This window comes from Teleopsis dalmanni, chromosome 1 (genome assembly GCF_002237135.1).
Source record: "Teleopsis dalmanni isolate 2A chromosome 1, ASM223713v2, whole genome shotgun sequence".
NCBI lineage: Eukaryota > Metazoa > Arthropoda > Insecta > Diptera > Diopsidae > Teleopsis > Teleopsis dalmanni.
Genome location: NC_051846.1, coordinates 89,499,692 through 89,571,780, shown reverse-complemented (window position 1 = coordinate 89,571,780; position 72,089 = coordinate 89,499,692). Strand labels below are relative to the sequence as shown.

At 32.2% G+C, this 72,089-nt stretch overlaps 4 protein-coding genes across 4 annotated transcripts; 1 reads left to right on the top strand and 3 right to left on the bottom strand.

The window, feature by feature from the left end:
• Nucleotides 1–33,857: 33,857 nt before the first annotated feature.
• On the bottom strand, nucleotides 33,858–34,496 carry LOC119687048 (collagen alpha-1(I) chain-like). Its single transcript, XM_038101205.1, has 2 exons — nucleotides 34,469–34,496; nucleotides 33,858–34,411 (listed from the first exon to the last, which is right to left on the bottom strand). Exons 1-2 carry the CDS (start codon nucleotides 34,494–34,496, stop codon nucleotides 33,858–33,860), a joined length of 582 nt encoding a protein of 193 aa, XP_037957133.1.
• Nucleotides 34,497–38,966: 4,470 nt separating this feature from the next.
• Nucleotides 38,967–39,379, bottom strand: LOC119687044 (macrophage receptor MARCO-like). The gene is made up of 2 exons (XM_038101195.1): nucleotides 39,352–39,379; nucleotides 38,967–39,295 (listed from the first exon to the last, which is right to left on the bottom strand). Exons 1-2 carry the CDS (start codon nucleotides 39,377–39,379, stop codon nucleotides 38,967–38,969), a joined length of 357 nt encoding a protein of 118 aa, XP_037957123.1.
• Nucleotides 39,380–39,700: 321 nt separating this feature from the next.
• LOC119687037 (cuticle collagen 6-like) lies at nucleotides 39,701–40,194 on the top strand. The gene is made up of 2 exons (XM_038101183.1): nucleotides 39,701–39,728; nucleotides 39,779–40,194. Exons 1-2 carry the CDS (start codon nucleotides 39,701–39,703, stop codon nucleotides 40,192–40,194), a joined length of 444 nt encoding a protein of 147 aa, XP_037957111.1.
• A 25,202-nt stretch (nucleotides 40,195–65,396) lies between these two features.
• Nucleotides 65,397–66,842, bottom strand: LOC119687030 (uncharacterized protein K02A2.6-like). The gene is made up of 2 exons (XM_038101172.1): nucleotides 66,686–66,842; nucleotides 65,397–66,481 (listed from the first exon to the last, which is right to left on the bottom strand). The coding sequence occupies exons 1-2, from the start codon at nucleotides 66,840–66,842 to the stop codon at nucleotides 65,397–65,399; spliced, it is 1,242 nt and encodes a 413-aa protein (XP_037957100.1).
• Between the last annotated feature and the right edge of the window lie 5,247 nt (nucleotides 66,843–72,089).

Sequence of the window (72,089 nt, the reverse complement as noted above, 5' to 3'; positions counted from 1 at the left end):
TGCGCTTCAGAAAGTACGTTTGAAGTTTGTTTATTTAATAATTGTCTCAGATCTTAATTGTTATTGCAAGTAATATCCGTTTTTAAGACAGAATATTTTGAAACGAATTTCTAAGTCTGCACTTCGATTCATTTTTCTTTCCTTTGTTGGAATTAATTTTATTGTTCAATGGTTCTAAGGTTATCTATGAACACATGTACATTTCAGAAAAAAGACTAAGGAACTCACCTTATCTCAAACATGCCAAAGATTCATTCTCTTCCTCATAGCTGTAGCAGTAGATGAAAGAGTCTATAAGCGGTCGTTACACTTACCTTTCAGTTAGTTTATTGTATTAGATATACCCCTGGTAGCAAAATCACACTGAGCAGTTGCTTGATATTTTTTTTACTGTATGTGCGATCTTCAGTCTGATATTTTGTACGTATAGCCAATGTGACTGTAACTAAATGATTGCTCATATTTATTTCAGTTGATGCTAAGGGAATTGGCTATTTTTGTACAGTTCGTCGACTTCACAGTTTCTAAAAATTTCTTTATGATTCGGTATCTGTCCCAGGTTAATCCATAATTTTTTTAATATTTATCTGAAAGATCTAGAACATGCGAAATAAGCTTAGATGTGATGAAATCGTTAACTAGACACATTATGGCCGCTTAACCATCACTACAAAGTTAAATATTTCTAATAAATATCATTACCCAAAAATCATTACATTCCATCCGATTGTCGGAAGAATGGTTCAAGAATATGTGATTTGATGAATACAGAGATGTGCTGCATGTCTCATCGCACTACTGCTATGCATATTTTCGCTCTTAAGATGTTGGCAGAGAAATTTTGTTCGAGTGTAGGAGTTATAACACCTTAATCATTAAAATGATGATGAATGACTTGATCAAAGTTTGATATAGATAAATGAGCAAAATGTAATAACTAATACAAGTGACTTAAATTTATTACTACTAATTATAAAATATTTTATACTCATATACAGACTATGTTTGCTATATACATCATTGCGTTTATTTACGTTTGTGTATTGAAGGTAATTATTTTTTTAGTTTATTGTAAACAACATTAAATTTTAATAAACAACTTCTTTTTGTTAAGTAAAATTTTAAAAATTTTAAAAATTTTTTATTAATTTGACGACCATATTTATTTAAACATGTTATGCAAATTGACTTAACTGAAATATTTTTTGCAGCTGCTTTGGCCTCATTTGATCCGAAATATCAGCCTCGCCTGCAGTGCAAATATTAGTTCGTCCAGTGGAATATTTCGCTTTGTGCTTTCATAGGATATATCAAATACATTTTTCTGCCATATAACAAACAGAATTTTAAGCATTGAATGAATAAAAAATAATTCAAAAATTATTTTTAATAAAATGATTTTTAGTAAATGCATCACAATTAAATGTGTCACTGTCACAGAGACGAAATTAAAAATATTTTTTGATTTGTGGAACACTGGCAGGACAGAGCAAAAATAAAAATTATTTACACACTAAAGTTTCTGTATGAGTTCTTCGAAAAATAAAACACACAAAGTGGAAAAATTTATTAAATTGCATTTGTGTTGGAACTCAAGAAGGGTTTCTTCCCCCTTATTTGCTAACTTTTCTGCAGTATTCCTTCACAACTTTTATTCCTCGGCACAATCCTGGCGAACAATTAAAATTGTCTAAGGGAATTTCCTTCTGTTTTCATTCAACAACATTATTTGGTGCAATATTTTCCTTTGTCCGAGTCCTTTAGCATTATATTTACTTTTATTTTTGTTTTCATTTCTATTTTTATTTTTACTTTTATTTTTGTTATATTTTTAATTTTCTTTTATTGTTGTAATTGTTATATGTGATATTGTGCGAGTATTTCGCTTCTTGTTACAACTGATATTGTTATTTGCTTTGTTGTTGGCCATTTTGTTAACACAAATTCCGCCATGTTGGACTTCTAAATTGTTTATTGCATTTTTTATGATTCGCCATTATTACACATTCTTGCCTGCTTGTTACTTTGTCAGTGTGTCAGGCTGTCCACTTATTTTTTGGTCTATTGTGTTGCGGGCACGGTTGTCGGGAGTCAGGACAGAAAGTGTTCGCTTCGCACGATTGGCGTCTGCAAATAACCTATTTTACTGTTCCCTTTCCCTCCCTTCCTTCTCGCCCCTTCGCTGATGTTTTATTTTGTTTATTTGCTGTGTGAAATGGTGTTACGAATAGTTGACCGAAGTTTCCTATTTGCAGCAGGAAGTAGTGTTTTGACATTGCAATTCAATTTTTGTTCACATTTGTTTAAACTTTTAATTCTGTTACGATTTTTACTCTCCCATATCAAACACTGAACACTTGAGATATTATCGTTTGTTTTGACTTATTTCATAAAATATTAAAAAATTTTATAATATCTTTATTCCTCTAATCGAATTTCCAATCGAATCTCAATGAGAAACTAGATTAAAATATTTCTTTTATTGCTACTACTGAAAGAAATCATAAAAATATATGATTGGATGATGACTGAAAGTGATCATGTATATAATTTCACATAAAAGCATATTAACCAGTCTTCAGTATCTGTTATTGCAAATAGTTAAATATTAAAATATGAAGTACTTTACAGTCACTTCCGTAGTCGTTAAATGTTCTAAAGATGAATTAAGAATAATAAATACACATGCAGGTTTGATTGTCAATATCACAGCAGTTAAACAAATGATAATTACCGCAAGTCATACTATCTTTTCATGTTATGATATATAGATACTCCCTTCCTGTTGATTGTACAACTTTTTTAAATACGATCAAAAAAAAGGGTTCAATGAGGAGGATATGTTAAAATATTCAGAGATTTCTATATCAGACTAAATCAAATTTTGTGGTATAATAAAGTTTGGTTATTTAATGTCAGGAATTTTTAACAATTTATTTTATAATTCAATATATTTAATTAATATTTAACTGAAATTCGTATGGTACGAATGCATAAATCCGATTGACTTCTCACAATATATATTTCTTCTCCTGTTTTTGTCAAGTTGCTCGTCTGTCATCATCGACTGTTAAACAGCAACGACAGGGTTGCCAGTTTGTTTCAAATAAATATTCAAATAATATAGTTAGAACAATTTTTTGACGCCTCTATTATAAAATAACTGGTATTTTGGATCGTATCAACTGCTGATGGAATTAATATATGTTTTGTATAGGTGCTTATTTACAAATTTTTCAAAAAATCAGTTTATAGGTGCTTATTTTATCATTCAATTGTTACAAGTTTACCGATAGTTCGAATTGGCTAACCTCTTTACCATTAAAGGCAATGCCTTTAATAATAGTAGGTACCATTTTCAATATAATAATCAAATAGCTGATAATATATGTACCAACTAGTACAATATTTTCTCTAAGTTGTGATGACTTTAAGTCCTGCATTATATCTGGATACTGTTCGTAAATAAGGCCTGTTCTACGACTTACTCAACTGTTCAGGAGTAAGTACGAGTTTACGCAAGTACGTTAAACCAAATAGTTTTCGGGTCAATTAGATTGCTTGAGAGAGCATAATATCCATATCAAAATGTTTAAACGATACATAGATTATACTGTAACATTTTCTTTCTAGTGAAATTGAAGATTATGTATAAATCACCTGGTTTGTTTTTAATTCGCTTTCAATGAGGAGTCAGTTGCCAAAATAAATTTTATATAGTAATAAAAAAATATTAAACACTTGTGTTTTATTAAATATAATTAAAAAAAATATAGTTTTATAGTTTTTTTCTTGCTTTATTTTTCTAAAAATAGTTGTTAATACGAGACTTTAAAGAAAGCTCAATAAAATATTTTGAAAAGAGCGTAAAATGACATTGTATTTGGCCTCCGCTTTCAGTTTTACTTCTGCTTTACGTGAATTTTGCTCTAGAACTCAAGCTCGTAGAATGGACCTATTTTTTATTTTCAAAAAGGGTTGGGAGCTAGTCAACGCGTCGCTGCATCCTCGAGGACTATTGTGACATCAGAATGAACCTATTATTTATGAATGTATTAAAATAAGTGTTCAAGAAGAAAATTTTTTTAAAGAGCTACACCATGAGACTAAAGGGGTGGCTTTTATTTCATTAGCTTTGTTACTAAAAATCATTGTGACGCTTGGATTAAAAGGTATTCATTAGCTATCAATGACCCCTAAAAATGGATTATTTGATGTTGTTTAGCGTATGGACTCATGTGACAATACTTTTTCAAAAATAAAGAAAAACTGAGTAACACCATAAATGGAGTTTAGAATAAAGATATTATGTATTTTACTGAAAACATGTGAAAATGCTCTGAATAAAATTCGCTTTAAACCAAACGGTGTAATGTTGTGATCAAAACCATATGTTATTAAAACGTGTGTTACGTTATTTTTAGAAATGACCAGTCATGAGATTTTTCGCTAGTAAAGTAATTTCTGTAGAAATATTTGAACTCAGTGAACCAGTCAACAATGAATTTTTGGTCTTGGTAACAAATAATAAGTGCTCCAATTTTGAGATACAGCCCTCAATACTTGAAATAGACTTGGATAATTTGTTGCATAAGAAAATTTTGAAATACTTTTGAATTTCTTTAGGTAAAAAACAACAAAATAACTATAAGATGGAAGTGATTTTCTAACGCTTTGCATTCTAGGTAGTCGCTTCTCAAGGTGGTGCTATTATTAGTCAATGATATACATAAATTTTAACAAAAATATTTATTTATGACCTTTCTGAGTGTAGTTATGCAATACAAGTACTGATAATCCAAATAGTCAACAGGCATAGGAGTAAACCAAGAAACAAATCAGTGATGTTTATGATTTTTTTCAATATTATTCCAATATTATAGTTGAGCTACTTCAAGTATATCTCATAGTATATATTATAAAAACTAACAAAAAATAATAATAATAAAAAACTTTAAAAGTAATGCAAAATAATGTCCCCAAAAGGTTCTAACGTCAATGATACCTCCCATTTTGCCTAGGGCCACAGGTAGCTTTATGTTTAAGATTTAAAAAAAACATGAATACCATCTAACAACCTCTGTATTAACATAACTTACCCTCATATAAAATGTAACTTATTATGGGGTCTTTTCTAGTATTTAAAAGATTGTTAAAAATAGTGGAATTCAAACATAAAATAAGTCAATAAGTGAAAATAATTGAATAAATCAAAATGTCTCTTGAACATCATATCATTAGTTTTAAATTATTAATTATTGTGCATATCGTCAAAATTTAGTTGAAATTTGTTTCAAAAATAATTAGAAAATATTATAAATAAAATAAAAAAAAAATAAAGAATCTGTTCAATTTCTAAGAATAAAAAGTCAGCATATTTAAAACCTTCAATTCAGGGTGGGTGTGTGGGTTCTCATACCGAGTCCCTTCAAAAAATCTATTAATACTCTCCATAAGATAAAATTGTCGATTTTTCTATTATTTGTTTCTAAAACACTTTTTAGTACATTATTAGGAAAGGCGACACATTTGAGCGAATAAAATAATAAGAAACAGCCATCGTCGACTTAACAGTAAAAAGGTGGGATATCAGTTGATAATGCTCTTTGAAGCACTCGATCAAGTTTTCTTCAATAGAGACAAGACAAATAAAATGAACTCTTTTAAAAACTAACTTTTATTAAACTTTGTTAAAAATGCGAGGTCTTTTGGGACCCTTTAATTTCGAAAATGCATTCAGAGTAAATTAAATTTTAATTGAATTATTGATAATTGTACAAAATTTGTATAGCAGGTGGTGTTTAGTTTTCTAGTATGGTATCCTGCATAGAGAAGTCCTGCAAATATATTACCGAAATATTCCTAAAATATGGCATATAAATTTTAATAATCGCTTGTAAAATAAGAATTAACCCAAAGGCGAGACGGTCGCTTCCGCATTTAAGTCACGAGTGCAGTACTCAGCATTTTGTATCAGAGAATAACATCAACATTTTAGGGCGCAACTTCATTATAACAAACTTTCAAATTATGCACCCATAATCGAAATATTTGCCACTTACACCGGATATTATACATGTGCCTCATAGACCGCCCATGTTTCCAATTTATTGCGTGTTACTGCAGATTGGCAAAATAAAGTGTATGGCACTGTTTTTATCCTTCATACTAGTCCACATTCAAAATATTATTACATGTACATGAATATTTGAAATTCAAATCACTTTCGTATTCAAATATCAATAACGCCCTTGTACTCTTGTTAAAGGATATTTGATTTTTCGGTATGTAAGCACATAGAAATATCCGCACATAATCACTGCGCCACTAATACCACCAAGCACTCTCCGGAACACACCGACACATTTGGATTACATGCACACGGAAATCTCCCGCAGCTTCAAGTGTGAACATTTAATCCTTTTTGAATACTTAATTGCATAACTTTAAAGGGTTGCCATAAAATCCAATGTGCAAACAGACCATAAATACCAATAACGTATAAATATCTTATTAGAAATTAATACAAAGCCTGCCGCGGCCTACATGTGGGCAGAGAGCTTAAGTGCAATGTAAACTTCTTTTAAACTATAAACCGAAGATGTTTAATTAATGATTTTTGCTTGATGCAAATGGCAACCACAAGTCATCGTTAATAGCAAAAATGCCAAAATGCTTTATTGGCCCTCTTGTTGATTTTGTCTGAAAATGAGAAGTGCCGCCTTTCCACTGCCGCAATCTATGCCTTTACAAGGGCAGCTATTTGCGATTTGCTTGTTTACTAGGATACCCTAGTAGGGGGAAAAAACCCCATTCGGTATGAATTGATCGCCATTTATTTACGCAAAAGATTCAGTCATAAATTGTTGTGTTTTCCTGTTTTAACGTATGCAAATGAATGCGGCCTATAATGAGAGCAATTCTGGTCAAAGGGGGACTTCACAAAAGCGCTGAATTGTTCAGTTTTCTTTCTTTGCTTTCCATGCGATTTTAATGCCCATAAATCTTCCGTAAGATCCACTTGAGTTGAGCTGTGTACATGCTTATTTGGTGGGTTTGTGCTTGCCTGGATGTCAAAAATTGAAAAGAAAATGTGTTTGCTCAGGATTTGCGTGTCATTAATTCCTTTCAAGTACATATTTTCAAGTGTGCAAAATTTGAAGTGTATTCATATATCTAAAAGCATTTGCAGCTGGTGTTGTTTTCTGCTAAGTTCAGCATCGGAAGCAGTGTGGCCCCCTTTTTCCACTACCCGCCTTTCGAACAATGTCATGATATGGCAGAAATTCTTACCAACAACTTAAGCACAAAATGAGAATATAACCTAACAAAGTAAATAATGTTTTCATTTGTAAGCTAAAACATATATACTTCTGAGTGTTCAGTATATAACAGCAAATATCATGTAATAGAAACATATAAATTATATTTATTAAGTACATTATAAAAAGAAAATCCATTGAAAATGGCAAATACTAGAATTCACAATAAGAGAACCTATTTATTATAAACTAATAATTTTCCATTCATTTATATTATTTTTCTAAGAGATTATTCAGTTTTTATTCAATATATGATTTTAAAAAGATTTTTAATCAGCGCAGCTTAAACTAACAAAGAACTTTTGACGGTAAGCTTGGGGTATGCAAAGAAAACAGCTTATGTGGACTTATCTGGAGTTCATTGATATAATAATTTGATTTATTTATGTAAGAAACTTCATGACTTGTGGATATGAAAGATATATAAAACAAATATCGAAAGACTTTATTATTTGAAATTCAATAGTTTTTCCCAAAATAAACGTATAAGTAAAGCCGTTGTCGTATTGCTACAGAATTTTGACTTCAAAATTATTATATAGAACGTAAGAATTATATAAGCTGCGATATTTACCTATAAATTACTGACATTGCTGATGAACTAAGAACTTATATATTAACATTTGTTCATAAAAAATGAAATAAGGTGATCTAATTCAAAAAGGCGCTAGTGTACCACTGGCTAGAATAGTATAGATCTTTGTGTCGATTAAAGAATAGAAATTGCGCTAAATATTGAGATAATCTTACATACGACTGGTTCTTCTTCAATAAAACTCTGTATAGCAGGTTCAATACTACTATTTATTGACGCAACAGGGCTTAGATGCTTACTCCAAACCCAGAAGGAGGAACAATAGGCCCGACTATCGCAGTGCCGCATCCCTTAACAATAATAATACATACGACTGAAGGCTTCATTCTGATATATAGTAATATAGTAATACTATATACAAAGTCTAAGCGCTATTTGAAAAGGCTATTGTGGCTATGGTTGTAATAAAATTAATCCTTATAATATTGTATTAATTATCGATAAAAAAAAAGAATAGGTAGAAATCAATTGTTTGGGGAACAGTTAAATATATCAGGTCTGAAAAGAGAAAATCTAATCGACCAAGAAAGATGCTTCTCCTTAGTGTGGAATCATTTCTTAATGTTAATTGTTCATTATACAACTATAAGATAATGGCAACAAACTTTCACGAATATCCATACAATTAAATAATTTATGTCAGAGCCCTTTTTTATGCAGATTCAAAAAACTTAGCTGTTGAGTAATAAAGATTTTTGAATTTGTACAACTAAAAATTATTGATCCTACAACCATGAAATATATTTATTATTTAATTAATAATATTTTCAATATAAGAAACATAGTATGTGGTTAATTAAATATATCTAAAATAGGAAATTTTTTCATTGTGTGTATACGGGGTTAGGCGCTTGAAATGTTACCAACTACACATATGTATATCTGTCAAACTGATATTGCCAACTACGTGAAATTCATATGAATGACAGCTGTTTATATTGTTTACTAACTATCTAGTAGTTTTATAGAACAAATGTTATTTGAAATGAAATTCAAACATAATAGTATGATTGCGTTATATGACAGGATTATGAAAACCAGCTATTGTTCGTGAGTTCAACCACCTCAACACGAATAAAATGTTTGTATATCGTACCATAAATCGTTTAATAGCAGAGTCGCAAACGCTATGGTGTTGGATGAAAAATTAACATCACCCGAAATGGAGAACGCTCGACTTGCACGGCGTAGTGGTAATCAAGAACTAAGAATTGTTAAAAAATCATGTACCACACTTAATTTCGTCCATACAATGTTTTTCGAATTCGCTAAATGCAAATACTATTCCATCTGGGCCATTTTGGTGCGATAGAGAGCAAGGTGAGGACTAAAAAATATGCCAGTATGGATGCGCTTAAGAAAGCCATTATTCAGAAATGCGCCAAAATACCAGAAGATCACATTTGTGAAACATGCAACTCATTTTTTAATTGTTTGAATGCATTTGCAGAGTCAATGCAAAAGGTGGCCACATCGAGCTAGAGTGAATGGATTCTGAAATTTTGATTATTTTCATAAATTTTTGTAATTTTAATCAATTAAAAATAATTTCGCACAAAAAAGGATCATATCATTTTTGAATAGGTAACACTCGATAGGTAACGCTTCAATAACCTAACCCTTTTTTATCTTATAAACAACAGTTTCCTAGTTTTATAAATTGCAGACATATACTACTCAAATATACCCAAACTGAATATAAGTAATAAAAAGAAATTGTAAACAAAAAGCAAATACAAGCCCCACTTTCAGTATATAGTTTGAACGCATCTAATCAAAGACATCTAGACATCCAGTCAAGACACCTGTTCAAGATATCCAATTAAGATATCTAGTCAGTACTTCTAGTAAAGATATCAGGTGCAGATACCTAATTAAGACAATTAGTCAAGATATCTTCTTAAGATATCTTATCAAGTCATCTCGTCTATACATCTAGTTTACGCATCTAGTCAAGATATTTATGACGTTTTCAATTGGTGAATCTAGATTCAATCTGGCCATATTTATTTAAGATTATTTTAACATTTTTGTAGAAGTGTTAATAAACATTTATATGTTTCATAAATACAAATACTGAATCAAATCAAATTTATCTGTCAAATAGTATAAAACATTTGTTAATTTCACTCTTGCTACTCTGGAAAATATCTAGAGTCTTATAAATTAAGCTCAAGCGTTATACATTTTGCTCCAGATATACCAATCGACAATAAAATTGCACTAAAAGGCCATCTCTATTAAAAACATTACAACAGATTTACCAATCGAAAACGCCATTTTTTCAGTCATGTTATCAAAATATCTCTGATAGCATTTTAATCATACGTTCGAAAGTGCCTACAAAGGCCTTTAGATATTTAGATCGATTGGTCTTCAAGTATACTTCTAAGATTTATATATATTTTTCATTACAGTTCGATACGTTGTCAAGTATCTATAAATGATATATTATTCGTTAAAGTGTATACAAATCGGTAGTATTGCCTTTTTTCTCATTTTTGTTAGTTTCTTAAAATAGGGTTCCGTGAGGCACGACAGTAAAAAGTAGTAGGTACTTTGCTTTAAAGGACGATTGCTAGAAAACAATATGGAGTAAAAGAAAAATAACTTATCATGAAAACAGGAGGTTTATGTATAAAAATGATAAAATAAAAATATTACTAAAATTAGATAGGGTTTTTTTTTTAAAATGATAGAAAAGTTTTTCACTTTGGTTCATTATAGTATTTGAAATCATTTAAGCGTAAAGACATATTGGGTGTCAAATTAAAGAATACTCAACGGACTACAATGTTTTGTATGAAAATAAATATTTAAGTTAATATAATTAATTAGAATGATTAATTTTTGTAGTATTGAGTCTATTTTGGGGGAAGGTTTCTTGGGTGGACTTTACTATTCTTTTGTATAAATATATAATGTCTGCGGTAAAGAAATCTTAGCACGGATTTGTTTAATTTATATTGCACCACAAATATACTGACCGCACGGGGCGGTACGCAGATCTAAGATCAATCATTGAATAATCACGAAGATTATGAGAAATATGTTACTCAAATTAGTCAGTGAGATGGGTGGGACTCGCCAGCTATCATAAAGTAAAAGTACCGAAATGCACTGACTCGGAAAAGGCTCAACATAAATAAACAAATATTATAAATTTTTTTAATAACTGTCATAAGTTTTGAAACTACGATCAATGTTGAATGGTCTTAAAAATTTACAATACAGAAGCTAGAGAAATTATTTATTTTGTTTTAAGATTATTTCTCGCAGTGTACTTTTACATCACTTATATGTAATCGATGTTTATATTGTTGCATTTATATATTGACCAATGCGTATAATAATCCTCCAAGTTATATTATTAGAAATATTCAATGAAAATAAATTATTGATAATACCACCGGAAGTGGGTAAAAAAACATGAAGTATTTTTTGGACTTAGGTTTCACATCTCAATAATCGATTTTAATTGAAATTAATTGAATCATACACTCTTATGAAAGCAGTAAGTGTTTTTATTTAAAAGTGATAAGAAAATTGAATAGATGTGGTGCAGTGTGGCCCGTCGGACTCCTGGAGTCAATTGTTTGCACAAGAAATTGAGGAATTTATTTTGTGGAAAATACACAAAATTTAATGCAATATTTTCCTTTAAATGTGCGCAAATAAAACAAAAGTAAATTTAAAATATTTTTGATGTACAAAATAAACTGAAATCTGAGTTGGCATAGAAGTATTAAAGACTAAGTGTGTCCTAAGGCAAATCCTGCATGTACACGTCCAACTAGACATCCGTTTTGATTTCCTCGTCTATATGCAAAGTAAAGCTCACATTTACGTTTGGGTTCGAATGTGTTGTTGTGTTCGTGTCCGTGTGTTCGTATGTGTGTGTGTGTGTGTGTGTACTTGTGTTTTTGGTTTTGTGAGTTATTATTTACGTACATATCATCTTTTCGAGAAATTAAGCAATTTTGCTTGTTTTGGCTTTAAATACAAAATCCACAAAATAATAAGTAAGGTCCTGGCTACTGGCGTATGTGTGTTGGCAACGCTATCAAATAAACAAGGGCACTGCAGGGAGGAGCTCCGCCTGCATGTCCTTGTATCGCACTTGGGTATTCGTCAGTAATAACAATCTTGTCATAAGTCCAAATAAAATAACACTTTTTTGAAAGGAAGCAGCAACGCTGTATTCAAAATTTGTCTGCCTGTTCATATCCCGGAACTTGGGAATGTGCCGCAGCCCTGGCTTTCGGGTGGGCATGTGTGTGCGCTCCGATGTGTTTCCGCAAACACGCCAACACGCATTCAAAATAAAATATTTTATGTTTGTTTTCTCTTTGCGGTTGTCTAAATGTCTGCTTTTTTCGGTCGTCTGTCCGTCAGTTGTTGCGAATATCCTGCATGTGGCGTGCGTAAATGCGTGCGTGTGAGAGTGATTCGCCCATATCTGCCATTGCGTGTATGTGGGGATGCTAAGCATCACTTTGCCTTCATTTTCAGAACTTATCTGTTAAGTTTATCATATTTGTTCCATGCTATTAAAGAGAGCAGACGATTTGTGGTCCTAATGCAGCTTTCGTTTCTGCTTCTGTTTTTAGTGCCTTGCTGATTTTGCTGGAGTCCTGGTAGGAAAGCTGAATAAATTTGCATATGACTTGCTTGCAATAAGTGTTTGTATAAGTTGTGGCTCTGTGGGTGCAATCTTGTAGGACGCAGCTGGGCTATCTGTGAGTAAACGAAAAGCGGAAATAAACTTGGTCGGGGTCAACCCGCTGAGCGTTTGTGTTTACAAGCCAAGGAAGTGTCGTTTATTTTAAGTTTATTTCATTGTTATATGTAATGAAAGGAATAACATTAAGAAACGTCGTTTATACTATGGAACTGAGTTTAACATAAAATTGAACGTAAAATTCTCATTGTAAGAAAATGATGATGAAAACTAATTTATTGAAACCAATTATTTTGATGGTTCACACCAACCTTCATTTCAGTTTGAATCAAAAATATTAAGAATATGTAAACGTATTATATCAATGCAAAAATATAATAATACGAAGTATTGTCAAATCATTAATGAATAGTTATAAAACTAAATCAATAGTTCTCTCAACTTGAAATATTTAATCAACCAAAAGATTAGAATCATTCATCTTATAATTAAAAGAATAAATTCTTAGAGGTAAATTTAAGGTTTTTGACAAAAGGAAGAGTTTGTAAGTTTATTATTCTTGATTAGATTATGTGTAGGTAATTCGGTTTGGATATTTTTATTCAATTTTTTTATGTAAAAATTTGATTTTTACTTTTTTAGAATTAATTAAAATTTCCGGACTTAATGTTGGGAGATTCAAGAAAACTAAATGTTATTTTATTTATTGTAAAAACTTGACAAGAAATATGAAATATTTTAACAATGCAACTATCTAAGAAAATTTAGAAAATTTGTCAGCTTACGGTGCTTATGAAAAAGTAGTGAGATTAAGTTTAAGATTTAAGTTATTCAGATTAAGTTTTTGATGGGCTTCGATTCTACGTTAATTTATCACTTCCCCAGTTTTAATGCATTTCAAAATACGCTATAACTATTCCACTATGAAAGCAAAATCGTATGGTGATTGATATATTGTCTTATTAAGCGTTACGAATAATCATACCTATAAAGAGAATATAAAGACTGAGTACTTTGAGTCTGGAATTTTACTACCAAAATATTGAAAACGAGTTAGAAATAATTTATATTGAAGTATTTCGACTGCAAGCCAAGTTGTGATTAACGATAATCACAAATACTTCCTTTTTGCACTAGCAGTGCAAACTTTTATTTATATTATTAAGTTAAATATTTTTGTACCAGATGCGAAAAGCCTAATCCACAAAAAAAAATACTACAAAAGAATAATTTAATTGAATTTTTTTTCTTGGTCATTCGAAACAATCGTCTTCGTGTTCAATACAACCCTAGGAAGTTTTATTAAATTTTCCAAAACACTTTTTAAAATCATCGGATGTTGATTGGTTTTAGTATGTCTTACGAAATCTTTTGAATGACCAGATTTATATAGAAATAATTGGGAGAAAGTGAGAAGTCGAATAGAGCCAAGTCAGACAAATGTGGTGGAGAATTGATGAGAATGATGTGCTGATAAAAATTGCAATAGGTCGATCAAGAGATGATTAATAAGAATGATGATTTTTCAATCAAGAACATGATGACTTTATGCGATGATACATTGTATATTTTGAACAACAAAAGGCAACTGTATCGCCCTTGATATTTTGGTAGAACTTACCAAATTCTGGACCTTATTCGTTCAAAAACTTCCACATAAAATTCTGTGTTTTCATCAAGTTGCATTGGTTTTTCTTACAGTATCTATTCAAATAAAATCTAGTCTTTCAGATCAGCATAGCATTAGCATTAGTATTGGATATACGTATTCTACTTAAAATATATATGCTATTGGTAACATCATACGAACTGTTACTAAGTTATCTTTGTGCTGGATTTTTTAATAAAAGATGGAATGACTCAATAATGTGCAGTCATATGCATACAATTTTGCGACGTTCCACTAAAAAGAAATCCAATACTCTCGCTTAGATGTACCTTAGAGATTATCAGTCTTGTGGTAAGTTCAGTTACAGGTCATTGTAGATTACATAACCATACTAGAAGATTGAATATCTCCTTCAATTTATACCTGTCGTAGATGTGGGGAAGACGATGCAATTTCCTCTCATGATTTGTCTTTGCCTAGCTAATGCATGGCGGCGACTTAAAATTTAGCGGTTCACTTCTTTGAGGATCTTAATAGCTATAAGACCTCACACTAAACAGCATTTTAAGCTTCACCAAAGGTTCTATGTTGTTTTACGAGTTTTTTCGTTATAAGGTAACACAATCGGCCAATAGGCCTAAGTTGATCCCTTCGGACCGTCGGTATAACCTAACCCAACTTAATCTACACTGTAAAGAGTCAGAAAGAATTCTGCAAACCGTTTCTGCTACTATTTTTTGAATTTTTTTTTTTTATGTTAACTGCATAAAAATTGTTGACTTATGTATGAATTTAATTAAAATACTTTAAAGAGTAATTATTATTTCTATTATAAAGTTGTTTTTTTTAAATTATAAAAATAAAAGTACTTACAAAGTTCAGGAGCAATCATTGTCATCATTTTGCAATCTCAACATCTTGAAATTCTGTGGAATATTTTCATTCGTCGTAATTTTATTAATTTTTTTGGGATTTACTTCCAATTTTCTTCAAATGATATTTCAGGATTTTGAATCCAAGCACAAAATCGCATTCCTAATGGGATACGATTTTTAAGTCTTAACGTGGATGTGCTGCAGGACTCCTGAAAAATAGCAAACTCTGCTCAGTTATGGCATCATTATCGCTGAAGTGCATATGAATTGGTGTATCTTCTTGTATTCCAATCCGAAATTGTTAACTCTTCAGGCGTTTGTAGTTCTGTTTTTGGTAATTTCATTTTATGTCAGCAATATTTTTGAATATTTGCCCTGCGAGGAAGCTCCTGTATGCACACACGTGTACATATGAAATAGGTGGAATATTACAATATTTGAATAAACATTTTGAAATGTACAAAATAAGCACTATTTGCCATATTTTATCTGCGACAACGTTTTGAAAGTGCAACTCCAATCGAAACTACTTCGATCTGAATTGATAAAATGCACGTGCAAACGAATTTCGAAGCTTGTTTGCAGATAACATGTCATTTTGTCAATCGGATTTATTGCATTGATATGCTTGAGAAAATGACAGCATTTTTCACAGATCCTTTAACATTTCTAACAAATATGATGGGATGCTAGGCGCAGGATGCCTGCCCGCCCTGCAGACAGTCGAGCGAATTGGTTATTCCATTAAAATGCTTCTGTTTTCATAAATGAAATATTTTATAAAAAATATTTGCCTTGGAAATGCAAATTCTAAATAAATTCGGAATGTGTTTCGTTTGCTCTGCAGAACAAACGGCATGGAGTTTGTGGGTTTCGTACCCCGAATTGTGTCGGGAATGCGCTCAGTGTTTAAATTTGTCAACATTTGCTCTGCCATCGAACGCAGTTAATTGAATTTGAAATTTATATACAAACATGGCAAACAATAAATATAATTACACAAAACATCATACGCCAACAGATTAATTTTCCAATTTCATTATTTGATCTTTATCGAAATGATTTACGAATTGCTGGCTTAAGCAAACGCAATTTATGGAATAATTGATGGACACTAGTGCAGATAGGAACAATGCGACTCGTTAAGCTTAAATCATTAATAATTGAACGATACGGGAAATTTTAATCGAAATCATTAATTATGTCCACGTCTAATCCAAATGTTTGCTGCCAGTGCCACATTTCGCAGTTCACATGCAAGCCATTGCCATTACTCGGCGATGGGATGCGTCAGGGACGCGCACTGTGTGAATCTTAGCAGAAATATTTTATAGGTTTGTGTCCACAAATGTCCTCATAAAAAATTTACGAATTCCGGTATTTAAGTTGCTTTTTTCTATTGTTTTTGTAATTAAACAGTTCAATTTCACTTAGATATGCACCAATCCCCCTCCTATTATACCTGAAAATGGTAGTATACCAGAAGCGTTACACCTTCAATAGATTGTGGAGCTCATGTCATATTTAGTGTAATTCAACAATTTAAAAACGCTTGTAAACACATCCTTCGTCATGTACAAATGCCATCCATGTATGTCAGGTAGACAAGCACAAATAATTGACATTGTTTTGAAATATACACAGGCGAGTGTTTCCTTCTGGGCTTAATTGAGGGAAATTAATTTACGGGTGCACTTGCACTTTGTAGTGCAGTTGCATTTGGATTTCTTAGTTTAAATAAAATAATTTTTGATGAATCTTTAAGCTTCTAATTTGTGCAGAAATTTGAGATTCATTTCATTGCATGGCATTCTCCGCACTGCACTCAAATGCAATTATATAAATGCAATTTTAATGAGTTCATAACACAATTACAAATGAAAATTAAATATCTTAAGTGAGTTTCTGCAGTTCAAATTAACTTAATTTAATAATATTAAGTAGTTGATTAAATAAAAGCTCAAGCAGATTTGCATGCATTATTCCTTAATTGCAATTATTTGATTTTGTGTACAAAGTCAGGAAGATTTCACATTCCTACTCTGCTATTTCGAGCATTCCAACGAAACACTTAAGCTCAGAATTATGTTCTATTCCGAGTGGAAATTAAAATAAAACTAATTCTTCTTAATAGACATATAGAGTCTCAAATAATGGATGACGTTAGGTAAATCATTTTCTTTCAGTAGATATGCACTCAACTAAGCAATCTAAAGTATTCTATTAATCGCATGCTTAGCATTAATGTTGTTACTTAGATGGAATTGTTAATACAACAAAACTGTAGCAAAATTAAAACACAATTAATTAAGTTATTAATTAAATATTATTTAAGTAGAGATGTCATAAAGTGAGTTTGCTTCATTTAGCCCACTGAATGATAGGACGGTGCTTGTCTGCCTAATAGACAGACAGACAAAAATACAAACATAAGACTTAAGGTCATTTCCATGGAAGATTCAGGATTTTTGCAAGGATATTACTATATTTCAGTTATTCTTAAAAATCTATGTATAAAATGCTTATACTTTCGTGAAGGATATTTCAAATTAACTTAATTTAATAATATTAAGTAGTTGATTAAATAAAAGCTCAAGCAGATTTGCATGCATTATTCCTTAATTGCAATTATTTGATTTTGTGTACAAAGTCAGGAAGATTTCACATTCCTACTCTGCTATTTCGAGCATTCCAACGAAACACTTAAGCTCAGAATTATGTTCTATTCCGAGTGGAAATTAAAATAAAACTAATTCTTCTTAATAGACATATAGAGTCTCAAATAATGGATGACGTTAGGTAAATCATTTTCTTTCAGTAGATATGCACTCAACTAAGCAATCTAAAGTATTCTATTAATCGCATGCTTAGCATTAATGTTGTTACTTAGATGGAATTGTTAATACAACAAAACTGTAGCAAAATTAAAACACAATTAATTAAGTTATTAATTAAATATTATTTAAGTAGAGATGTCATAAAGTGAGTTTGCTTCATTTAGCCCACTGAATGATAGGACGGTGCTTGTCTGCCTAATAGACAGACAGACAAAAATACAAACATAAGACTTAAGGTCATTTCCATGGAAGATTCAGGATTTTTGCAAGGATATTACTATATTTCAGTTATTCTTAAAAATCTATGTATAAAATGCTTATACTTTCGTGAAGGATATTTAAGTGATCCTTTGTGATAAAAAGCATTCTTGGGCAATTGTGCCGAGAAGTGTGCAAAGAAGTTTTATTTCGATTTAATGAAATTTATAGTTTTTAGAAAATATTAATTTACTTAATTTACATAATTTAATTTACTTAATCTTGTTTTACAGCATTTGTTAATTTCGAAACAGTACTCTATTAAAAAGGTTTAGCAATCAATACATACAATGCAATATGACTAATGCAAATATCGCGAACAAGGATTAATCCTTCGGTAACTAAGTCCAAAAGGGACTCAATATAGTTTCACTAAATACTTAACTGCCGACTTTATTAAAATCAAGAGCTACTTAATACCAATATATTTTATATTTATTGAAAGGATCTTGGTATGTCTTCCTTTATATTGCAAAGCTTGTACCCAGTTCTCAGTAGGGCGAGTACTAAGCACATTACAAGATAATACATGATAGAATGGTTGTTAGATAAGCAGATATAGCATTATAGTTAACGCTTTTCTCAGGCATCTTTTCATATATATAACAAAAAAAAAACACTTCATGAAATATATAGCCATTAGCCTGTGTAAATTGTCACACATTCTTCTCATTACACCGCTTGATAGTTATCTAGTACCCGGTAACTATCAAATCACTAGTACAGTGAGTCGTATCCCCTGAACTTTACATTTGGTTTGGGTGCAGAGTACTCCAGTGGGAACGTAAAATCAGCTGCAAATGAAAGACGTAAAGTTCTCTATTCAGTTGGTGGTCTACAATGCGTATTTATATTTACCGTTCTAAGTCTTTACTGAAATGTTTAGACAAATATTGTCAATAAATATACCAAATACAAAGCTCTCTCGACATGTCATTTTTGAAGGTGAAGGTGTTACTGTGAATTAATTTATCTGTCATCAATATACAAGCACATTACCACGTCAGTTGGACTAAGCTACAAATCAATTGGGAACAGTTTTATATCCATAATAAGACTTTTGAGTCAATGGAGCGATGGTTGATTTTAATGTGGGGTTGTAATTAGGGCACATAATATGAGACATGTTTCTTAAATAAAAATTCAATGCATACCTTCACATTGATTAAAGTTAGGTTAGTATAATTCTTTTTGAATTATTGCATTTCTGAGGGAATCAAAAGTGGGCCTCAAGAGATCCGAATTGTCTTATATGTAGGTATCATGATCAAGCAAATACTGCACAAGTGTGCAGTGCTGATAGATTTCGTTCCAGCCGCCTTTATGCATTAGTCATGAAAATTTTCATGAGAATAAAATGTAATTGACAGATAATATTAGAAGGAAGGAGTCTGAGATTGGGAGATTATTTTTTTTTTGCATACAGGGAAAAAATATTGTTTACATTCTTTTCTAAACATGTTGGATTCCACGTTAATGAGGCAAACAAGAAAAATACTGTACCATAAAATGGACAACAATTTCAAATTTGGCATAATCAAAACGCTCTGTGTAATAAGGTCCTAACACTCAGGTAGAGTCATGGGGGGTGCCGTTCGCATTAACAAGAAAAAAGGTGGCTTAAGCTTAAATGGAAATCTGCAATATTTTAAGTTCTTTCTTCCAATCGCTTTCCATAGAACTTAACAATTAACTGTTGCAATCATATAATCGTTCTTCGGTAATGTAAGAGGCCATATGTTAAATCTATATAATAGATGACAATGATTTAAGTTACGAAGTCTATCTACCAAAACTGCGAATATTCACTTCACTATTCAAAAGAATTTCTGGAATAGTTCTCGTAGTATTGTAAACTTTCTCACCATTTAGTGCAGTGCGAATTAAAATTCATTTCAGTTAAGAAGCTCTGATTTTCAGAATTTTCCGAAATTCCGGTACTTTTGCACACATTCCTGCAATGCAGCAGCGAACGTGCGTTTGTGCGGCTCCGGGTGCATCAGTGGGTAAGCCGGAACGAGTGTTTGTGTGCGTGCATGGAACAACATGAAACCGTGTTCCTGTACGCATAATGCACTGCACGATATTTGTTTTGGTTTTTGGAAAAATTTGCATGTTTTCCCCCCTTCGGGCGAAATTCAATTACAGAATTACACGTAATGTCAGTCGTTTTTCCAATTCAAAGTTTTGCAATTTGCATGCATAATTGTTATTGTAGCGCGCTCGGCCGAGCGGTGCGGGATGCGATGAACTGCAAACGCAACCTGCGACTGCTGTTTGACGTTAGTTTTGGTTATTTAGCAGCGCGGGAATTGAATAATTCATGTGTAGTGAAAAGGTTGTTTAAAATAAATTTTAATTCGTTGCAAATTGTTGTTTAACCCAATTTGCTCGAAAACAAGCGAATGTAATTGCAAAAATGAGTTAATATCAAAATAATTGTTTTTAGCAATTCGAATTCGCTTTCAATCGTTTAAACTGGTTGGTCAAAACATCCATACCTTGCGACTACGTGCCCCTCAGTTGCACATTGGATAATGTGTGTTGTGAGTACACATACCCCCTGCTTTCTAATATCCATATATCTTGTGTAACTCTTTTGTGTCTGCCACCATAAATTTACACATTTTGCGTGTGAACGCTCACAAGCACAGAAATTCATGCCTGAACTGCTCCGTGTAGTTCTAGTAAGCTCTGTGTCTTACTTACTTCCATTTGGGGTGGTGGAGCACCCTTGTGCATTTATGCAAATTTTAAATTTGTGCATGAAGTCAAACATTTGAACTGACGTGAGAACAATCCAACAAACCCGTGCGCAAAAACCCTTCCAATCCATGCACATTCTTTGCTGTACTCAGCTTTGTAATTATCCTTGTGCAGGATATGTATGTAATTAGATAGTAGTGTAATTATTTGTAATGGGATTTAGGGCTAATACGAAGGGGTTAAAGTACTTGTTCTTAACAATAATTGACTTTAACATTTTCATTATGCTCTGTTGTTTGGTTAATATTAATATTTCGTACATATTTACTTGACTATTAAATTGTTATTGTGTATGGCAGCGGGACTGCTTCCTTCAGTTCTTAAGTTTCACAACTTCTCTTAAAACCTTTATTGACTTCTAAATGAAAAGGCTTCTCCATTTGAATTTAATACGAGCAGTTCCTTTGTTCGGAATCATAAACTGCACATGACTTTTGAGCTGACTTTTGTTTTCGTATAATTAAAATAAAATTAAAATTAAAGTATTTATATGGTTAAAGCAAATTACTCAAAATTTGTCTATGTAATTGTTTCGTCTATAAATATTTTATATAATACAGTCAGTGAATTACATTGTGATAAATTATGTCATGAGTATAAGTGAGCACTTAGCCCAAGAAGCAAGGAATGATAATGTGAAGGTTCAATTCACATTTATTAATTATGCATAAACTATTTTATTCAGTATACTTTCTATTGGTTCGATGATTTTTAATTCTTTTAATTGTGGTTTATAATTTATAAGGTATATAAAATATATTTATAAGGTACATGCTTATATAAGGTTCGTGGTTGTGCACCTCGTAAATCCAAAAGTAAAAGTAAATAATACTCAAGATGAAGATTTAGCTATAGTATCTGTGTCTTGTCATATGATCTGAAAATGACTTTATTTAAATATCTTCCACGGTTTGACAATATTGAATCTATTTGAAGATATTTCCAATGGTTCGTAAGCATAAATAGCAAATACAATAGTCTACAATTGTAGGCCACCCATAGCTTGATAAGCGCTTGACAGAGACTTCCTTTTCATCGCGTGGAGAGTTTTAGGATTGTCTACGTAAACACGATTCTGTGTGTAACTTCATAAAAAGGATGAACGCATTTATAACAGGGCTTGCTTTGAAATCTCTATGAAGAATCTTAGCATTGTTGAGTATTGGAATCATATCCTTAGTTACAGGACCATTTCATTCTTCACAGTAGCGAATCGTGTTGGGAGCTCGTATTTAGCATTTAACATACTTAATTGGCAATTCGGTATATGCAAAGCCGTGGTTTTTACGTATCTTCAGAATTTTTTTATCTTGATCCACATATTTACTATTTTCAATTGCATTGTATGACTTAATTAAAAAGACTATAAATAAAGTCTTGATCACAATAACATAGTTATAATTCTGAATATCTTGGAAACAAGAGGGAATAATAACAAGCTTTTTGCTCTCAAATAGTCTAGCGTCCAGCCCAGTGCGAAGCCCATAGCGGACTCAGTCTGGCGAACCACCAACTCGATGTGAGGTGTAAAAATGATTGGCTCCCAATCTTACACAGGTTGTCAGGGATAACTAGTATGAAGTAGATATCATTGGGTTGGATAAAATAAATAATTAGAAAAATTATTGTGTTATTTTTAATAAAACAGTTTTCAAAATAAACTTATTAAAATAAAATGAAGCAGAATACAGAATCCAATGCTTATTATTAGAGGTTCCATGTGTTACGAAACGTAATTAAAAAGCAAATAACTATTAAGGCAATATTTTCAGTACCAATAAAAAACACTTTTATTCTAAAATAATTATATGAAGTTTATTTTATGATAATAAACACGTGATAATTTTAAAAAGTTTTACTTTCCGTGTTCATCATTGCACTGAATAATGAGTGAATTAAAACTTTTACCTCCTGCTTTTCATAACCTCCTCGGTTGATCTTTCACCTCGTGCTTATTTTAAAGCTACTAACCTTATTCCATCAAAAGTTATTGATGCGAAAAGCACGGAGAACTGTTGAGTTGTTAATGAATATGCAATAATGGATGCAAAGCTGTGCGATTTGATTAATTATGAAAAATCTATCAAAGCAAATAATGAGGCTAAGTAGATGAACCCCGGGTCATCTGTGTTACGTGCACTAGTTGCTCAACACTACTGCTTTCGCTTTAAGGTGAAACTAATCATTTAATTTTAAAACAAATTTTATAAAAATAATTTAAGATAAGCTCGATTATTTGCTTTTAGATGAATGCATTTGCAAATTTGAGTATTTAACTTTTCCAGTTGTTTTCGGCGCATTAATGCCTTTAGCTTTAACAATGTGCTTCCTTCCTTAAACCTTATAAGATATTGCAAGGAAAACTTGATATGAAATATTCGTGCCGTTACTTTTGAAATTGCTTTATCGTTTGGGAAAAGCGCTTAACAAATGTGTTCGAGTACTTTTCGCAAATGCAAACTAAACTCGACTAAAAACTCAAACACTTTCATTTAGAAAGTTTTTCGTATCTTTCAACACTTGATTTCTACTGCGAGCATCACGAACATAGCGCAGGATATCACTGAGGGGTAGAGCGGTTCAATTTTGTGCAATACTGTCTGGTGTGGCGGCGACGGTACTGTACTGTGAAGGTATTAAATATTCCTGTCAAACGCATTACTTTGCTCTTACAAATAAATTGAGGTATCCTCTTAAAGAGTACAAGGTTTTGTTTGCCTTTACATTAAATAGAAACTTGCCGCAAATATTTGATAAGTTCTCTGCAAAACTGTGGGTTTCATATTTAGAGTAAGAAATTTCGAAATTTATGCTGAAAGTAAAATTAACTGAATTGCTTATTTGCATTTGCAACTGTGTAAGTTCGACTTTCTACATAGAAATGCAAATGCAGTGTGACATCAGTTACCCAACGCGGAAGGACATAAGTAACTTAGTTGAAAATATGGAATACGGCACTGGAGCTATAAGGACTGCTCTCGTTAGCCATGATAGTAGTACTTTTCTATAAACATTTTAAGATTTTTATTTGTGTCTATAAGATTCACTTTATTCAACATTTCACGGATTGCCAATAACATTGATGTTCGGAATTTAGGAATAACCCTATTTTTCGTTACGTAGAGGATCAATAGTTATATTCATAGTTTGATATCATAAAAGATAGATATTCACTTAACTTAGGTAACTCTTTCTGACAAAGCGTAAACGGAATTTATATCAACTGGGAGCGTTTTCCGATCGCATACTTATGTGTTTGATCATACATTGCCAAAACACAACATCTATACATGCCTAAAAGTATGCAAAAATTTATAAGCTTTCCAAATGATTTTCCAATTCATTGCTTGTGTGTAACCGTTTATATTATAAAGAGTAGAACGTCACAAATCTGGATGCATTAAAATTGGTGTTAATCCGGAGATTACTAAACCATTCAGTCTGCAGGAGTCTTATTGAAAATTCAGGATAAGCCTTATATATGTGTGTTTGTTTTATATTAACAGTAAAAACTGAATAAAATAGCAATACTCCACTGCTATTAATGCATTAATTAAATGACACACATTCGTGTGATAAATGATAAGGTATTTAAGCAAAAAAAGTGTGTTGGCGAAAAAGACATACGTGAACGTATATAATCCATTCCAGGAATATATTATTTAATTGCATACACTAATTTAAAATTTTATAATTTAATAACTCAGGAAATAAGCTATATTGACATATAATGACGTGAAAAAAGTAGTTGGTTCTTCTAAGATCCATTGCCAAATGGGAATGACTTTGGTAGATAATGTATAAAAATTTCTTGAAACTACTTTCAATTATTATTATAGTTAATAGTATAGTATAGTTATATTTAAATAAATCTTTAACAATAAATTTAATACGATTCATTTAGGGAAATTTTTTAAAAGACAAAAACAGAACAAGAACTCGAACAATCTAAGGTTGTATGCGATAATTTAAGTACGACTATCAAAGATATTTGACTATTAAACAAAACAAAACGGTTTTTCTGAATATAATTTCAAAAAAATTGCTTAAATATATTTATCTTATTTATTCTTATAATGTGAATTATACGGATATACATATGTTTATCGCCATTAAAAACAAATGAACACCAGAAATAATTATTGATAAAAAAAATAAGTAAATACTTGTATACTTTTAGGCATCAGTACACAAATTTTTGAGAATGTGTTTAATATTGTATGATCAAACTTCGAACAATACCCGTTCGAACATAAGTTACAATCTCATGAGTACTAAACATTACTTCGAACTGGTATCAATTTTGTGTTCTGCTGTTTTATATTATTGTATATATTATTGGTAGAGATATTAGAACCCAAGACCAAGACGCAAGGGATGTATTCTTTTAACGTTAATTGCTCCAAATATCATTATTGAAAATTTGAAAACATGCTGGAGGAAAATTCATTTTAATGCAGACACAGGATTATTCATTTCGTAATTACGATTTGGAAGTGTAGTTTGAGTGATTGGATATACCATATCCTATTGAACTGCCCTCCAACCATTGATGTGTTTAAATTGCGAAAACTTTCTAATGGCATTGTTTCACTTCTGATTTTCTTCAGCGGTGAGGCTCTCTTTTGTTTGACGTATACGTCATCTATCCAAATTGTCATATTTTAGGCAATAACAACTCCTAAGTAAATATCAAAAGACTATTCTATCTATAAAAAGTCGCTGTATGGTGTCGCATTTCGTCGGAAGGTGTGATAGACCCATACTTTTATGAAAACAACAAGCATGTCACACTCGCCGTCAATTCTGATCGTTAGAGCCACATTGTAACGACCCTTTCTTTGAGTCGTTGCTTATTTGCCGAGGTATGCTCAGTCGCTCCAGGATCGTTACAATAAATTTTTAATTGAAACCAAAATATTCAGAGACACGTTTATGTTTTCTGGATTTTATTATTTAGTAGAATAAAATTATTTATTATTAAAGTTATTTAGTTGGATAAATTTTTACAATTAACAAATATTGGTTAAGTTTGGCTTAATTTTATAAGTAACTGCTTAAATCTTCCAAATGACCGGTATTGATTTGAATATAACAGGATGCTCTGTAGTGTTTCCAAGAATTATTCGGATGTGGTAATTCACTTTGATAGTTTGGAGTTTTCTAAGGGAAAAATATGGTTAATATCGATAATTCTTGATATAGAATTATCCCTCATGTATATATTCTGTGAAATTATATTATTTACGCTAGACGTAAATCGACCACTTGAAATAATATAATTCGACTTTGTATAATAATTCTTGATGTAGAATTATTGATATGAATTGCTTTAGCTTTGTATTGATAATTCCTGATGGGGGATTATCCTTTTGTATAAATGTTCTGTAAAATTATATTATCTACGCTAGACATAATTCGACCACTTGAGATAATATAATTCGACTTTGTGCAATAATTCTTGATGTAGAATTATTGATATGAATTGCTTCAGCTTTGTATTGATAATTCCTGATGGGGGATTATCCTTTGTATAAATATTCTGTAAAATTATATTATCTACGATAGACGTAATTCGACCACTTGAGATAATATAATTCGACTTTGTATAATAATTCTTGATGTAGAATTATTCTTTGTTTTGGACTTGAATTTATTTTATTTTTTACTAGGTGTATGTGCCTTAGTGATTATATGCCAAGTCTCTCGTATAAGAAAATTGCGCGTCTTATATACCCATTCGACCGAGCTTTTGTGTAGCGCATCATTTTATTTACAGCTGATCTCACGTAATTCTTGTTTTAATTTTTGCCGTTCTGATTTTCTATTTCATGTTTGTGCGGTACTCAACTTGTGCATTTAACTTCTCTTTAAGCTTCTCTTACGGCGAATATTTTTGGCAGTTCTTGTTTTCTTATGTTAATGCTGCTTTGTTTTGATTCTTACAAAACGTGTTTTAAACTACATTCGGTCGGAGGTGGTTATTAACAATATTATATTATCTTATATATACCTATAGTATTATTTTTCATAAAAGAACTAATAATAATCGAGCACCGCATAGACAAAAACTGTTTCAATAAACTTTTATCCCAAAATCTTCTTGACCATTTATTATATAAGAGGATATATATCTGCACGTATAAACGTACTTCAGTATATAAAGATAAAATTCTAAAATATCTGACAATATGTGTTTGTAGCCACATTAAATCTATTTTTTTGAGTGCATACTTAGTCCACTATACGCACTTGAATACTTTTTGTGTTTTAGTGCCGTTTGCCAGAATACATTTTATCTGAGTTCTTATATTTTATGGTACATTTAAAACACAATAAATTCCATTTTAAAATAAATGCGGACGTTTGCTACGTTTCCAAGTTAACAGAGAAATTATGTTGACAATTCGTGCCAGAGATCTCAGCTTATCTGCTCCATAAACGACTTCCGTTTGGTCACACGTACAGCTGTGAATCAACTCTTTATCTCATCACATTGGAGCTGCCACTTTGCAAGACATAGAACAGCACGAAACACCAAATTACTTCATTTAGAGCTTAACTCTTTGGGTGTCCCTAAATATAAAAACCATCAAATCCTTCAGAGCAACGCTGGTAGCAGTGCGTCTCACAAAGTTGCATATGCGTTATTATCAAATTGCGTTTCTTTCGCACCGACAAAGGACACCATTTAGTGCAGCCCCTCACTCCTCCGTTTCCACTCAGCATGTTTTTATGTTGGAAAAGTTTAAACTTTTTAGCAAGTAGTCGGAATTATTTTATATTTTACTGACCGAGAACTCTTCAACTTTTACTACTGATGTCATGGGTTAGTAAAATTCACAGCATTTTTATTTTCTTATTTTGTCAGCTTATTTAAAACATGTCCACCCATTTGTGGCAAATGTGACGCCTGGTGAAATGTGGCATGGACTTTCATTTGAGCACAGAAAATGGAAACAAAAAATGCGTTAATTTACACAAAATTTGAGTTTTACTTGGACACGTTTGATCCGAATGTGACACCAGTGATGGCACAGCGCTAGCACAACACGTCAACGGTTTTGTCCTGTTCATGGCACGCGCTTCTGGCATTATTTGTTTCATTAACCGAATTACGACTCCAACTTCATAACAGCAATCCAAAATAATTTCTTCTTTTTGTTTGCTTTATAAAAACGGGCACAGGATATGTGGAATGTTCCAATGAAGTACAATATCCACTTTATAGGACATGTGAACGAACATTTATTATAAATTTTTTTAAATATGTTTTTTGGAAAGATATTTGCCATACATTTTATTGTGTATTATATTAAACTTAAAAACTTAACAGAAAAATGAATAAACAAACTGAGAGGTCAGTAATCACATGTTTACAGATGTCCCCGAATTGACCCAGTTATCAAGTAGGAAGCGGTGAGGTAGAAAAGGCTTAAGAAAAAGATATATATATCTTCCTTATAAACATAGATTTGAAAACTCTATCATTGGTACAGCTTTGAAACTACGAATTCATTATAGTAAATGATAACAAAATTGGAACACTTAGACGACGAAAGCTATAAATGGGATGAAAACATTTAAATCAAAATTTCTTGCTTTGAAACAATTCGTCCAAAGGACACAGTCCTTGGACCAGTGGTTAATTTACATGTGTTTAACCTTTAATTATTGTTTTAATGTTAAAGAGCATACTAAGTCATTAGCAAATATATGATGTGGAGGTTCATTTTAACCAAAAGATTTTTTGATGATTTCAAGCCTAGCTGAACGAGTGTGTCAGCCATCTCGCTTCTTTCCACTTTTCAATTTTTAGAAGCTTAGAGCACAACAAGTTTTCTTTGGACTTCCAAAAGGAGATCAGACGTATGACTGGTTCTTTAAGACATCAAAATACACAATACAAATTTTAGTTTTTTAGTTTTAAAAAATTCATTTAGAAAGTTTTTTATTATAAGTAAATTTTATGGCTTAATAAATTCAAGTCTTTGAGCTAATCAAGAATTTTATACTTTATGGGGTTTATGGCTTTCCTTCAATATCAGGGACCGAAAATAACAGTTATTTTAAAATTTTTTATGAAAAAAAGCAGCAACAAAAAGTTGTCTAAACTCTTATTTAAGTAAATAGTTATCATTCTAACAACTTTTATCCTTAATATTATGCATGCTTTTTATATTTGTGCTTTTTAAAATAAAACTCAAAAAATAATAATTATTATATGCCTTTTATTTTTTTCGCGCAGCAATAACTCTTAAAATTTGCTTCTTATTTTAAAACGCACAAATAACTGGTATACTTGCGTTATATAATATAAAAAGCAAGAGTATCGCGCAAATTCTGCGCGATATTTTTAAAATGAAAATATAAAATGCAATTTTCATACAAGGTAGTTGTTTTTGCAATTCCATAGAAAATGTTTGAAAAGGTTGGTGCAGGTAAAGATTTAGTTTAGATTTTTGTTTTTGTATTTTGCATACAAATTTGTTCTCCTATAAAATACAAAGATAAATACAAAATATGAATCCAAAATACAAAAACAAAAAACTGAACTAAATCTTTACCTGCACCAACCTTTTCAAACATTTTCTATGGAATTGCAAAAACAACTACCTTGTATGAAAATTGCATTTTATATTTTCATTTTAAAAATATCGCGCAGAATTTGCGCGATACTCTTGCTTTTTATATTATATAACGCAAGTATACCAGTTATTTGTGCGTTTTAAAATAAGAAGCAAATTTTAAGAGTTATTGCTGCGCGAAAAAAATAAAAGGCATATAATAATTATTATTTTTTGAGTTTTATTTTAAAATGCATATGATAACAGTTATAAGATGATTTTTATTTTTTTTATGATAACTGTTACGGTCCCTGTTCAATATATTACAAAAGTCATGACTAACATAAGATACTCTTTCGGTACTTCTGTGTGTGAATATCAATCGCTTCATTTGAAAGTAAAGCTTAGAAGAGGCTGGAATCCTTACAATAATCAAACGGATGCTAACATTTTCAATAAAAAATCGTTTAACTTAATCGAACGTCCACATATGGACTCAGATCTGCATAAGATTTGACCAACATGTCTAAATAGATTACAAGAAAGACTTTAACAATCTAACATTATCTAACTCAGCACAGCAAAATGCTCTAAGTATATAGAGGAGCAAAGTAAATACGAATTACTTTTTGAAGGATTGAAAAATTTGAGCACTGGATTGAATATATTCAATATTCGAATGGCTTCAAAATATTCTGTTTCATTAGCATGCCAAGAACACAAAAGAAAAATCTATATTCATTTGTATTAATCTTTTTAAAATTTATTAAATTTTAATACATAAATTTAACCAAAAAATCAGAAAATCGTTTTAAGACGCATGTGATCTATAAACAAATGCTAAACACAGGTTCCATTAGCATTTCCAGTTTTCATTCCTTGTGCATATGTTAACGTGCACATAGCACACTCCTATCCACACCTCCTCGCACTTTCTTGATGCGTTCATCCGTGTGTGTGCTGTCTTTTCGGCATTATTTATGCCAGTCCATGTCACATTATGTGCAGGAAAATTGCAACACAGGATTTACTACACAACACAATACAACACAACACTGAAATGCATTAGAAATGCAGGAAAACAAGGAAAAATTGAATAAAACTAAAACATTATTGCGGTATTGTTGCCGGCGCTTTGTGCAGCTCTGAGCGCTTGTTGCACACTCGCAGGCTTATCAAATGCAAATGCGGAAATGAAACATGCAACGCTCACCCATCACCCATCAGCCACACAAAACGCATAAGCGCCTGTCGGTAGCACCAGATACGGTTCTCAAAATGGCTATTCACGCCCACATACTGCCATGGTGCAGACACACAGACCCACTAACGTAACTGAGGCAGACATTATGCATTTACAGTGCAACGACCTGGCAAAATGTAGTTTTATTAGAAATAAAAATAAATCCCCCAGCGCTCCTTTTTCCAAAAACAACTGTAACGCAAGGATGCAAGGATACAATAACAGGACACGAAACAAAAACGTAATTGTCGTAATGGCTTAGACACAATCCCGCAAATATAAATAAAACGCAATTTTTTGCATTTTCTTCAATAAAGTTTTGTGGCCTGACTGAGGAATTGCGGAAATTGTTCGGAAGAATTATTAAACTGTTTGGCTAGTGGACAATCTTTAATCAATGCGAATGGAAGCCACTGGTCTAAAATTCATATAAGAATTTATATACAAGAATAAGTATATACACTTAAATTGGAATATTATGACTCTCAGGGTCAGGGTATTTAACTATCAACTCAATAATCCATTTAGCTATTATAGCACATCTCATGGTTTCTATTCACTGATGATCATCAACTTTCCTTAAATTGCTATTAAATTCCTTATTATTTTTACCACTGACGACAAGCATTTACCAACATCCGAGATAGATTTATGGTAAGCCAAAAACTTCGTAACTCCATTAGGTAAGTGCGTCTAAAGCTCACGGTTTCTACTCACTGATGATCATCAACTTTCTTTAAATCCGTATTCCGTATTCTTTTCACCACTGACGACAAGTATTTACCACCATCCGAGATAGATATATGGTAGCCCAAAAAGGTTGTAACTCCATCACAATAGATAACTGAGTCTAAAGCTTCAAACCCAACATAACCTAACTTACGTAAAGAAAGGTAACCAATGATTAATACAAAATGTGTTCCAATAAAATAATTATCCTAAAAAGAGTTTGTATCGTCTTATTGAATATTATTGAATATATATTCATATAAATTAATATATTCAATGTGAAAGCGGAGTGATGGAGTGGCAGGAACGAATTCATCCTTGGATCGATTTGAAAAGTAAGCATTTTTTATTTTGTCACAAATTCAATCAACGCAATAAAAACTTGACTGTCGCATTTTATTTGGAAATTCTGAAATTTTGAAATAAAAATCGCATTTAAAGATATTTTATCTACGAAAATTATGAATAAGAAATTTTGTGTTTATATTTTGTTTTGCACGTAACATAAAACACTTTTATGGCACTCAAATGGCTTTTGATATTTAAATTAAAATTAGTTTATGAAATCATAACGCCACGCAGTCATTAAACAACAATAAAAATGAAAATATAAATTATTGGCTTTTAGAAAATTATTAAAATTTAATGTGTTTTTTATGATACTAAATTTAATAAATTTCCAAAAAAATTGAAATTCAAATCTAAAAAGGAATTCAGGCTCGATTATTTGCATTTCACTGTGTGGACATAAATACGAAAAATAAATAGAATTTAAATAAATTAGAAAATTATTTATACAAAGCAGTCAAAATATTTTTAAAGGGGAATTCCCTTTCAAATGGCACAATGAAATAATTTAATATCTGCTTCATCTGAGTGGAATTTATTTAAAATACTTAAAAACATAAAAAGTGAAATTAAAACTGATAATGCGAGGCAGGGAAGGGACAAAGGGACAACTTAGATTTGGCCGCACCGACCAGGTTGGGATAGTTAATGAGAAATAGGATAAGAGTAGAAAAAGAACATAAACGAAAGGACAACCTAGACCTGAAGACACCGATAAGTTTGGGATAGTTAATAAGAAATAGGATGAAGGTAGAAAGAAAACATATACCAGATATCCTAAATTCTAAGTATTAAATGGTGATGTCGATAAATAAAACTGATAGACGATACAGATATGCAGAGAGCATATCGCGCTCCTAAATAAGCTACAAAGACTTACATACATATATGGCTATGACGGATATAATACGTACCTGTAAAATACCAGTACTGGAATAGATTGTGGGTTTAAAGGGGTTGCCTTGCAATATGAATATTAGTGGAAGTCTTTACATTCAAATTTCTATATGCATATTAATTACTGCCATAGAGACCTGCGATTAGACAAATTAAATGAGCGTGGTATTTTGTTTAAAATTATAATTTCCCATTTCCGATCCTTCGGAATGGAAATATGGAACTTCTGGTTTAACAAACTGGTGGTTTTCAAAACAAAAAGGTGCTGGTAAAACCGTTTTTAACTGCAAACAGCAAAACTATGTATGTGAACTATTTTTCACTAAACGGAGGTTTAACCATCGAGGTCTGTATTCCAGATAAGTTAACCGAAGAATTGAAAAACACTCATATCTATATTTACACATATAGTCTTTGAGGATTTTGAATGTTATGCTATGTTATGATTCAGTTAGTGGCAGCCAAAAACTTTGCAAAGTGTCAGATCATAAAGAAATCAATGGCAAGGAGTCTGCGATCAAAATCACAAGAACAGGATATAGCCGTTTCAGTGTTAAATTAATATTTAAAAATGAAAGTAAACTTTCGATTAAATATTGGGAACGGTGACGAGGCTTTCTGTATTTCTTCTCGATGTTCAAAACGTTGCTTAGTAATAAATATCAGAATTTGTGCATTTTAGGAACAAATATACTTATTTTATTACGGATATGTTAATATATAGACATGTTATGCTATAAAATTAGAAGACGAAATTGAATAATTTGATTTGACTCTGCACATGTTATGTTATGACCGGAACTATACCTCATGACCATTTTTTATATGAAGAAGGTTTTTAAACTTTTTAATAACCTAAATTTAATATATACTTCCTATATCTGTATAATATAACCATTATTTTTATATATGGAAATTATAAAATATTCCAAAATGTAAACTAATATTTGCTTGCATAATTTTGTGACAACAATGAAATATTATCTGCTTTTTAAACTTTTTAATATCTTAAATTTAATATATATTTTAATTCATTATAAATTAGTTCGTAATTTAGTTAAATGTAAGTATAAATATTGAAAAAAATTTAAATTCTTTATAGCAGCATTGCAAAACAGCACTCATAATTATTATTTTCTTTTACCATAATAGGATTCAATACCGCCGCCAAGAGTATCGAAATTCTCATTGTTTTCTTGAGGTAACTCGACTTCATTGTTACTATCTTCTTTTTCATTGTGCTCACTACGAAAGTTTAAAGAGCGCCTTCTCGCTGCTTCACCTGGTGCGCCCTTCGGACCCGGATCACCTTTCGGACCTGGTGGACCTGGCGGTCCTTGCGGACCAATAGGGCCACGTTCTCCAGCATATCCGCGGCGTCCTCTGCGCCCACTAGGACCAATTGGTCCAGGTGATCCCGTGCGACCAGGTGAACCACGTTGGCCGGCTGAACCAATCAAACCAGTCACTCCTGCTACGCCATTATCGCCTCTATCACCACGTTCTCCATCAAAACCTACAACACCAGGTGGTCCTGGTGGGCCTGGCGGACCTGGTACGCAGTAACATTGCGAGTTTGGTTGTGCATATATAACCGCTGGCTGCGGGCGAAGTAAGGCGCGTTTTTTTGCGTAATGCGCATTATTTTTGACTACCAAAATTGTAAGTACCACAAATGAAATTACTGAAAGGAAATTTTTGCTTAAAATAATATTTTTTGCTGATATTTACTTAGACCTACGGATGTGTTTTGTACTGCTACTCACCATCTTCACATGAGAACTACAGTTAAATGTTTTGTTAGTTGCTTTTATTAAGTCAAAATCGAACTAATTTCGTGAAGCAAATCAAAAGACAAAAAAAAAACTATGTCATCTCACATTAACTTAAATTAGTAGAGCACTCCGATATCAAATGTGTCAAATGTATTTCATCAACTAAAATGCGAGTGAGTTTCAAATTACTTTGAATGAATATTTTATGTTAGCAATTCGGACAGACAGTTTACAACCGCAGATTGGCTAATCTCTGAATTACAATTATATTAACTTCAAAGCCATTCTATTGATTTCTAGTTGTAGATACAGCAGTCTAAATACTTTGATGGCCTCTTATCGGCTACAAAACGGAAATAAAATTAATTTGAATCGACTGAATCTCGCATTTTGGATTTAATTTGTATTTTGTTCTTCTCCGTTAATATTTCAGAATTGATTTCATGAAGCTGCAGAAAAACTGGAATTATTTTGAATAAAATGTTGAAATTCGAAAGGATCCATGAATTTATAAATACAATTTTGCACTAAACGAATTGAAAATTAACAGAATAAACAAATCGCCAACTTTTGGGATGAAAGCCACGCCACAATTAAGTGAATTTGCATTTAAATTTGCGCTTACAACTTTCCTTCAGTTTTGCTATGGAAAATGAAAATGAAATTGAAATCGGCGTTAATTTGAAAACGAAAATTAAATGAAATTAAAATAAATAAAAATAAATGAAAATCGAGAAAACTTAAGTGCACATCTCGACGTTTTCGTTTCAACTTTCAACCTCGTACGGCTCCAGATTCTTGATGCTTGCAGTTGCCTTCTCAGAGTTAATCACTCATCTGCCCTCAAATGGCGGGAAGCCATGAAGGCGAGACTTCGTCAACGCGTGAACACAAACTAGAGCTTCTTTTTAATCTTAAAGACTTAACTCTTTTCACTGGTGTGAAGGAAAGTGACTTGTAATATTTCAATTAAATGCTTTGTTATCTCCGACGTAACAATTATGTTACTTCGTCTTACGAATCTCACTTTCGTTATTTCCAAAAAATAGTATACAAAAAATACTGGGTATATCAAAACTTCTGTTATTGACTTTCTGAGTTATTTTATACAGGCGCATTGGGGTTTGACTCACCTTAATTTCAACCATTCTATAGAAGGTAAGGTTGAGTAGCGGTCTTGTACACCCAAAATCACACGAACTCAAATAATGGTTTGAATTTTATTTTGGATATAATAGATGTTTTTCAATTAAATATTTTTGGAATATCCCCCGTGAATGATTCTTGTATACGACCCTATTCAGATGTAATGAGTCTAATCAGAAATGTCATTCCTTTTTTGAAACTCATACTGAAGAATCATTTTACAGATTCCTGCAATTTTTGGATAAATCACATTTAGTTAGAAACTACAAAGCTCGTGTGTAGACATCTTTTGGAACCAGTTTTCAAGTTAATAACAGCTAATTGTTAACAGCACGGATTTCTTGTTTATGGAAGTATATGAGCTCTATATTGAGGACATGAAATTCCATATAAGAAATACTGTCAATAACAAATCTAATTTTTTTAATTTTGTGGAACACTCAGGTCTTTATAAATTGGCGTGCTCAATATTTCTTTCTAAGATTGGAATAGTTCGTGAGTTATCGTTTTAAGTTTAAATGCATCCCTTAAAAACGTTTAATTAATATGTTCTAATACGGTTAAGACCGTGTTACAGGACTATTTCAACAGAAAAGATAGCCATCAAACACTTGCTGCAATAACTGTAATTTTTCTTAAAAATTATATGTAGCACATTTTAGTTGGAGCCAGAAGTTATCGAGAGCATGTTCATCTAGACATATTATATTAATCATTCTTTTCAATGCTGTTCCAAAACCCATTAAAATTGATTTCCCGTTTTTTTTTATTATATGATAACAGTCTATTCTTGGTACTAGCTTATAATTAGTTCCAAGCAATGCTGTTTCATTCTGGATCTTTTATGGATTTCAATGAAGCTACTAAGATAAAAGGGAACTTCATGGTGGAGCATTCTAAGAATATTCTTCTATTCCACATAAGTAGTATATAAACGATTATCGGAATAGGCAACTTTTGAGGCCTAATTGCTTTAGATTCAAAGAAACGAATTGGTCAGAGTATATCATTTTTATGTTCTTACCGTTCGCTACACTTTTAAAGGCCTATACATCTGAAAGTAGCAATTTCATGCTTAATATTAGTATACCTTAACAGTCTTAGATAGCTAAAATAATAGGTCAGTATAACAGCTTTATTGAAATTATTACTTTTAGTACAGCGTGATTATTCTGTCATTGTATTAAACAATGACCCACGTTGGTAACTTTATTCTGATTCACATATTCTTTCAGATGAACAAATACAACATAAAAATATGTGAAAAAATAGTATTTGATTATATGAATAATATTTGACTATAAAAAGTCAAATATTAATAGAATAAATAGTATCTTTAAGAAATGATATTCTAGTATTATAGATAATATGTATATTTTACTTGAGTTGAACACTGACTGCATGCGTTAGTGAACCCAAGGGATTTATCTTGAAATTGATGCAGTTTGTTCCCGTTGAAATGACAAAACATGCTGTCATACTGTCTATACTGTTTATCTATACTGATATAACATAATTATAAATAAGTTGTCAATTGTCAAAATAGACAGCAGTAGATATATTGCTCTCGTTTTGAATAACAACACTCAAAAAATAATTTAGCTGATTTAACCAGATTTGAACTAAATGCCAGGTCAAAATATTCTTACTCGACGCATCATGTTGGTTCAACCATACCATATGTTGTTTTTCATATCTTCCTTATTTTTTCTAATAAAATGATCAGATCAATTTTACTAGTATGTGGTTATAGTCTGAAGTCTCTGAATAAAACATGATTTAATTTTCAAAGTTTAAAATAGTAAAGAAAATGCATTAACTCTAGTTTTTACGGACCACGGTTCTGAGGGCCCTACTCTTGGCATAGGACTTGTTCACATTTAGAATTACCCGTATATATAATATTGCAAGATATTTAACTGCAAGTCATCCGTATAATTCCTTAGGCTGAACCGTTGGCACATTGACTTCAATATAGAAACTTTAAACTTATTGGACTTTGGAAAGAAAGAGCGATTAATGTTAATAATATATTTATTATATGAACATATTGATTTTTATTACTTAAATATACATGCAAAAATACTATTCGACAATATAAATTGCAATTTTAAGAAAAAATTTCTTGTAGAAAAAGTTTTGTAAAATCTAAATAAAAGTTACTAATAAATCTGCATATGAAAAATAATAACTTTTTATCAATAAGTTTAAAAGTAAATATAAAAAATTCATGTTTAATTTTTTAATTGGTTTAGTTTTTCGTATTTCTTTACTGTAGATGTGCCGTTTATATATAATAAATGGAAAACTCCTTGCAGTAGATCCACTCGTATGTCAATAATTAATTTCCTTTCTGGTATTATCTATAAGCAAGACAAAGCACTTAATAATTTGTGTATTAATTTTAATATTCCTTTCTGTATGCAGAGCTCCTCCTTTTCATTACAGAAACTTTTCCAATTTAGAGAAAACTTTACTCAACCATTTTACGTATTCTCTTTGAACTGGATTCGCATATATTTGTTCGTACTAATCTCGAAGAACAAACACTCATTCATTTTTAATTCATTCGCTCTGCTTTGTAGTGTAGGTCCTTTGTATCGTTTATTGCTTTTTACTATTTACTGCAATTAACATAATTACGACGCTGCTCCTAAATATTGGCTGAAGTACGTCTTTGGAATATGCTCCATTACGAGATTACCAAATGCTCAATAAAATTCATTTTGAAATACCACTTATAATCTCTTCTTAATGTTCGCCAAACTCCAAACTCCTCTCATCATCAGCCTCATCAGCATTATCATTGTCATGATACCATCAGCTTATCCCTGCAACGACGGCTCGGAGGACCATCTGAAGCAAATCAGTCAGTTGAGCTGTCCGTTCATCGGTCTGTCCGCAACACCATTTTAACATAACGAAGCTCATTCGCTGACAGAAAAACAATACGAAAACAGGAGTGAACGAATTCACAAGTAAAGCAATAAAAATAAACTTTTGTTTCAATAACGAGAAAAAGAAATAAAAACAAGAACAAAAATAATAAAATAAAAAAAATTAATAAAAATGAAGATGAAAAAGGTCAACAAAAATATGAACGAAACAAAGGGAACCTCAGTAACGGGAAGAGTGGTCAGCAGCAATGGAAAGCAGAACAAACAATTAAAGCTTTAAAGCGAAAAATTAAAAAATGACTCGAAAGTAGTTTCTTTATTAAATTTTGTTTAATTTCAATAGTTGAGTGCACATTCAGGTGTGCAGTGATGAGAAATTATATTTACAATAATAATTAAGTTATGAATAATGAACATTAGGTTACGCTGCAGGCTCCCCTTTCTGACCAGTTGCGCCCACCATTCCTTTTGGGCCTGGCGGTCCTATTGGGCCTTCTAAACCTCTTTCGCCACGTTCACCTTGTGCTCCTCTTGGACCGGGGGAGCCGGGTGGTCCTATTGGCCCCGTATTTCCAGTTCTGCCCCGCCGCCCACCTGGTCCCTGCGGTCCTTGTAGGCCGGGTCTTCCAGCTGCACCACGATCACCTTTATCGCCTTTTAATCCAGGTAGGCCAGGTGGTCCTATTGGTCCAGGTGGTCCAGGTGGACCTACTCTGTTCACTTGTGCATTCAGAAGACAAAAGCAAAAAGCTGAAATATAACAAAAATACTTAAGCGCTGTTGAGAGAAAAAATTATTCATCGTACCGACAGCAATGAGTATTGCCAACTTCATGGCTTGACTGTGTTTAAAATAATATTCATGCCAGTGTGTAGGTTATATAAGCAGAGACACCGTGAGATTAGTGGGCAGTAATAAAAAATCAATTTAATGGATTCTTGCTAATCGCAAACAATTTTATTGTTCTTTCGAGCGACAGATTTAGGTCAGCAGATTACATAAGTCTTAAATCGCTGAACTAATTTTGTCCCAGTTTTGCAAGTCAAAGTCTACACAACAACCAGAAAGAAATTTTTTTATGTTTTATTAATGAAACGCTAAAGTTTATATAAATAATGAACCAAAGTGGCTCGTCTTTGCAAATTAAATAAAACAATGAAAACCACAGCACTTCTAATATTCGGTAAGCGCCTGAGTTGATTGTGTGTTCGAAAAATAAAGTAGTTTTAATAGTTTTAGCAGTGGTCCTGGTTGTGCCCATCTCTGCAAGTGAACAAACCCACAGAGAAGATCTTCAGCGTGCACTGCTTGGCATACGTACACAGACAGCAATTTATGCACAATCAAATGCTGACTGTGTGTGCCCGCCAGGTCCCCCAGGACCACCAGGGCCACAAGGTGCGAGGGGTATAAATGGACCTAGGGGAGAAAATGGCAGTGAAGGTGTTGCTGGTGCTGTGGGACCAATAGGCCCACCAGGCCAGCGTGGTACGGGAGGAAGACCAGGTGTGGCGGGAGTAATTGGACCGACCGGACGCAGAGGACGTCGTGGTTTTGCTGGACCGCAAGGACCACAAGGGCCAATTGGAGCGCAAGGTCCACAAGGTCCTATAGGCGATACTGGCCAAAAGGGAGAGATGGGTGCTTAAGTAATGTTCAACGCTATTCATTAATTATGTTTAAACTATTTTAAGTTGTAAAGGAAAATAAAAATGAAAAACTAATGCAAGCTTTATCTACTAAGAAATATTCCTATTTAACATTTCAAGCTAATTATCAGTAAAAAATGCTCTTAACATGTCTGGTTTTTATATGTGCCAGCAGATTAAGCACGTCAATTCGTTAGACATGAGTTTGCTTTGTGTTTATCATCAAGAATTTGCACCTTTTCGAAATTAGAAAGGCAACCGCCGATTGAACTTTGCTAATGCAAGTGCAGGTCTTGCAAGTGCTGCTAATGTGCCGAGCCAGAAATGCTGATCGATTTAGCACTGCAATCAACCCAGTTTCGCTGGCGAAACACCGCAAACCCGTTGCTCATTTCAATAACCGCTTCGGCTATTGTTGCACTTGCTTGTGGTTCTGTGTCAGACCGACAAATATTTTCCTGTCATAAAACAACACAACTGCACTATTTCCTGCAGCTGAGCAACACTGAGCAACACTGCGCACACCAAGTGCAACATCAACACTTTGCACTGCTAATGAGTTATTGTCCGCTTTGAACTTGTTTAAATCAAACAGAAATACGTACGCCATGGAATCCGGTTTGCAAGTATCTAAAAGTGTTCTGCCGCAGATGCAAACGTTACTTAATGTGCTTCAGTTTTGCAAAGGCTCTGGAAAACCACTTCGTTTCATCGCAGTTAATCCGCTTCCACACTGAACACACGAATAGCTCTGCACTTACTTAATTGTTTCCAAATTTTATAACTTATAATTTATTTTAACAGCCTCTTAACTCAGTTTAAGATCGCAAACACAAATGAAACAATCGATGCAAGACAATGAAATCCATGGTAGTTGGAATGAAAATAGAAACTACACCTGAAATCTGAGGTAACCTTCAACAGCTGCTTAACTTTAAGTGAGCTAAGTAATCATATCAGCTATACTTAATGAGACTTTTAAGGCATGAACTCGAGAAAATAATTAACTGCAATATGAGTTAGCAATAACTTTTAATAGATGCAGCAATCTGGATTCTGTGGTTATGGATTTGGAGGTAATTAACATAGCAAACTTCATGGCTAAGCATGAAATATTTCTTACCTCGATTTGAAAACGGAAGTAACAGTTCTGATGGATGAGTATTTATTCTCAATTATTTTTGTATAAATACAGTATGTGGAATAATAACTCAAATTTGGTAATATTCCCTAATGAGTGCTTCCAAAATCTACTTTAGCTTCACTTTAACAATTTTTATTCCCTGAAATCTCATCTCAAATGTTTCATATATTTTCTAATTATTAATTAATGAGGTTGAACACATAAAACATGGGTTTTCTTCTTCTTCAATTTGTGATTCGCTAATTAACAGTTCTTAGAGATTTCATTGCTGAATGTTAAGGAAAAAGTACTAAAGTTTATGTAGTTTTTATTTTAAACATTATTTAATTTTATTAGTATTTCTATCTGAAAATCTCAAAAATTTGTATGATCGTAATTTTATATTATAAACTATTTCAGTATGTAGTGAAATTGAATATTTCCAATCGTATTCTTTACATAGCCTCTGCATATTACTCTGAACATAATCGAACAAAAAAGTAAAATAATAATGAAATTTAGCAATTAAGAATATTATTATAATTAATTAATTGAATTTTTTTAGAGTTGGTTTCTGATTTCGTTCCAATTTAACACAGCAAGTGAATAGAAACTTTCACTGCAAATTAAGAAAACTCCAAGTTCGAACATACAAGTCAAGTATGACTTTAAGTCAGTTGGCTAGTGAACACTGACTCTGAGCTTCAAATTCGGCAAGGCATGAGTTCAACCCTTGGTACTTGCAGTCTCAAAGAAGTTATTTAAAAATAATTAAATATAAGAAATAATTCCAGCACCACTAATGATGGATATTTGGAAATACTCCAAACAGCTTTATGGTCAGCTAATAATTAAATATTATAAAAATTTTTGTTGTTGTAATTCACTACTTTTCGAAACCTTTTTATCAAAATACAATATTTTTTATTAAGTAAAATAGTCACTACCGCCAGAACTGATGTTAAATCAAAATTTAGTAAAATAATAATAAAATTTTGCACCTCTAAAAGCAAATTAGTATACCTACGTTTCAAAAATTAACTTACTTCTTTTTTTACCTCTTAAATAAATAGGTAGATATATAGATAATAGATGGATAAAAATAGATAAAGTATTATCTATTTATAGGTTTTGAATATTGTCTATGAAAATACAATCTGTATGACAGTAATGGGTTTAATGTCACACTATGTCATTTATTATCTAACTTACCTTTTTGTTCTGTTTTTTTGCCATTTACTCTAAGAGGAGTATATTACCTTAGTTTGAACTTAGGTCTCTACCCTACATTGACGACTAACAATTATTCTTGAAATTATTGACTCTTCCATCTAACTGTTGTGATGGCCTCATCTCCATCACTTTAATGGCTCTAGTGAGTACCAGTACTTAAAACGTTTAAATGCTTTAAAATAGTATATTTATATATTAATATATTTATGTATAGTTTTTTATGCGTAGGATTTGATCTATGCTGTAGTAAAGATTACATGTGTAAAAAGACAAAGGAATCTGTAGTCATCTTCTAAGCATTTGTTATTGAAATTTATTGATCATTTTTATTAAAATAAAAATACTATTACATTACCAAAATATAATTTAACCAGGTAGGTAGGTTGCCGACGTACTAAAGTCATTCATTTGACTCAATGCAGAACCAATTGCAAAAGTTTTCGTCCTTATTTGGGGAATCAATTGAACAATATTGGATTCAAATAATTACATACAAAAATTTTAAGGATTACAGCTGGCATATAACAAGATGAACAGTTTCTTCAATATTTACTACATATATATTAAAGAAATTCTTAATATTAATTAAAATTATTCTATTATTACTCTTATTGCGTAGAGATAAAACCGCTTCATTTTCTGTATACTTGCTTAAATCTTTTCTTAATTAGAGATGATATAGTCATATCTTCCTTCCTTTAAAGAAATTTTGTACGTCTATTTAATTTTCTCAATTCGTCAGCAATTCTACTTACTAGAACTATACTTGTTTATAAAATTCTTGTACTCGTTTAAAGCAAATTTCTATTCTATTCTATTGAATATTTATAACCTACAGAATTATATGTAGAAATTTTTTTTCGCGTGTAATTAATATTTAAAAGTGATACATAAGATACATATCACGGTGCTTGAGACTAACTTCATAACAATAGAGTAGAATGCTGTACTCAATCCTGTATACGTAGTTCCATATGCACTACTTCATCCACTATTTTAATCTTAACGTTAACGCAAGGAAATGGTGGCTTCCTTGCATTTAGACTAAGTAGCATCATATTTTCCGTTCAAAATTTCAATAGTAAATTCACTCTCAACTTGCTATCACACTCTGATACTAGTATCGGAAGTACCTACACTTATTGTAAGTAAATATATATATATTGTCGGTAATTAATTAGGTGAAGTTTGATTGCAGCTAGCAGTACGAATAGAAATATATTAAAAATTCTCTTTTCACAGCATGGCCTTTCAAATAGAATTTGTTGGAGTAGTGACGCTTACTTGGGAGAGTATAAATATATATAATCAGACAGTCAAGCTTCATATATTTTATATTTCGTACGATTCTTGACTCTTTTGTATATTTGAATGAAGTACTGAATTTGCTCTGTGGATAAACTAGTTGGATAGGGTTCCTTAGGTCATCATCTGTAACATCTCCTTATAGCATGTGAGTTATTTGCGAAGTTTTTTTGTCTTAAGCGATTTAATTCAAAATAGGAAGTTTAAACGATGTGTAGATATATATGATGTAGCTTACCGATATATGAGTCTGTAAATCTTACCAAATATTTTTTGTCGTTTTCCATCGAATACAAAACATTGATTAAGTCTACTAAGAAATTACTTTTTACAGATTCTTGCTCAGACGTGAGACTTTCTCTTAAAATTATTTTTTTATGTTTTCATGCAGTTACGAAATTACTTTAAGCCTTCTAAATTTTATACGTCAGTAGAATGAGCCATAAAGCCTGAGTGGACTTCTAAGATCATAGTAGTTACATAATTTTATATAAGTGTACATCAGTAATTAACGTATTTCCTACGAGTATGAAATAGAAAACAAAATAAAGTGATATAGAATCTGTTCACCATTAAGTACATTCCATTCAATACAAAATAAAAACAATTTCTCAGTAGACAATTTATTCTGATTTACATCAGGTAATGACGAATATTGATCCTCTAATTGAGCGACGTCGAACGAATTACTGTCATAGGTATATGTATTTCAGTAAAATTATACATTATATGTAGTTTAAATCGTGCAAATCGTACAGGGTTCATAGACTTTAAAGCTTTCACTAACAGATACTTAGAACTACTTAAACGCATAGTCTCATTACTGCACTTTTTATCAATTGAGTTTTGTTGTAAGTTCTTTGTAAATCATTCTTCAAACCTCCATTGCAAATCAAATGGATCAAATTGTTGGCAGTTCATCAGACGAATAGCAGCTTCAACGGTCATTGCATTGAACAGAATTGGCAAGATTTTTTGCTAATTCGTGTTTAATTTTAATTTTCAGACGATTTCAAATTATTTCGGTGTTAGTCTGCCAAAAAACATCTCAAATTCCTTAAACTTTTCAACTTAATCGCGATCCGTCTGCTTGCTTCCGATTCCGGCAGGACTCGCTTAGACATCAATTTCACATTTGTAGTTTTTGCGGATTATCCCTCCAATTGTCAGACATTAGATGAAGTTTGTAAAGCAGTCCAAGTTGAAATTGAAGAAAAATCTTCAATGGAGAAGACGTGTGAAGAAAAAAGCTCATTTAACGCGCTGCTTCGCGCTGATAAAAGTGAATTTTCCAGACTTGCAGCTCGGAATTCTGAGCATTTAAGACTGCAATTATCTGAATTTCATTGTTTTTCGGCACAAAAAACAAAACAAAAACAAAACAAAGTCAAAAACAACAACAGCAGCAGCAAGCAAACACAAACAAAGGCAATAAAACGGCAGCAATTTATAAAGTTCGTCTTGCAATGACAAAGGAGTGAGAAGGAAGGCCTTACATACATTCAAACATATATTCATGTACACACACATACACACTCGGTGTGCGTTTATGTGATGAAAGGATGTTTCGTTTGGTTTTTGACTGCAAATGGGCGTCATAATGCGCTGGTATGTGTGTTGACATACTCGTAATGATGTACTGAAATGTGGAGTGCGGAGTGCGCGATACCCGACAGCCCACTTGTAGGAACGTTTGCTGGCATAAGCTCCGGAGCATTCAGCAGATTCGCTGTTTTATTAATTGTTTTCAAGTCAACACGAGCAACAAAAAATCGCGAAAAGCAACAACAACAGTAATGATGACGACGACGACGACGACGACGACGAGGACGAGGATGACAATGAGTACGAGGATGAGGACTAGGATGACGACAGGACTACAAAACAAGACAACCAACACAAAAGACAAATAAAACTTGGAAAAGTTTTAGTCACTCCTTGCGAGGAGGAGTGAGGACGCGCTGCTGGTGCGGCAACAACACGCGAAATTATGCTAATGAATAAATTTAGTGATGCAAGAAAATTAAACATTAAAAAAATTTTTCAAATGAATTACAAATGTTTAAGCGAGATTCTTCGCACATCATGCGGATTTTGGCAGAGCAACGCATCCGCCACTCACTCCATGCGCTCCACTCACTCTACTCGCTAGTATTTACGTACTTCACATGCCATAAGTATTCGGTAAGCCACAGATTTGTCGCATTACAAGGAAATATTTGGGATTCATCATAATTATGAGATTCGCAATAATTTCCATAGTCGTTCCAACATTCGGGATTCTTTTCCTCTCTCTGCACTATTCGTTCTTCTTCATTCATTTATTTAATATAATTTGTGTAAATATTTGAGGACGTAGAGAAAGAAAGAAATAACAAAATGCAAAATCATATCTTGTTTGGAATTTTAAAAGTCGGTAAATCAATCTGATTCATTTTAATTGAGCGAATAAATTATTTTATATCTCATAGTATGAAATCACTGAATTCTTGCAGGATATTTACAAGTTCTGTTAGATGTAATGTAACTAAATCGAATGTGTTTCATACTTTCCAACTAATTCAAAACAAAAAATATCGTATTTTTGGGTTCGCCAAAGGGTTAACGCTTACTTAATTAATGCTGCATTATATCTGTTTTAACTTCATTATGATCAAGAGGCGGGACGATTATTTCATCATCAACGATTGCAAATTCGGGATCATTTTCGCATTCTACTAATACTACTGCCATTTAGTAGGATCGAGAAGTGATCCCTCCAAATGTTAAGCATGCTTTGCACATCTATCACTAGATTATCATTTTCGTCTTTACAGGAATTAATTCCGGGTTTATAACCATTTATCAGGCTTTTGATTTTTTGCTAGAATTTACGAGCCATATTCTTGTTGAGAATGCAGTTTTTCGACGTCAATCTTTCGCTGTGCTTGTTCACATACCTTTATCATCATACATACGCGTGCGCTTATATTGGCTGCAACAAGATAATGGTCCATTGTTAGCACCTCGGATACTACGCATTTCCAAGACACTGGAAGTATGCCTATCACAACGTGATCTTGTTTTTTCTTGTAACCTTAAACATTGATATTCAATAATTTATCTGAGTGTTATATATACATCATAACAGAAAAATATATTCAAAACCACTTTCGTGTTTAATTTGTATGTAAGTCTGCGCCTAACCTTTCTTATAACGGCTTGTAAACTCATCAGTATAACGAACACCTCATTGTCTCTAAGGTCCCAAAGCAGTCATATATTGATTGTTAACATTGCACGCCGTCTTTGGACAGAAATTATTTTGAAGTATGTATTCGGACAATATTAAATAAGCGCATTACCTGTTAATCTCTTCCATACTTAGCAGCAATGGATATATTTTACTGTAGGTGCAAAGCATCGAAAACCTTTCAAAGGTATTAAATTTGAACCCAATAAAAGTACCTCTAAGAAATAAGTGAAAGGACCCATTAATGGATGTTGAAGCTTTAATAGGAACAATGTTATATTCAGAAACTTTGAATCTGTTGTTTTTATTTTGAACTATCATTAATAAAAATCTGTAGAGCATAGTTACACATTATATTAAGATACGACAATGATTTTTTTTTGTCGAAAATTACTTCAGATGTTTTATTTGCGAAATGGAATTTTGAGTTCCAAAAGTTTTAGGACTTATTTTTACAAATAATTAAGAAAATTGGTTTGTAGAAATAAAATTAAGATATATATTAACAAATTAATAATTCCATTAATAAATTTATTTAACTCAAGTCAAATTTATAAACAATAGCAGAAGTGTTTGTAGGTGGAAGGTTTATATCGTAATCGTCTTAGACAGAAGGATACACTAACTTAACATGACTGAAACGGACTTAGCCAGCACTGGCAACACATAAATCTACAAATGCTCATATCTGCACAGAATTTAACTCAGCAAACCGAGAATTAAAATGGAACAATGATCTCTTCATGAAGTAAATATTGTGATGCCATTGTGCGCTGTAATCCGAGCTATTATGCGGCGTGGAAATTTGCACAATGTACATTCATCTGCACTGCTATTTATCTTCGCCAGTTAACAAAAAATAATACAAAATGAACCGAAATGAAATGAAATAAGAAATTAAAGTAAACGTACGACTTCACTTTCAACAATGCCGCAACAATAGCTGCAGATAAACCAACATCAGAGATATAGTAAACATTAATAAAGGCAGCAGAGAAAGGACATGGCCAGCACTTGACTCGTCGTAAGGTGTACGTGGATGGCATAGCTAAACACCAGATTCGAGCTGAGGAATCTTTTCATTTACTTATTCACAGCTGCATCCGCAGTCGAGTAATTCTGCAAGTAAGTGTCCTGTATGTGAACGAAATAATAACTTTTAAGCTTTGCCATAAGTAGTTTAATACTTTATGTAAATTATGGTATATCAATTTGATTTACTTTCATTTCACTGAATTCTGCCAGTTTAAATGGTTGCAAAATATTCCGAATATATGTGAAATGCACTTCCTTCAGTTTAAAGGTTCAAATTTGTTTAATTAAAATGACGTTATATATCAAAAGCCTAAGAACGTTCAACGCAATTATGATAATCCATATCATTTTGTTCTGGAAGTGTTGAATTGTAGATAATTTTTGGTCAATTTTAATGATAGCATTTAATATTTACTATTCATATACAATAAGGATGGGGAGTTAATGCAATGGGTGCAAAAACATGCAGAATTTAATTTAGTATATTGTAATCCTAGTTACGATAGATTGTAGGCTTAGTGTCGGCAGAGCTTCATTTTCTGTGCAAATAGTACATTGGCGACTTTTCGTTGCCTTCCACCTGATCAAAAATTTCTAAGTTTTAAAACCACTGTGCAAGATTAACACAGGAACTCCATTGGTGGAATAGTGCGGCAGGCTCCTTTGCAGACTTTCACAATAAAATTTCCCAATCTTACCATATTGACATCTCTTTTAAGAAAGATAGAGCTGCATTGCCATTATAAATAGAAACAGCAGCGTAATTTTTTTTTAGAATGTCATTTTTACATTAAAATTACTAAATATACATGGTAACATATATGCATATAAAAATGTAGGGTGGGCTATTCTCTTTCTCCAGAGAAATTTTTTATACATGTCTTTATATGTAGCAATATAAAAACAGCAGTGCTTAAGAAAAAATAAATAGATTGCAGAAAAGTGGAGATTTTTAGACTGTCGGAAAGTTCTATTTTATATAATATACTAATTATTTACAGGTTTAAGTTTACACATCACAAAAACTCTTTGTAGGTGATTAAGATAAATGTAATATGTAATGAAATATTGTAGGCTTTACAATAATATGATGAAGTATACACGATTTCGATTACGATTTCGATCCAAGCAAAAACATTGCTTTCTTGAAGACTTTCTTTGAAGAGTAAGTTTAAGAGATTATTTAGTTCTTGAAACTGTGTGGAGCATTTGACGAAATGATCGGAACGGAAAACCTATAAAGTATTTATTAAGTCCTTAAATTTGATATATTGTTGAATTTAATTTCCAGCAATACAGATTTAGATAAAGCTGCCATCTCAAGTATTTGAACTCCTAAACTATACAAGTTCTTTATAGTTCTGATCACATATAATGTACCACTCAAGAAAGGAAAAATGAAATTATAGAAAATATTATAGTATTGAAAAGTGATCAAATAAATTATACTGTATTGCAACGATTTACTACTGAATTTCTGAGCGTTTATTCTAACTTGGAGTAATGAGTCCGTACGTGGTAATATTATCCACTTATTTCATAGGATTATTTTTATAAAAGTCTTGATATATTACACATATCGCTGCCCTGATTTGGTAGAACCCTTTCAGTGATAGTATATTAAACACAAGTATCATCTATTTTGCTATTTGATAATATTGATCGTGCAAATCGCTGTTCAAACTTTGAAATCTCTACAAAAATGGTGATAATTTTTCCAATGATATTTTCGTCAGAGGCCTGCCTTTTTATTAATATTTATCTGGGCAACATAAAACACCGCTCTCGTTCTACTATTCGAAACAAACTCAATTTTTTATAATTAAGTCTACACAGAATAGTATTCTTAAGTCTAACTTAATTTCTACACTAAGAGAGTGAGATAGACAATATATATACATATAACTTATGAGGCATCTTAATCTTAACATTTAGTCGCTATATGACACTATGGGAAATACCGTATGATTCATGTCATTAATTCTAATTGCTATAGTGACATAATTACCAATTTTCTTGTCTGTTTATGAAGAGAAAATTGTTTCGGAAAAACCGATTTATTTTGACTAAAAAATCACTATCAATGTCACTGTCAAAAGACTGTCTCACTATAACTTAACTACTTATTTTTAATGATAAATAATAAATATTTATTTATCATTATAAATAAATAAGTTTTTTTTATAGAGAAATAGTAAAGATTTGAAATAAAAACAACTTACAAATCTATATTAACTTTTTTAAAAGTGTTGTCTTCTATAAATTTTTAAATATTTGGCATCACCTATTTGATTTAAAAATATAGTGCTGATCCTTATTTGCTTGATGGGGTCTTAGATTTAAAGATTAAATTAATGCATGAGTGTACCCTTTACTTCTGTATTCTTTCAACGATTAAAATGTTTACATCTTTGAATAAAGCATAATTATTAAAAAATTACTGTTCAATGAGTTAAGGTAAACTATGTAACTTCTAATTATGATACTTGAACTAATTCATGTTTGTCGAAAATAATTTAAGTAAAATTATATTTATTGAACGTGTAGAATTTATAACCGAGTTTTTATAAAGTAAGCTATACTTCACACAATTTAAAGAAAAAAGTGAATGTAGTCTATATGCTCGATATTGGAAAGATGGGGTCTGATTTCGCAGTTCTTCAAATTTATGATGTTCACTTCAACACCTAATAAGCCTCCTGTAAAGTACACCTTTATTGAATATCTTATTAACTGATAACTTTTGTGGATTAAATAATTCAAAAATTTTGACATCCCTGTTTTAAAAAACAAACGATAATATTCGAGGTCTACGCATTAACCTACTTTGGATTTGTGAAATGACCTGCCGTGAAGCAGTGAAACTAATTTAACCTAAAAGAGATTTTTATGCGCAATTTGTGGCAATAAAAAATTGGCTCTGTTGCGTATCTAATGTTTATTTAATGACAATGGATGGGAATGCTCGAAGGAGACAAGCGGTGAGCTCTAAACTTTTTTGATAATAGCTCAACATATTTTTTCTTTAATGAAACTAACTTCTGACAGGAATCTGTAGGAAACTGTAGTACTGTAGTTCACACAACACGTAAACTGGAGCAAGAGCAGAAGTTCGAGACGCATGCATTTAATGTGAAATCCCTTAAGCGCTTAAAAATTGTTATGCCAAAGTTTTAACGTTATTATCATAAAAGACATTCTTGCATAAAACTTTTGCCAGAAGGAGAAACTTTAAAAAAATTTATATTCAAATGCATATGGGCGCGTGTGTCATATGCAGGAGCACATGCACTGCAGCCCACATTATCGAGTGCATGCAGTAAATATCTGCCACTAATTCACACCCACTTTCATTGTTCATAATTAAATACTCCAAAGTAATGTTTTTTGGGGTGCTCCTCCCGTTGCTTGAGATGACTCAGTATCCTTAATGTGTTGCACTTCGAAAAATGTTGCCAGAATGCAGTAGCAAATTTTTTCACTAAACTTTATAAAAGTTTCATTAAAAATTTTTCAGTAGAGCAAACAATCACGTAGACATACACTGAAAAAAAAACATTCAAAGTATAAGGAAATATATTATTAATACACTGTTAAAAAGGTAAGTAGGTACATATATAAGAATAATAATTATTTTGCAATTATACTGATTTGAAATAAATTTATTATTCCACATCTTTATATGCAAAGATTTTTCTTCATATTTTGGTAGAAAATCAAAATTTATAGTTTATAATTTATTATTATTATTATTGTTAGGGGATGTAGCACTGCGACCTTCGGGTCTATTGTGCCCCATTCTGGGCTTAGAGTAGGTCTTTAAGCCCTGTTGCGTCAATAAAAAGTTGAATAGAACCTACTTTACAGAGTTTTATTGCCTCTTTCGTAACAATATACATTCCTATTTCGCATGTCCATTAGCGCAGGGCATTCTAACAGCACAATTGTGGCTGACTCCTCTTTTTCTTCACAGAATCTACAGTTTGCATCCGTAAGTATACCTAGTAGCGTAAGGTGGTGTTTTAGTCTACAGTGATTCCTGTGATGATTCTAAGTTTTTCTTTTGATAGGTTCATACAATTCTGGTATCTCTTATTGTTATAGGTACCAATAAGTGATTTGGATTGTGTTAATCCTGGTATATTATCCCAGTAATCCTTTTTATTCTGGTTCTCCTTTATTTTTATGAGAGAAAGGAGCGGCTATTTCCTAGTCCACAAAAAGTGGCTAGTTTATCCGCGTGTTCTTTTTCGCGTACTGCAGTATGTCCCGGTACCCAAAGAATCGACACTTGATTTGTTTCGCCAAGCAGATTTAGCTTATCAAGGCAGCCTAACACCAGTCTTGAGGTCACCTGATGCGAGTTCAGTGCCTTGATCGCCGCTTGGCTGCCTGTCAGTATTGCAATGTTTTTTCCCTGGTAATTCCGTTCAATATTTATGAGTATGCATTTTAAAATAGCGTAAATTTCCGCTTGGAAGATGCTAGTATTTTTTCCCAGCGCCTCCCAGTGCTTCTTGCCTGGTCCGACTATGCCCGCCATGGCACCTTCGTCCGTAAGCGAGCCGTCAGTGAACCATGCGATTGTACTATTCGTTAGCTGGTAGGTTTGATTGATGCCCTCCCAGTTTCTTTTGTTGCTTAATTCAGTTCTAAAAAGCTTAGTAAAGCTGAACTTAGAATTTATTGTATTAGTTTATAATTTATTTACTATTATAAGCTTGAACATTATAAAAATTAATATTTGGTATATTTTATGTACAGCCCAACTTGTCTACGGCTTATTAAGATAAAATAATAATTTAATACTATAATATCTTGACACAAAAACTATGAATTTGTTAAATATCATTCATGAGTAGGGGAAGAGGAGCACGAGTACAAATTTTCATAAAAATTGACTAAGAAAAAAAAGATATACTAATAGTAATTAATAAAATGCATGACGACATATTGATATATAACATATATTGCTAATAAAAGAAAGTACATTAAAAAAATTGAACCACAAGATTCTGCTTGCATATACAGAAGGCCTTTGTCACTAATCTATCACATACAGTCTGGTGGGAGTATAACCTCAAAGGTCCTGATTTCTTTATGCAATATTCTGTCCAACTGCGAAAGTAAATTGTCAATCACTGTATTTGACGTTCTTGGCTACCACTATGAGAAGAATAGGATAACGCGATTTATTTCTAAACAATTAGAATATTAGCAATATTAATATTATTATAATAATGTAACGTATTATTAATAATTAATGATTAGCTATCAAGACCAAACATAATTACTTTTTAAAATAATATTTACTTATTTATTTTCTTGTTCTTCTTTTTTAATTGAAATGGTGTCAGAGAAAATTCAGATGGCAAACTGACAGTAATCCTACTGTTTATTTATCATTTACCATTAAATTATTGCTTTTTATTCATTCTATATATTTCCAATCACTGGTTGAGCTTGAGAGACTGGAGCTGCAAAATTATAGCACTATCACTATCATGAGGACCATAACCATTTCTACAGCTGCAGGCGTAGGTTAGGTTATACCGGTGATTCCCTTAGGCCTATTGACCCGTTGTGTTATTGTATATGTAGGAAATCTCAGGGTTTATAACCACCTAGATCCTTTTGCGAAACCTAAAATGCTATGTAGTGTCTGATCTTGTAATTGAGCAAGATCCTCAAGAAAGGGGGTTCCTAAAGTTTTGAGTTGCCGTCGTGCATGAGCTGAGTAAAAACATAGTAGATGAAAGGCACTCTCATCGTCTCAGCTGCAAGCGTATGTCTCTTCAGTATATTGCGTATATACTGTTTACTGATGAAACTTGCTTTCAACAGTGAACAGCGAGCACAGCGATCTCTCCCGTCCATCTTATAAGTGTGTCAACTCCATAACCGTTAGCCCGGGTTTCTGCGCTCATTAAACGGATAAGCCGCTGCTCAACATATATTTATTTTCACATACCAGAAAATACACACCAGAAACTTTGTACTTTTGTGAATACATATTAATAATTTGGCAAAATATACGAAAAGGAAGAACCATAGGACACCATGTAAGTTATAAACAATCTTAATGAATATAGCAAATTTAATCGATATATCAATGTCCGCTACATCTTATAGCAAACTGGTCTTTAGTATCAATTAGGAAGATAATCTCATTATCGTATCGAATATATTCATAATCATGATAAAAGCCTTCTGTTTAATCTCAGGAATTTCATTTGATGGAACTTTAAACTATTTTCGTACAATGTTTGGTAACTTTTGCTGGCATTCTCAATTGCAGTCAGTACTCGGTTTTGTTGTCATTCTAATCCAATACATGAGGTTTCCTTCGCATTACGTACAGATGTAATCAAAATTTAATATATCTGCAGAATATTATTATATATAAAATAATTTAAGAAAATAAAAACAAAACCACAAAATAATAATAATAATAATAATAATAATTTCGTAAGCAATTCAAATTTTTGGAAAAGTTCGTACGTTCGCATGGAATGCTGTGTTTACTCGTATTTTGTTTGCACGGCATTTGAATTTAAAATGTACTAATTAAATAAAGAAAACAATAATATGAGTTGAGTTTCGGAATTGGAGTTTCTGGTCGTATTGCGTGTTTATGTAGAACAGTGAAACGTAAAATTAAAATTAAAAATTCACGTTTCGCGAAATTCCTGTATTTCTGCTGTTTTCGCAAATTATTTTCATTAGGAGTTCTCCGCAGCGCGCAAAGTAAACATCACCGCAGCAGTTCCAGTCTCAAGAAGTACCGCGGATGGCAGGAATCCTCCTCGCGGGCTATTAAAATTCACATGTGCGTACTCATGTATGCTTGGCGTATCAAACGCTCAGACGCTCAGACGCTCAGACGCACAGACGCATGCACGCACCTACGTACGAAATGAACGCAAGGATACTCACGTTCGCCGAAGGATGTGCATATGCTTGCGTATTTGCTTAAGTTTCAGTTTTTGTTTTTTAAGTAGATAAACACTTTATGCAAATTAAATGTTTTAATTTTGTGTAACTAATTGCGAAATTCGCGCTTCTTCTTGTTTTTAATAACTTTTTCCATTCAGCGTTTTGGGCGGAGTTGCAACATGAAATTTTTGCAGCGTTGCATTCGAAGGACTCCGCTGATATTTTTAATTATGAAAGTTGACGAGGGAGCAGAGAAACCGCAGTTTTGCTTTTAATTTTGAAATAAACAAATAATTAAAAATATATACTGAGTATAAAAATGTATTTTGGTGTCATAATAAAATAATTAAATTTCAAATGCATTTTCAGTGTTTCGCTTACAAACTCGAAATAAATGATTCTGTGTTATTTCATTTTAATAAGAGAAAAAGGATATGTTAAAACAATATTTAGCATTTGTGCATTGAAAAAATTTTCAACGAAATTATTAATTTTTATTTATTATTATTATTAAATAATAGGCAATGAGTGCGCCTAAGGGGCCAACTAAAACAATTCTAGACTATTTATCGCGTAATTGCTGTGGGCTTAATCCCGCTTCTAAGGTAATCAAGTTTTCGTCTTACCACCGCTGAGCAGTAACTAGAATATGTTCTGATGTTTCCTTCTCCTCGCGACAGAGTCGATAGGAATCACTTTCTACAGCACCTAAATTCATGTGGTAATTGAGTCTGCAGTTATAGTCTCGTCAAACTCAGACTTCGGTACTTATTGACTGCCTATCCACTTGTAACAGAATTAGGCAACATCTCTCCAAAGGACATAATGGCAGTCGTCTATGGAACTAATGTAGATATGTCACAATAATCCTCAAAGGATGCAGTGACATGGTGACAAGTTCCCAACCCGATTTAAAATCTAATCTAATCTGAGCCTAATGTGTCTTGTAAGAAATTCAGTGTAGAGTTAATTTTTATTTACTTTGTGGATAGATATCAATACACAAAAACGGTCGAAAAAATATAATTTCTTTTGAATTCATATAGAGGTTTTGAAGAAGCGTCTATTAAATGAATTTAGCATGACTTGGATTTCAACAAATTATTGTCTGCTTCGCAAACTCGTAAAGGAGTTTTTACCACAAGTGCTAAGATAATACTTCTTAGATGACTTCTAGAAGCACAATTGTAAATGTCAAGACTAATTTACTGTACATGCGAATATATTTAGATAAACATAATCTAAAACTAATTATAAGAAAATAGACAAAAAATTGTTTGTCATTAACATAATTTTAATAAATAAGCATAGAGTATCTATAGCACCTAAACTAATTGTACCGAGGTACCATTTATTCAAGACATAGAAACAAAATTACTTTCAAAGAAAGTACTTCCTTCTTTCCTTCTTCTTCTGTCATCCTCATCTCCCACTGGAGCATAGAACCTCAACCCAGTAAAGTCATTCTCTTGATGGAATTGTGTAATAAAACTATGCAAACTCATAACCATTAAAAAAATACATGCATCAAGTCAATCATTTTTTTTAAACCAGACCTCCCACTATCTTTTGACAGACTTTAAGTCAAATATGCCAAATCTGCTTATTTAAACCGTTAGCCAGCCATGCTAAAGAAATATATATGAGCAAGAGAAGTATAAAATTAGACTAAAAAACTAAATAACCTTTAATATTATATTCAAACAAAATTTATATGATTATCAATGGATTAATTTTTGATACGCGACTAAGAATATCATATAGTGGATTTTGTGTTTACATCACATCAATCCATTTTTTTGGATGAAAATGTTCTAAACAGTGTCGTATATAGGGAGAGGAAGGATGTTAGCGAATAGATCCTCCCTTGTCAATATACTAAACAGATGAAACACTGCAAAAATTCTGCTGTAAACTACTTGCAGGTTTATTCCTCTTTTGAAACAATCGTTGCTACGCCACTGGTTCTCAATTACTCTTATCATTATATTAATACTTATTTTAATATATAAATCATTAAAATTTTTGGCTTACTATTATTGACTTACTATCATTTGGCTTACTATTATAGATATATGAGCTTTTGAAGAGAATTTGATGCGAAACATGCAGTGGCGTAACTACATTTTTTAGGCCTATAAGCAACTACTAACTAAGGGGCCCCTACTAACATCTTTTTATACCCTTTACACGAAAAAGTGTAAAAAGGGTATATAATATTTGTCCAGATTTTCGTAACGCATTAAAGGAAACGTCGCAAATACTATAAAGTATATATCAGTAAAGTATATATATACCTTTTCAGTTCAAACTACTTTCTCAGCTTTTGAACTCAGCTTTTTGATACTCCAATGAAATTTGGTATATGTTAATGGTTAATGAAATATTTTGCAATATGGAGTAGATGCAGATTTAAATATAGCACCGATAGAAATTGAGGATTGAAGCACAACTATACGGCAAATCGTTTCGTCCCACTTTTAAGAATTTATTAAAAATAAATACAATGAATACATAAATTTATAATGGGGCCCCCTAAATTCGTGGGCCCGAAAGCGTTGCTTCCAGTCGCTTCCCTGTAGTTACGCCACTGGAAACATGTTTTAGCCATAACAATCGCAATATTAAAAAATCGTATCGTAATCGCAAATCACACTTTACGTAAATGTGGGGATTTCACAAGGATTTCTAATTATTTTTTTTCGTGATAAAAATAAAAACTGTTTTGAAACAAAATCGATAATTACTGTAAAATACTTTATCTCCCTCCACATTTGTTTAATGTCCATAATATTCCCTTTGTATATATACTTCCATAAAGTTTATTAAGTTGCCAAAAAGTTGTGTCTACTTGAAAGTAGAGTAAGACATAACAAACATAGAATATATTCTTAATTTCCATAATAAAACAGATAAATCTAGCCATGTCAGTCAGTTTGCAAGTCCCAAATTTAATTCCTTATGTACTAAGATAATCTGTGAAATCTTGCATAGAACTTAATTAAAAGTCCATAAAAGACTTCATATTGGCTTGTGTTTATAATTGGCATTATTTTTAATATCAAAAAGGAGATTGAATATGTAGTAAACGGACGTAGTACAACACTGGTAGTAAACGTACGTTGTACAACACGGGACAAGAGAAGAGCAGCTGGGAGAAAAAGGGCGCCAAGATAAGCGTTTGGTGTAAGATTAACAATTAGTGTATTTATTTATGTGTAACTAGCGAAGTTACAACAGAATATGTATCGACTAAAAAATGTAGTATGAGATATTGGTACACTGTGTTGAAGAAAATATTTCTAAACAACAACAACACTTATAAAACAAGTGTTCGAAACCAATCTTATTAATCCAAATATTATTCATTTATTTTGTCTAATATTTGGTAATTTTTTCACTGAAATCATCAATGTATTTTTTCAAAATTTCAGGAAATTATTTTTAAGAAACAATCAGATACTATTCACAGTTCTTTACTCCGTTCAGGTCTTTCCTGTCAATGAGACTGTGTTGAAAAGATCAGCAGAAGTAATAATCTGGAGGTTTAATGGTAGACGTACACGGTGGGCTCATTAAAATTAAAAACCAATATTTTAGTCATGTTTTGAAATATATATGTCGCCTAGCTTTCTTCAAAAACTTGTGTCTATCGCTTGTGTAGGCAGTAAAAGACCATATTGATTGATATTTATATAATTCAAATAAACACTTATCCGCACCCTCTATCCACTTTTGATTGATTTTAACCAGAACAGTTTGAAACACATATATTTTAATTTATATGTAATTTACCTTTCATGACTTTTATACCGCTATATCTCTTAAAAAATGATTCGATATGTTTATATTTCAATAGCGATTCGCTAATGAAAATTCTAACTGAATTTTTTAGAAAAAGAGTAAACCTTAAAGAATAGTGAATTGCAACAACACAATTTATATTTAATATTTAACTTCAAAACAAAAAATTAAGTATAATTTTTTTGTCAGTTCTTAAAACTTTAAATCATTTAGATTTTCTTACGATTTCTCGGATCAGAACCGATTTTAGTGGATCAGAACGAAGAGTATTTCTTCATTCAAATTTCTAGAATGAAAGCGTTCGAATGCCTAATACTTTTTGCCTAAGCCTGTGTAACTGACTTTTTGCTGGAAACAATTGTATTAAAGGATTTAAAACTGCGATAAAGTTAAATTTTTTTTATTGCTAATTATTTTTTTGTAAAATAATTGCTTCATGTACAGATTGCTTGCAATATACCAAGCTAACTACTGACAGCTGTAGTTAGTATAATTCTGTAATTTAATTTGTATTCTATGAAAAAAAAGTGTTATTCTAATTTTGATTTTTCAATTATTTATCTTATATTAAAATTAATCATTATTTGTTTTTTAATAATATTACACAGCAATAGAAATAGCTTCTTCTATTAATGTGACCGATTTTATATTGTAGGAAAATTTCAAAATCTAATTACGTTTTGCATAAATCAAGTAATATTTCTATGAAATTCACTAGACATTTTTTTTTCAACGTTCACAGTTGTGTGCAACACCATGGGAAGGTGCGACATTTCTGCTCCAATTCTTCCTTAAATTGTAACCACAAAATAAACTGCAAGAATTGCACTAACTGCATTGGCGTAATGAAGAAAAATAACGCAAGTGCTAGAATGTAGGCTGCGGAAAGGCAAGACATGTGAAACTATTCAAAATATGAGCAGAATTAATGACATTCTGTTGCGGTTCCCACAAACGGTTCCACCAGAGAACGACACAATCAGAGTTTGTGTCGACGAGTAAAGCGGCAGAAAAAAAAACCAAGAAATGCAATGGAGAAGTGCAGAAGTGCAACAGGGAAACCTAAGTAATGCCACCAACGGCACCAACTTTTTGTCTGTTGAAATTCTACATCAAATGATGTAAGGTCCATGATGTGATGAAGAAAAATGTGGACACGATCTTCGATTTGAGTTTGCCGTTGCCGATAGTAAATTATGCAATATTAATGAGGCGACTAAACAAAGAGTTGACCGCAAAAAAAAAAAATGAAGAAAAGGGAACTGAGTTTTGTCAAATTTATTTCATAAAATTTATTCGCAAATTATTAGAAACAATTTCATCTCTGATATTTGTACTTGCTACGTCCGTGACCGATTGCCTGTAATGTCACTCAAAATTTAAGAAAAGAAATTACGTACTGAAGGTCCCTACAGAACTTTTGTCGTAAAATCTCATAAATAGGTTTCTGACAGTATTTTACTGCTCCTAAGTAATTATAACTTTAATAAGTAAAATTTATTTACAATATTTTACACAAAGTCTGTCGCTCCATTGCACTCTGCAGTGAATGCAAAACACAAGCGGAAGGGAAAAATGCAATTTTAATGCTTTTTAAATATTTGCAGTTGCGTGTTGACTCAAAATGCCTTTTATGGTGCAACATCATCCATCGCAGTACAAAGAACATTGTATGACTCGGCGCGGCGCATCTCCGAGAACTTGCATCACTTAACGCCATTGTCATCGCATGATTGTTACACTGGCGCATACAAGCTGAAAGTTCAACTCGTGACGCGGCCACAGGAAAACAAAACAATTTTTTCTCGTTCATCGATCTTGGATGCATTTCAACTTCATGGTCGTCTTTTTCGTCTTCTTCGTCTTGTCGCTCCATCGTAGCTTGAGTTCCTGCTTTATGCTTTGTGGTTTGATTTAACAAAGCGTCGGAAACATTTTGCCGCCACGACCCATTCGTAACACATTTGTTGCAATTTTATCGCGATTTGTTAGGTTGGGATAGGTCGATCAGTGTTACCAATCGCTACCTTCGCTCAGTGGACCGCACCGTGAAAAGTGGATACGGCAGTTGGGCACTTCTTTAAAATTAGATTCACCGTATTTAATTTACTTAAAAATAATTTGTTGGAATTTGTATTTATGAGACACGATTCGAAATGCATTTTGGATTACTTTAGTTCAGCACTTTGCAGATAAATTCGGTTTCCTCTTAAGGGTCCGTTCAACTACACTGAGCGTTTTATTTGTTATGTATTTTAAATAGTTTTGGAAATGTATGACCAATACCGTCACTAAATTTGCATAAATGTTAATTTGTTTTTTATAGTTTTTATTTATAGTATATTTTACAGATATATCCTAATTTATTACGTGTAAGTAACATATAAATGTCAGAAATATATGACGAATCGCAATCACATAAAGCTTCTTTTATCTTAGGTTAACAGTTGTAATTATCAGTTCCTGAATATGTGTTTCCAATTATATTAAATAGCTATATTTAGTAAAAATTCATAAACTACACAATTAAAATAAATATGATGATTGAAAAGATATTAAACCATTTATTATCTCAAATGGTATTGTATTGTATGGTTTGGTATGGTATTTATAATTATCTCAAATGGTATTATAACGCTTTGACAGTAATAAATATTGTGAATTTTCCAACTAAGCATATATATTACATAGCTTTTTTCAAGACAGCACAGAAATCAGCAATTTTGTTTTATCTCTCAGATTGAAATCAAGGCCTTCTCAAAGGGATGCCATTAATGCATTAGTTATTTAGGACCTCTAATTTTAATTTGGATCTTCACGTCTGGCGTACGGACTGTGTCGTATCCGTGATATCACAACAGGTCACAATAATTAAACATATATGTTACATAGCTTTTATGAAGAAAGCAATCAGATTAGTAACATTGTATATTCTCTAAAATTGGAACTAAGACCTTTATGCTTAATTGAACTTTGGTATTCGAGGTTGTCACTCAATCTAACTTAATAGCAATGTGAGCTTTTGTTGAAATAAACTAAATTGATAAATTGAAATCTACAACAAAGTGAATTACGATTATACCTCACATATAGATACATTTGTCCCACGAACGGTATTATAAGTGATATTATTTATAACTGCGCGATCTCTTGAAATTCATACTTCAAAAACACGTAGTTAAATATATTTTCCTATAAGAAAAACTACTTTTTATCTTCATTATAAATTTTAAAATACTCTACGATTTTGAAATAAATTGATTCAGATGAAATTGAAGTGAATATATGTTATCCTTGAAAAAATTTGAAATTTGCAACTACATTTGCCATATTCAAAAAGCTCAAGTGTGATCATTATAGTGGCTTTAGAGAATGATCTTTATAGAACATAAACTGAAATATTTTTCTAGTTTTAATAAAGCTTTGAGTTTATGCATATCGCTCTGTACATTCAAAATGTTTTAACTTTTGAACACAGATCTGCAAGATGCCATAAATTCATCAAATATCATCCTTTGCACCATATATTGGTTATTGGAAGAACATATTCATGGAATACTCGTAGTTATCTCCTGCAGTATCCATTGTCAAAGACTTAATAAGGTGTAAGAATATGCAGAGAGTTTCACTTGTCCAATACTAATAAATATCAGGCTTTAGACGTGTTATTCTACTTTCTCTGATAAACCGAAAACTAGCGCGAACCTTATGTAACTATTCACTATATTTAAATTTTGTTACAGTTGGGGATGAATTTAGAATAAGTTCAATATGTTAGTCTAAGAGGGTTTCGATGGCGAATTTCTACCAACATCCATACTAATTGATTAATTTACTCAATCTTAAAATGCCTTGAAACATTCGCACAAATAATACACTAAGAAGTCTTAGAATAGATCCGTTTAAAAAATACGTAAGGGAAAGAGCGTTGAAGCTATTCGCGAAACCCGACAGGCTGCCCTACTTAGCACTCTCTAATCTCAGAATAATCTCTAGCTGCACGAGGTGGTACGCAGTCATCGAATAATCACGCAGCTTTTGAGGAGATGGGTGGAACTCTGCAGAAACCGCTCAGCTATCAAAGAGTAAAAGAGCAAAGAAAAATACTCAATATGAAGAAATTTTAAAAAAAGTAAAAGATTAGATTTGAAACTGAGTCAACTTAAAAAAACATTAAATAATAAGATTCATTTTATTTCAGTTATTAAAATAGATATGAAATTGTTTAAAAAATTTAAACGAATTTTATTAGACAGAAAAATGGTGAGTAAATTAAATATCTATATTCATAAATCTCTGCCAAAAAAGTAATTTATTTAAAATTTGCATTTATTTAAATATGATAATTTAGTATGTAATTGTTTTCCATTAATTTAATTAATTATTTAATTTTGCACTGATTTTCCGAGAAGAGCATTAAATGCCGAAAACCCACTAAACCAATTCCGCCGTTTGTGGCTTCTTCGCATTATGCTCTTCCTTCCATCGATGCATCGCAATGCATCATTTGTTGTTGCGAATGCATCTGCAGTCATCCGTGTATCCGTGTATGCGTGCCTGCGTATGGAGTTCGGTTTTATTTGTGTTTGCTGCTAATTGCGGATTAATTATCAATTTTATAGTTTTGGTTTGTTCTTAATAAAACCCAAATGAAATGCAATATTTTAATTTATGCAGTTTTTTGCAATTTATTTATTTTTTACATAAAAAATTTTAGTTTTGTTTTTTATATGGGAAATAAATTAAAAGTCACTGCTATCCACAAAATACCACGGTATCTTGTTTCGATATTCACAATAAGTTCGTAAGTTAAATTTATTTTTAATTTAATTTTGTGAAATCTCATTTATCAAAAATAATACTTTCATATATAATTAAATTTAATATTTTACTTTTTATAACAAATCACGCTAATTTTTACTTAAATTTTCATATACCGCTTCAGAAATAAGTATATCGGACATATGATTATGAATCGTTTCATTAGCATTTTCATTACTTTCAAAGCCCTCTTCATATATATTCGTATTATTGTGAACCTTACTTACATGACTTCGATATTAACACTTTCATTATATCATGAATAAGTGAGTGTCGTAAGAACTTTAGGTTTAATTAATCTTCCTTTTTATAGTTGAGCTGTCTTTAACTGCCATTCAACTTATGTGTATCATTTTAGAATTCACTAATTATTTAGAATATATTTATATTAATCATTTTTTTAATTAACTATGCTTAATTTTGTGCGATTTGTAACTATCCAATTGCCATATATAAATACGTGGAACCGCTTATATTTTGTCTGTGCAAATAAGATATCCCGAGATGCATTTTTAGGGATTAGTTTGGGCAACATTTGTCAATTTTGGACAAAGAATAGCTTAGATCACGGAGAGATTTAAAGATCAGGGAGAGATTTAAAGGTTAACTAAAAAGCGATAAAACTTCATACACAGCGTTTTGATTATAACCTAGAAGAAAAATGCACTGCAAAATAAATTAGAAACTCCTAAAGTGTATTTTTAAAAATTTATTAAATCATGTTTTGTCGCACAGCAATTATTCGAACCTGTTCGAAAATATTTGAACTTCTATTCAATATAATACGTTTCAATTTTATTTGTATGCACATAAAATATGTTAACATTTATGAGAAAGGTAGGTACGTAAAGCTGGCTAGTAACGTTTTTAACATCAGCATCGAGGACAAAGTTCGACAGCTCAAAACTAGAAATTTTACTTTACGATTTTAAAAATGTCAGACAGAAACCTTTCCTTGAAGTCGGATCGGTTTTATTTTCTGCATTCATCACTATTGGCGAAAAAATACGCACAACTTACGAAAGAAAATATGTGAAGCAACAACAGTCCTCTTAAAATCTTCAGAGTTAGGTTTTACTCGCAAAAAATTTCACAACTTACGTTTTAGTGCAGCCAAATTCAAATATTAGTGTATTGTAAATGTTAACTGGAAATATATTGCAAAATTCCAGTCATCCGTTAAAATTAAATGAGCATTTTATTTACTAATAAAATTATAAAATTAAAATACTAACTATTGCGCTTCTAAAATTCATTTTCTTTTCTTTTATTTAGGTAAATTAATTTTTTAGTGTTTACAATTTTTATATTTTATATCTTAAAAGTGATGCCAATTTGTTTCAAGAAGACTTAAAGCTGTTTACAACTCTGTAAGAAAAAATTATTGATATATTTTTTCTTCGAATAAGTGTTTGTCAATCATTTAATCTTAATTAACATGTGTTGGAAATATTGACAACTTTGCCAACTTTGGCATTTCGCTTTATATTTTGTTTTTTGAGCAAGATCCCTGTTAATTTGTGTTTTTACAATTTAGCTTTATTCTTATCGGAAGTCAAAAGTCAATTTATTTCTCAATTTTTACAAATGTTAAATACAATTAATCAAATAAGAATAGCCTACTATTCAATTATGATTATACATTTCCAACATTCTCTTGGACCTAATTTTTGAAACCACTAAAGTAATGTTTAACATGACATTGAATTTTGTTTATTCTAGATTAAAACGAACAGGTTGTCTTCTCTTTCTAACCGACCGTCTTAATTGAATTGGCAACTGATCAGTGTGTATGGACCCATATCTGTCATCGGACTCCGCTTTGTCGTCTTTCTCTCTTTGCTTTTGTTTCAAGTCAGATCCAGTAGTGATTATTGTTTCATCGGTCCCCATTTTGTCGTCTTTCTCTGTTTGACTATGTTCCGGGTCGGATCCAGTAGTAATTGTTGTTTTCTCAACCGGTGGTGTCCGAATACCGAAATCTAAATCAATATCAATATTATCTGCCCTAAGTTGATTTGAATGCGATGACGACAAATTTCGACGTATTTGATTTTGATGTCGTTTTATGTAACCATTTTCAGTTTGAATAAAATACATTTTATTTTCCAGCAATTTCTGTATCACGCCCCTGATCCATTTATGCGATCCCGAATAATTACGAGCTAACACTTTCTCTCCAACTCCGAATTTGCTTCTATTTTGAGTTTTCATAGTCTCCATAACTTTCGGGAACAACCCCGATAAAATGGTTCTTGGTTGCCGCCCATGTAACAACTCTGCTGGCGATTTATCAGTTGTTAAGTTTGGAGTAGTTCTATACGTTGTAAGATATTTATACAACGCTTTGTCAATATGTTGTTCCTCTTTCATAATTTTTGTTACTGCTTCCTTAAAAGTTCTCACATGTCTTTCCGCTAACCCATTCGAAGCCGGATGAAAAGGAGCAGACGTGAGATGCTGAATTGCGTTCATTTCACAAAACTTTTGAAATTCATTAGACATGAATTGTGTTCCGTTGTCTGTCACGATAGTGCACGGAAGACCTTCGATAGAAAAAATTTTTTGTAGAGCTCCAACTGTTGTTACAGCTGTTATTGTTGATAGTTCCACAATATATGGAAATTTTGAATATGCATCCACAACTGTGAGCCACATACGTTTAAAGAATGGACCCGCGAAATCCAAATGAACTCTTTCCCACGGCCTACTAGGTTCTGGCCATGCAGAAAATTCTCGCTTTGGTTGACTTGCACCTTGTTGACAAGATGAACAATCATCATGAATACGTTCTATGGCTTTATCAATAAGAGGAAACCACACCTATCGTCTTGCCATCTGTTTCATACGACCTTTACCCCAATGACCCTCGTATAACAAATTTAATACTTGAGATTGCAGTGCTTTCGGTAGCACCACTCTAGTATATTCAGCCTAAAGAAGTAACACTCCATTCTGAAATGATAAGCAAAATCTGTGATTAAAGTACGGTTTGATACTACCTTCAGATTTCGGCAATTGTTCAGGCCAGCCATCTTGTACATATCTGCTGACACGTTGAAGAGTGTTGTCATTAGCAGTCATATCCTTTACTAATGTCGCATTTACTGGAAGATAATCCACATCATTTTGATAAACAGTATCGACATCATCTAACATCACAACTTCCAGTCCCAATAGCCATAGACCCACAGTGTCGACTTTTGTATTAACTCCTTACAGCGCTGAATATTTCTTAAAGGTGCTGAGTCTGAAGATATAGCTTTTATTGCAACCTGGCAGTCACAAAGGATATTTTCTACAAGCCAACAAGTTATACTGTACACTAGAATTTATATTTATTGAAATCTTAAATTTTTATTTATATAGTTTAAATATTAACTTAAAAACATGTTTTTGAATTTTGTTTAGTTTCTCATACATTAATGAAGTTTAAATTGAAATGAAATGGTTGTTAGTAGAACTTATGTGCCTCTTGCAATCTTTATCCTTTCAACCGAATGACTTTAATGAACTATATTAGAATAATTATAAATTTAAATAATATATAAAAGTATAAATATATAACTTATATATATCAGTAAAAGAGGAATTTTTAGTTTGTATCCTTATAATAATTCAGTTTGTGTACAGTATGAGTCAATGTTTGTCATTGCTTTTAATGCGAAACTAATCTGTTTTCTATGAAAAATAAACTAACTTTTTATTTAAAATTTAATCAAATTATTTAAAAACTTTTTGCTGATTTATGTGGTAATTTTGAATATTTATGTGCAAATAAGTGGGAAATTGTAGCACACACGATTCGCAGTTAATTGCATTTAAAGTTTATTTTGGATTAAAGTTTGTGCTGCATTGATGATTTCTATGCGCAAGGATATGAGCGAGGATATGAGCGAGGATATGTGCGAGGATATGTGCGGGTTGTTAACAAAGCTGCTCGTTAATGCAGTGCGAATAAAGCAATTTCGCATTTGCGATTTACTCAACACACTATGAATACTTGATGGAGGAGCTCTGGCAGCGCGACTCGCATTTGATGAAGTTCATCACCGGTAATGATTTAAGCCTCTTTTAACTGTCACGTAGTTAATAATTACGAGCAAAACGCTCGCTTTAATTGAGTTAACACAACGTGCGTTTAAGCTCGTGCGAACTAATACTTTTAATCAATTTATATCCAACATAATTAAAATGCTATTATCATCAATGAACCGTTAAGCTTTGTCTGAATCCATAGGTGCAAATAATGGCACCAGTGTGTGTCTGTGCCAGGTATTCAGGTATACAGGTATGGCTTGGCACGGAAATGTGTGTCTATGGCTGTCTGTAAGTGTGTACGTGTTGAATTTCCGCATCAAAATGAACTACAAACCTAAACCACTAAATCACAAAAAAGGATCAAAAAAAAAAACGTGCAAAATTTACTTCCGTCGTAAGTTCAGCTATTACGTGGTCTGGTACATTATTGGCCAAGTCACCTGAATGAGTATATCGTGGCGTGGCACACTTGGCGTTTATTCAACTGAAACAGTAGCAAAAGTCATGCTGAAAAAGCTGTTCACAGCTTAAAAGGACATGTGTTCAAATCGAAATTTATTGAAAAAATGTAGAAGCGTTAAAGAGGAGTTGAAAAATAATATAGAAAAAACCTGTGCGGAGTGAAATGACACTTCAAATTGAATAATTGTTGCACACATGTCGAAAGCGCCAATTTACCCAATCGAACGTACAACGATTTGGTAGTAACACGTTTCGATAAAGAATATCTAACACCAAAGGACGTTCACACTGCTGACAGGTATAACTCGGCAGCGGGGTATGGCGGGGAGTGCGGGCAGCATGTTGTTGGGTATTGCTTTTCGCTTCATATAATAATGGCGGTATGAAAAGGACAAACGTGCCGGATTTACGACAAAATAGTGTCAACGCTGCCAGACAGGCATTTAATGTCAGGCGAGCTTAGTCGTCATTTTTGATGTCTGCTGTCCCATTTAAATTGCATTAGTAGTGCTACACATGCATCACAATGCCTTGGTACGCGACCCGTTCACATGTACAATAACGAGCTCTGCAATGGGTGTAATGGCTTAATAAAGTTGATTCAACTTACAGTAATTAAAAATTTATTGCCCAATCAAAATTTCATTACTAAAGGCGTGAATCGAATTTTCTGTGGGTGTCATTATGGCCATTTAATAATCAACCCAAAAATTCTACTCAATATTCTATAGGGAAAAATTGTCTCGGTTTTGTTTACTTTTCCGTCTTGAATTTTAACTAAGAATAAAAACTGAGTTACGTGAGTTTCGATAACTAGAAAATGATTATATGTATAGATAAGGTTATATATAATACATAGATAATATAAATATATATAATATATATTACAATAAATAAAATTAGATCTATTATATGCTTTGGATGTATAAGTATTTTAATTTTAATTTCATTTATTTTAATTTCATTTTCACCAAAGTCTGTATTTTGTGGGGTAAATCTTTAGGCGTGTCGCAATTTAAAGTGAAAATTTTTAAATTCCGATTCGAAATGATTCCGATTTACCTCAGACAGTTAACAATTGACTTCATTAATTAAATTACGAATGCTGAAAAATATGCGGGATCTGATAAGTGTCGACTGTGACATTTAAAAAGGCTTCGAATAAAATGATTGTACACAAATCCTTTAATTAAAAGAACTCTTAGCATTTAAAAATGAGATAAAATTATTTCAGTAGCATTTTTAAATGAATGCACCTGCCTGCATGCAATTGCAACAGTTTGCTCGAAATGCAATTTAAACCCTATCAAGTGCCATCAAACGAATGAACTCTGGGACAGACGAGATTGAAAGCATGAACCAGTGCTAACCAATGAACCAAACATCCAAACAACTCTACAACCAATTGAATTAATTTTATGTAATTAAATGCAAGTTGCACGCGGTTCTGCAAATTAAACACTCAATGAAGTGCTTAATGAGTGGAAAACAGCAACCCACTGCCACAGCCATTCCTACCGCCCATACAGCATCAAACCAACTGCCAGATCCATCATCTGTGAAAACGCTTCTGAAAGGGTTGATGGCAGTGGGGGCACAGTCGGAGCAGGGCGAGCGAACTATTTTAAGAATTATTTCTATTGAAGTGGCACTTAATTACACATTATTACCAGTTTAATTTGCAGTCGCAAAGAGCTTTAATATGCTCGGCTATTTAAGCGAGGAATCTGTGGGCGTGTTGTGAAGTGCGATGCGGGCATCGTTTAAAGTCCGGAAGAGTTAGCATGCTTGCATATCTCTTAAAGCAAAACACAACAACAATGTATGTATGTCTTTATGTTAAATGAGAGTGAAAATTAAATTCACTTCAAAATTCATGCGAAGACATTTTCAAGACAATACGAGTAGATGAAGTAGAAAAGTTGCGATACGACAGCCAAGCAGCACTGCTTTGTACTGCATTAACAGGCAATATTCTTTATTCGGGCGACAGCTAAGCTACTCACTTTCACGCGTACTGCATCCGTGCACTTCCAGCGCAACTATAAGGACTTCAGCAAGGAAAGGAACGGAATGAAACGGAAAGGAAAAAGATAAAAATCGAATTTATTGTCAGTTGCACACTCAAACGTTTTAGTTTTGTGTGCCATGTGAGTGTGAATATGGCTGGTGTTCGCTCCTTGCGCTGTGGCTACAATGCAGTGCAACGCTGAAGCTGACGCGTAAAATACTCCCTCGGGCTGGTTGTCACTCTCATTTTGTAAACCTTAAAATAACGCAGATCAGAGCACTCGACCTGAAGACGTGTTCAAATGGTTAAGGAAGTAGCTGCACGTACTGAAGTTACTTTAGAAAGGAATGGCGTATGTCAATACGTTGACACTAAGGCTCCAAGCTTGTGCAAATCGACTGAGTGCAAAGTGTATGCTCCTTACTAATGGATCCTGATGGCCGGAAATAGAGCTGTGTAATTTTAATCAAAGTACCCGAATGACGATATCTATGAAATGAAAAGACATTTTCCAAAAACATTTTTTAATGTATTTTATTTAATCTATTTATATATTAGAGATATATTATATGAAAGCCTCTCTAGCTTTAACAACCAAGAATCGAAAGACGAAAAAGGACCCAAGTCGTTTCGTGATCTACTTCGGCTAATTCTTCACTTCAGTGGGGCCACGTGCTGAACGGTGCGCTGTTCCAACGTCTCACAATATATATATATGGAACGGCTTGAATAAAAATGTTATATCTTATAAACTTCTTCATAACTTTTAATCGAAGATTTATTTTTCAAATAGTTAACTTTTTATAACTTTGTCATTGCCCTAAGAACTTGTACAATCCAATTGCAGATCAATGAAGTGGTATTAATCCATTGTGATAAAATTAATATTTTTTCAATTTTTTCACAAAACCCAGTACATTGAATATGAAATGAATTTTAAAAAAGCAAATAGTTAGTTTTAAATGAGACCTGTCAGAATCATCATGACATTTAAATGATTATTCATTTAGTTTCAATTATTTTACGGAAGCTACTTTTTATATTTTAATGGATTCAAAGCCTTAATTTATCATTACTTTTTGATAGGAAAAATATCATAGAAACAAAACGTTGGTTTGATAATCACAACCCAGACTTTGTTCAATGGAGAGAAATGATACGAGATGTGGTTTGCTGACTTTAAATGCGGCCGTACAAACACCGATGCTGAAACCGCTGGTGGCCCAAGACAGGTGATGACAGTTAACGAAAAAGAGCAATGTCGTAAAAAATAAAATAAACAGAGTTTTCTGCATCGGTATATTATAATGGACTGAAGTTTGATTCAACAGTCAGCTGACGAATCTCGCCCAAATTGACTAATAACGCAACAGGCAGCTGGTAAGGTTATGACATTTTTTTTTTGGGATAGAATTGGGTAGAATTTTGCTCTTCGCCTACCTTGAAAAAGGCGCAAACATCAACAGCGTTTGCTATAGCATGTATATATGAACCAAACCGTGCGCTTAAACAAGAAAATCGAGTAAAACCGGCCTCATATAAAGAAGAAAATTGTCTTGCTCCAAGAAGTATCATTCAAGAGAAATATTGAAATGTTACACTCTGGCCAAATTGCACGAATTACACTTCAAATTGACTCCGCATCCTCTGTACTCGCCCACAGATATGACCCCAGTGCTTACTAACTATTCGTAATCTCAAACAGCTCCTGCAGTAAAAAAGAAGGAAAGAGGGAATAAGATTTGGCTCCAAAGAAAAACACATCGTAATTTCTATAATAAATAACTTTTTATATGTAAGTAAGTTGCGGCAAAGACTTTGAATTGATTCGGCTTAAGAAATTCATACTATTTAAACAGCTTTAGATACAGGTTAATATCTACCTCTCGATT

Coding starts and splice junctions, on each gene's coding strand:
- LOC119687048 (XM_038101205.1), bottom strand. CDS start 34,496: ATGGTGAGTAGCAGTACAAAACACATCC. Junction 34,412..34,468: donor TAGCAGTACAAAACACATCC/GTAGGTCTAAGT, acceptor ATTTCCTTTCAG/TAATTTCATTTGTGGTACTT.
- LOC119687037 (XM_038101183.1), top strand. CDS start 39,701: ATGAAAACCACAGCACTTCTAATATTCG. Junction 39,729..39,778: donor CACAGCACTTCTAATATTCG/GTAAGCGCCTGA, acceptor TAGTTTTAATAG/TTTTAGCAGTGGTCCTGGTT.
- LOC119687030 (XM_038101172.1), bottom strand. CDS start 66,842: ATGTTAGATGATGTCGATACTGTTTATCAAAATGATGTGGATTATCTT. Junction 66,482..66,685: donor ACAATTGCCGAAATCTGAAG/GTAGTATCAAAC, acceptor TTATTGATAAAG/CCATAGAACGTATTCATGAT.
- LOC119687044 (XM_038101195.1), bottom strand. CDS start 39,379: ATGAAGTTGGCAATACTCATTGCTGTCG. Junction 39,296..39,351: donor GGCAATACTCATTGCTGTCG/GTACGATGAATA, acceptor GTTATATTTCAG/CTTTTTGCTTTTGTCTTCTG.